Source organism: Heptranchias perlo, chromosome 25, assembly GCF_035084215.1.
Source record: "Heptranchias perlo isolate sHepPer1 chromosome 25, sHepPer1.hap1, whole genome shotgun sequence".
In the NCBI taxonomy this organism is placed as follows: Eukaryota; Metazoa; Chordata; class Chondrichthyes; order Hexanchiformes; family Hexanchidae; genus Heptranchias; species Heptranchias perlo.
Genome location: NC_090349.1, coordinates 4,183,175 through 4,255,263, shown reverse-complemented (window position 1 = coordinate 4,255,263; position 72,089 = coordinate 4,183,175).

The window sequence follows — 72,089 nt, the reverse complement described above, 5'->3', positions numbered from 1 at the left end:
GACCTATACCATCACATACTGCCCCTATACCATCACATACTGCCCCTATACCATCACATACTGCCCCATACCATCACATACTGCCCCTACACCATCACATACTGACCTATACCATCACATACTGCCCCTATACCATCACATACTGCCCAATACCATCACATACTGCCCAATACCATCACATACTGCCCCTATACCATCACATACTGCCCTATACCATCACATACTGCCCTATACCATCACATACTGCCCAATACCATCACATACTGCCCAATACCATCACATATTGCCCCTATACCATCACATATTGCCCCTATACCATCACATACTGCCCCATACCATCACATACTGCCCCATACCATCACATACTGCCCCTATACCATCACATACTGCCCCATACCATCACATACTGCCCCTATACCATCACATACTGCCCCCATACCATCACATACTGCCCTATACCATCACATACTGACCTATACCATCACATACTGCCCCTATACGATCACATACTGCCCCTATACCATCACATACTGCCCCTATACCATCACATACTGCCCCTATACCATCACATACTGCCCCAATACCATCACATACTGCCCTATACCATCACATACTGCTCTATACCATCACATACTGCCCCTATACCATTATATACTGCCCTATACCATCACATACTGCCCCATACCATCACATACTGCCACTATACCATCACATACTGTCCCGATACCATCACATACTGCCCCATACCATCACATACTGCCCTATACCATCACATACTGCCCCATACCATCACATACTGCCCCTATACCATCACATACAGCCCTATACCATCACATACTGCCCCATACCATCACATACTGTTCCGATACCATCACATACTGCCCCATACCATCACATACTGCCCTATTCCATCACATACTGCCCCATACCATCACATACTGCCCCATACCATCACATACTGCCCATATACCATCACATACTGCCCTATACCATCACATACTGCCCCTATACCATCACATACTGCCCCTATACCATCACATACTGCCAATATACCATCACATACTGCCCCATACCATCACATACTGCCCCTATACCATCACATACTGCCAATATACCATCACATACTGCCCCATACCATCACATACTGCCCCTATACCATCACATACTACCCCTATACCATCACATACTGCCCCATACCATCACAACCTGACCTATACCATCACATACTGCCCCTATACCATCACATACTGCCCCTATACCATCACAACCTGACCTATACCATCACATACTGCCCCTATACCATCACATACTGCCCCTATACCATCACATACTGCCCCTATACCATCACATACTGCCCTATACCATCACATACTGCCCCAATACCATCACATACTGCCCTATACCATCACATACTGCCCTATACCATCACATACTGCCCAATACCATCACATACTGCCCAATACCATCACATATTGCCCCTATACCATCACATATTGCCCCATACCATCACATACTGCCCCTATACCATCACATACTGCCCCATACCATCACATGCTGCCCCTATACCATCACATACTGCCCTATACCATCACATACTGCCCCTATACCATTACATACTGCCCCTATACCATCACATACTGCCCTATACCATCACATACTGCCCTATACCATTATATACTGCCCTGTACCATCACATACTGCCCCATACCATCACATACTGCCACTATACCATCACATACTGTCCCGATACCATCACATACTGCCCCATACCATCACATACTGCCCTATACCATCACATACTGCCCCATACCATCACATACTGCCCCTATACCATCACATACAGCCCTATACCATCACATACTGCCCTATACCATCACATACTGCCCCTATACCATCACATACTGCCCCATACCATCACATACTGCCCCTATACCATCACATACTGCCCCATACCATCACATACTGCCCCTATACCATCACATACTGCCCTATACCATCACATACTGCCCCTATACCATCACATACTGCCCCTATACCATCACATACTGCACCTATACCATCACATACTGCCCCTATACCATCACATACTGCCCCTATACCATCACATACTGCCCCTATACCATCACATACTGCCCTAAACCATCACATACTGCCCCTATACCATCACATACTCCCCCTATACCATCACATACTGCCCCTATACCATCACATACTGCCCCTATACCATCACATACTGACCTATACCATCACATACTGCCCCTATACCATCACATACTGCCCCTATACCATCACATACTGCCCCTACACCATCACATACTGACCTATACCATCACATACTGCCCCTATACCATCACATACTGCCCAATACCATCACATACTGTCCAATACCATCACATACTGCCCCTATACCATCACATACTGCCCTATACCATCACATACTGCCCTATACCATCACATACTGCCCAATACCATCACATATTGCCCCTATACCATCACATATTGCCCCTATACCATCACATACTGCCCCATACCATCACATACTGCCCCATACCATCACATACTGCCCCTATACCATCACATACTGCCCCATACCATCACATACTGCCCCTATACCATCACATACTGCCCCCATACCATCACATACTGCCCTATACCATCACATACTGACCTATACCATCACATACTGCCCCTATACGATCACATACTGCCCCTATACCATCACATACTGCCCCTATACCATCACATACTGCCCCAATACCATCACATACTGCCCTATACCATCACATACTGCTCTATACCATCACATACTGCCCTATACCATCACATACTGCCCCATACCATCACATACTGCCCCTATACCATCACATACAGCCCTATACCATCACATACTGCCCTATATCATCACATACTGGCCCTATACCATCACATACTGCCCCTATACCATCACATACTGCCCTATTCCATCACATACTGCCCCATACCATCACATACTGCCCTATGCCATCACATACTGCCCATATACCATCACATACTGCCCTATACCATCACATACTGCCCCTATACCATCACATACTGCCCCGATACCATCACATACTGCCAATATACCATCACATACTGCCCCATACCATCACATACTGCCCCTATACCATCACATACTACCCCTATACCATCACATACTGCCCCTATACCATCACAACCTGACCTATACCATCACATACTGCCCCTATACCATCACATACTGCCCCTATACCATCACAACCTGACCTATACCATCACATACTGCCCCTATACCATCACATACTGCCCCTATACCATCACATACTGCCCCTATACCATCACATACTGCCCTATACCATCACATACTGCCCCTATATCATCACATACTGCCCCTATACCATCACATACTGCCACATACGATCACATACTGCCCCATACCATCACATACTGCCCCTATACCATCACATACTGCCCTATACCATCACATACTGCCCCTATACCATCACTTACTGCCCCTATATCATCACATACTGCCCCATACCATCACATACTGCCCCTATATCATCACATACTGCCCCTATACCATCACATACTGCCACATACCATCACATACTGCCCCTATACCATAACATACTGCCCTAAACCATCACATACTGCCCCTATACCATCACATACTCCCCCTATACCATCACATACTGCCCCTATACCATCACATACTGACCTATACCATCACATACTGCCCCTATACCATCACATACTGCCAATATACCATCACATACTGCCCCTATACCATCACATACTGCCCCATACCATCACATACTGCCCCTATACCATCACATACTGCCCCATACCATCACATACTGCCCCATACCATCACATACTGCCCCGATACCATCACATACTGACCTATACCATCACATACTGCCCCTATACCATCACATACAGCCCAATACAATCACATACTGCCCAATACCATCACATACTGCCCCTACACCATCACATACTGCCCTATACCATCACATACTGCCCCAATACCATCACATGCTGCCCTATACCATCACATACTGCCCTATACCATCACATACTGCCCAATACCATCACATACTGCCCAATACCATCACATATTGCCCCTATACCATCACATATTGCCCCATACCATCACATACTGCCCCTATACCATCACATACTGCCCCATACCATCACATGCTGCCCCTATACCATCACATACTGCCCTATACCATCACATACTGCCCTATACCATTACATACTGCCCCTATACCATTACATACTGCCCCTATACCATCACATACTGCCCTATACCATCACATACTGCCCTATACCATTATATACTGCCCTGTACCATCACATACTGCCCCATACCATCACATACTGCCACTATACCATCACATACTGTCCCGATACCATCACATACTGCCCCATACCATCACATACTGCCCTATACCATCACATACTGCCCCATACCATCACATACTGCCCCTATACCATCACATACAGCCCTATACCATCACATACTGCCCTATACCATCACATACTGTCCCTATATCATCACATACTGGCCCTATACCGTCACATACTGCCCCTATACCATCACATAATGCCCCAATACCATCACATACTGCCCCACACCATCACATTGTGCCCCATACCATCACATACTGCCCCTATACCATCACATACTGCCCTATTCCATCACATACTGCCCCATACCATCACATACTGCCCTATACCATCACATACTGGCCCTATACCATCACATACTGCCCATATACCATCACATACTGCCCTATACCATCACATACTGCCCCTATACCATCACATACTGCCCCTATACCATCACATACTGCCAATATACCATCACATACTGCCCCATACCATCACATACTGCCCCTATACCATAACATACTACCCCTATACCATCACATACTGCACCTATACCATCACAACCTGACCTATACCATCACATACTGCCCCTATACCATCACATACTGCCCCTATACCATCACATACTGCCCTATACCATCACATACTGCCCCTATATCATCACATACTGCCCCTATACCATCACATACTGCCACATACGATCACATACTGCCCCATACAATCACATACTGCCCTATACCATCACATACTGCCCCTATACCATCACATACTGCCCGATACCATCACATACTGCCCCTATACCATCACTTACTGCCCCTATATCATCACATACTGCCCCTATACCATCACATACTGCCCCTATACCATCACATACTGCCCCTATACCATCACATACTGCCCCTATACCATCACTTACTGCCCCTATATCATCACATACTGCCCCATACCATCACATACTGCCCCTATACCATCACATACTGCCCCATACCATCACATACTGCCCCTATACCATCACATACTGCCCTATACCATCACATACTGCCCCTATACCATCGCATACTGCCCTATACGATCACATACTGACCTATACCATCACATACTGCCAATATACCATCACATACTGCCCCTATACCATCACATACTGCCCCTATACCATCACAACCTGACCTATACCATCACATACTGCCCCTATATCATCACATACTGCCCCTATATCATCACATACTGCCCCTATATCATCACATACTGCCCCTATACCATCACATACTGCCCCTATATCATCACATACTGCCCCTATACCATCACATACTGCCACATACCATCACATACTGCCCCTATACCATAACATACTGCCCTAAACCATCACATACTGCCCCTATACCATCACATACTCCCCGTATACCATCACATACTGCCCCTATACCATCACATACTGCCCCAATACCATCACATACTGACCTATACCATCACATACTGCCCCTATACCATCACATACTGCCAATATACCATCACATACTGCCCCTATACCATCACATACTGCCCCATACCAACACATACTGCCCCTATACCATCACATACTGCCCCTATACCATCACATACTGACCCTATACCATCACATACTGCCCTATACCATCTCATACTGCCCATTACCATCACATACTGCCCCTATACCATCACATACTCCCCCTTTATCATCACATACTGCCCCATACCATCACATACTGCCCCATACCATCACATACTGCCCCTATACCATCACATACTGCCCCTATACCATCACATACTGCCCTATACCATCACATACTGCCCTATACGATCACATACTGCCCCTATACCATCACATACTGCCCCTATACCATCACATACTGACCTATACCATCACATACTGCCCCTATATCATCACATACTGCCCCATACCATCACATACTGCCCCGAAACCATCACATACTGACCTATACCATGACATACTGCCCCTATACCATCACATACTGCCCTATACCATCACATACTGCCCCTATACCATCACATACTGCCCTATCCCATCACATACTGCCCCTATACCATCACAACCTGACCTATACCATCACATACTGCCCCTATACCATCACACACTGCCCTATATCATCACATACTGCCCCTATATCATCACATACTGCCCCATACCATCACATACTGCCCCTATACCATCACATACTGCCCCATACCATCACATACTGCCCTATACCATCACATACTGCCCCTATACCATCACATACGGATCTATACCATCACATACTGCCCCATACCATCACATACTGCCCTATATCATCACATACTGCCACTATATCATCACATACTGCCCCATACCATCACATAGTGCCCCTATACCATCACATACTGCCCCATACCATCACATACTGCCCCTGTACCATCACATACTGCCGCATACCATCACATACTGCCCCTATACCATCACATAGTGCCCCTATACCATCACATACTGCCCCATACCATCACATACTGCCCCTGTACCATCACATACTGCCGCATACCATCACATACTGCCGCATACCATCACATACTGCCCCTATACCATCACATACTGCCCCATACCATCACATACTGTCCCTGTACCATCACATACTGCCGCATACCATCACATACTGTCCCTATACCATCACATACTTCCCCTATACCATCACATACTGCCCCTATATCATTATATACTGCCCCTATGCCATCGCATACTGCCCTATACGATCACATACTGACCTATACCATCACATACTGCCCCGATACCATCACATACTGCCAATATACCATCACATACTGCCCCTATACCATCACAACCTGACCTATACCATCACATACTGCCCCTATATCATCACATACTGCCCCTATATCATCACATACTGCCCCTATATCATCACATACTGCCCCTATACCATCACATACTGCCCCTATATCATCACATACTGCCCCTATACCATCACATACTGCCACATACCATCACATACTGCCCCTATACCATAACATACTGCCCTAAACCATCACATACTGCCCATATACCATCACATACTCCCCGTATACCATCACATACTGCCCCTATACCATCACATACTGCCCCAATACCATCACATACTGACCTATACCATCACATACTGCCCCTATACCATCACATACTGCCAATATACCATCACATACTGCCCCTATACCATCACATACTGCCCCTATACCATCACATACTGCCCCATACCAACACATACTGCCCCTATACCATCACATACTGCCCCTATACCATCACATACTGACCCTATACCATCACATACTGCCCTATACCATCTCATACTGCCCATTACCATCACATACTGCCCCTATACCATCACATACTCCCCCTTTATCATCACATACTGCCCCATACCATCACATACTGCCCCATACCATCACATACTGCCCCTATACCATCACATACTGCCCCTATACCATCACATACTGCCCTATACCATCACATACTGCCCTATACCATCACATACTGCCCTATACGATCACATACTGCCCCTATACCATCACATACTGCCCCTATACCATCACATACTGACCTATACCATCACATACTGCCCCTATATCATCACATACTGCCCCATACCATCACATACTGCCCCGAAACCATCACATACTGACCTATACCATGACATACTGCCCCTATACCATCACATACTGCCCTATACCATCACATACTGCCCCTATACCATCACATACTGCCCTATCCCATCACATACTGCCCCTATACCATCACAACCTGACCTATACCATCACATACTGCCCCTATACCATCACACACTGCCCTATATCATCACATACTGCCCCTATATCATCACATACTGCCCCATACCATCACATACTGCCCCTATACCATCACATACTGCCCCATACCATCACATACTGCCCTATACCATCACATACTGCCCCTATACCATCACATACGGATCTATACCATCACATACTGCCCCATACCATCACATACTGCCCTATATCATCACATACTGCCACTATATCATCACATACTGCCCCATACCATCACATAGTGCCCCTATACCATCACATACTGCCCCATACCATCACATACTGCCCCTGTACCATCACATACTGCCGCATACCATCACATACTGCCCCTATACCATCACATAGTGCCCCTATACCATCACATACTGCCCCATACCATCACATACTGCCCCTGTACCATCACATACTGCCGCATACCATCACATACTGCCCCATACCATCACATACTGCCCTATATCTTCACATACTGCCGCATACCATCACATACTGCCCCTATACCATCACATACTGCCCCATACCATCACATACTGTCCCTGTACCATCACATACTGCCGCATACCATCACATACTGTCCCTATACCATCACATACTGCCCCTATATCATTATATACTGCCCCTATACCATCACATACTGCCCCTATACCATCTCATACTGCCCCTATACAATCACATACTGCCCTATACCATCACATACTGCCCCTATATCATTATATACTGCCCCATACCATCACATACTGCCCTACACCATCACAGACTGCCCTATACCATCACATACTGACCTATACCATCACATACTGCCCCAATACCATCACATACTGCCCTATACCATCACATACTGCCCTATACCATCACATACTGCCCCTGTACCATCACATACTGCCCCTGTACCATCACATACTGCCCCTGTATCATCACATACTGCCCCATACCATCACATACTGCCCTATACCATCACATACTGCCCCTATACCATCACATACTGACCTATACCATCACATACTGCCCTATACCATCACATACTGCCCCATACCATCACATACTGCCCCATACCATCACATACTGCCCCTATATCATCACATACTGCCCCGATACCATCACATACTGTCCCTATACCATCACATACTGCCCAATACCATCACATACTGCCCCATACCATCACATACTGCCCCTATACCATCACATACTGCCCTTATATTATCACATACTGCCACTTTACCATCACATACTGACCTATACCATCACATACTGCCACGATACCATCACATACTGCCCTATACCATGACATACTGCCCTATATCATCACAAACTGCCCCTATATCATCACAAACTGCCCCTATATCATCACATACTGCCCCATACCATCACATACTGCCCCTATACCATCACATACTGCCCCTATACCATCACATACTGCCACTATATCATCACATACTGACCTATACCATCACATACTGCCCTATACAATCACATACTGCCCCTATACCATCACATACTGCCCCTATGCCATCACATACTGCCCTATACCATCACATACTGCCCCTATGCCATCACATACTGCCCTATACCATCACATACTGCCCTATACCATCACATACTGCCCGTATACCATCACATACTGCCCTATACCATCACATACTGCCCTATACCATCACATACTGCCCCTATGCCATCACATACTGCCCTATACCATCACATACTGCCCTATACCATCACATACTGCCCCTATATCATCACATACTGCCCCTATATCATCACATACTGCACCATACCATCACATACTGCCCCATACCATCACATACTGGCTCTATACCATCACATACTGCCCCATACCATCACATACTGCCCCATACCATCACATACTGCCCCTATATCATCACATACTGCCCCGATACCATCGCATACTGTCCCTATACCATCACATACTGCCCCATACCATCACATACTGCCCTATACCATCACATACTGCCCCATACCATCACATACTGCCCCTATACCATCACATACTGCCCTTATATTATCACATACTGCCCCATACCATCACATACTGCCATTATACCATCACATACTGCCCCATACCATCACATACTGCCCCTATACCATCACATACTGCCCTTATATTATCACATACTGCCCCATACCATCACATACTGCCATTATACCATCACATACTGCCCCATACCATCACATACTGCCCCTATACCATCACATACTGCCCTTATATTATCACATACTGCCCCATACCATCACATACTGCCACTTTACCATCACATACTGACCTATACCATCACATACTGCCACGATACCATCACATACTGCCCTATACCATCACATACTGCTCATGTACCATGACATACTGCCCTATATCATCACAAACTGCCCCTATATCATTACATACTGCCCCATACCATCACATACTGCCCCGATACCATCACATACTGCCCCAGACCATCACATACTGCCCCTATACCATCACATACTGCCCTTATATTATCACATACTGCCACTTTACCATCACATACTGACCTATACCATCACATACTGCCCGTATACCATCACATACTGCCCTATACGATCACATACTGCCCCTATGCCATCACATACTGCCCCTATGCCATCACATACTGCCCCTATACCATCACATACTGCCCTATACAAACACATACTGCCCCTATACCATCACATACTGCCCCTATGCCATCACATATTGCCCTATACAATCACATACTGCCCCTATACCATCACATACTGCCCTATACCATCACATACTGCCCCTATATCATCAGATACTGCCCCATACCATCACATACTGCCCCTATACCATCACATACTGCCCCATACCATCACATACTGCCCCTATATCATCACATACTGCCCCATACCATCACATACTGGCTCTATACCATCACATACTGGCCCTATACCATCACATACTGCCCCTATACCATCACATACTGCCCTATACCATCACATACTGCCGCTATATCATCACATGCTGCCCCATACCATCACATACTGGCTCTATACCATCACATACTGCCCCTATACCATCACATACTGCCCCTATACCATCACATACTGACCCTATATCATCACATACTGCCCCATACCATCACATACTGGCTCTATACCATCACATACTGGCCCTATACCATCACATACTGCCCTATACTATCACATACTGCCCTATACCATCACATACTGCCCTATACCATCACATACTGTCCCTATATCATCCAATACTGCCCTATACCATCACATACTGCCCTATACTATCACATACTGCCCTATACCATCACATACTGCCCATATACCATCACATACTGCCCCAATACCATCACATTCTGCCCCTATACCATCACATACTGCCCCATACCATCACATACTGTCCCTATATCACCACATACTGCCCCATACCATCACATACTGCCCCTATACCATCACATACTGCCCCTATATCATCACATATTGCCCCATACCATCACATACTGCCCCGATACCATCACATACTGCCCCATACCATCACATACTGCCACTATATCATCACATACTGCCACTATACCATCACATACTGCCCCTATACCATCACATACTGCCCCTATATCATTATATACTGCACCAATACCATCAAATACTGCCCTATACCATCACATACTGCCCCTATACCATCACATACTGCCCCTATACCATCACATACTGGCCCTATACCATCACATACTGCCCTATACCATCACATACTGCCCCTATATCATTATATACTGCCCCATACCATCACATACTGCCCTATACCATCACATACTGCCCCTATATCGTTATATACTGCCCTATACCATCACATACTGCCCCTATACCATCACATACTGCCCTATACCATCACATACTGCCCCTATACCATCACATACTGCCCCTATATCGTTATATACTGCCCGATACCATCACATACTGACCGATACTATCACATACTGCCCCTATACCATCACATACTGCCAATATACCATCACATACTGCCCCTATACCATCACATACTGCCCCTATACCATCACATACTGCCCTATACCATCACATACTGCACCTATACCATCACAACCTGACCTATACCATCACATACTGCCCCTATCCCATCACATACTGCCCTATACCATCACATACTACCCCTATATCATCACATACTGCCCCTATACCATCACATACTGCCACATACGATCACATACTGTCCCTATACCATCACATACTGCCCTAAACCATCACATACTGCCACTATACCATCACATACTCCCCCTGTACCATCACATACTGCCCCTAAACCATCACATACTGACCTATACCATCACATACTGCCCCTATACCATCACATACTGCCCCTATCCCATCACATACTGCCCTATACCATCACATACTGCCCCTATATCATCACATACTGCCCCTATACCATCACATACTGCCACATACCATCACATACTGTCCCTATACCATCACATACTGCCCTAAACCATCACATACTGCCACTATACCATCACATACTGCCCCTATACCATCACATACTGCCCCTATACCATCACATACTGACCTATACCATCACATACTGCCCCTATACCATCACATACTGCCACATACCATCACATACTGTCCCTATACCATCACATACTGCCCTAAACCATCACATACTGCCACTATACCATCACATACTGTCCCTATATCATCCAATACTGCCCTATACCATCACATACTGACATATACCATCACATACTGCCCATATACCATCACATACTGCCCCAATACCATCACATACTGCCGCTATACCATCACATACTGCCCCATACCATCACATACTGTCCCTATATCACGACATACTGCCCCATACCATCACATACTGCCCCTATACCATCACATACTGGCCCAACACCATCACATACTGCCCTATACCATCACATACTGCCCCTATATCATTATATACTGCCCCATACCATCACATACTGCCCTATACCATCACATACTGCCCCTATACCATAACATACTGCCCCTATATCGTTATATACTGCCCTATACCATCACATACTGCCCCTATACCATCACATACTGCCCTATACCATCACATACTGCCCCTATACCATCACATACTGCCCCTATATCGTTATATACTGCCCTATACCATCACATACTGACCTATACCATCACATACTGCCAATATACCATCACATACTGCCAATATACCATCACATACTGCCCCTATACCATCACATACTGCCCCATACCATCACATACTGCCCCTATACCATCACATACTGCCCCTATACCATCACATACTGCCCTATACCATCACATACTGCACCTATACAATCACAACCTGACCTATACCATCACATACTGCCCCTATACCATCACATACTGCCCCTATACCATCACATACTGCCCCATACAATCACATACTGCCCAAACCATCACATACTGTCCCTATCCCATCACATACTGCCCTATACCATCACATACTGCCCCTATATCATCACATACTGCCCCTATACCATCACATACTGCCACATACGATCACATACTGTCCCTATACCATCACATACTGCCCGAAACCATCACATACTGCCACTATACCATCACATACTCCCCCTGTACCATCACATACTGCCCCATACCATCACATACTGCCCCTATACCATCACATACTGCCCCTATACCATCACATACTGCCCTGTACCATCACATACTGCACCTATACAATCACAACCTGACCTATACCATCACATACTGCCCCTATACCATCACATACTGCCCCTATATCATCACATACTGCCCCTATCCCATCACATACTGCCCTATACCATCACATACTGCCCCTATACCATCACATACTGCCCCTATACCATCACATACTGTCCCTATCCCATCACATACTGCCCTATACCATCACATACTGCCCCTATATCATCACATACTGCCCCTATACCATCACATACTGCCACATACCATCACATACTGTCCCTATACCATCACATACTGCCCTAAACCATCACATACTGCCACTATACCATCACATACTGCCCCTATACCATCACATACTGCCCCTATACCATCACATACTGCCCCTATACCAACACATACTGCCAATATACCATCACATACTGCCCCTATACCATCACATACTGCCCCTATACCATCACATACTGCCCCATACCATCACATACTGCCCCTATACCATCACATACTGACCTATACCATCACATACTGACCTATACCATCACATACTGCCCCTATACCATCACATACTGCCCTATACCATCACATACTGCCCCTATATCATCACATACTGCCACTATACCATCACATACTGCCCCATACCATCACATACTGCCCCTATACCATCACATACTGCCCCTATACCATCACATACTGAACTATACCATCACATACAGCCCTATACGATCACATACTGCCCCTATACCATCACATACTGCCCCTATACCATCACATACTGCCCCTATACCATCACATACTGAACTATACCATCACATACTGCCCTATACGATCACATACTGCCCCTATACCATCACATACTGCCCCTATACGATCACATACTGCCCCTATACCATCACATACTGCCCCTATACCATCACATACTGCCCCTATACGATCACATACTGCCCCTATACCATCACATACTGCCCCTATACCATCACATACTGACCTATACCATCACATACTGCACCTATACCATCACATACTGACCAATACCATCACAAACTGCCCTATACCATCACATACTGCCCTATACCATCACATACTGCCCCATTCCATCACATACTGCCCCTATATCATCACATACTGCCCCATACCATCACATACTGCCCTATACCATCACATACTGCCCCATACCATCACATACTGCCCCTATATCATCACATACTGCCCCATACCATCACATACTGCCCCTATACCATCACATACTGACCTATACCATGACATACTGCCCCTATACCATCACATACTGACCTATACCATGACATACTGCCCCTATACCATCACATACTGCCCTATACCATCACATACTGCCCCTATACCATCACACAATGCCCTATATCATCACATACTGCCCCGATACCATCACATACTGCCCCATACCATCACATACTGCCCTATACCATCACATACTGCCCCTATACCATCACATACGGATCTATACCATCACATACTGCCACATACCATCACATACTGCCCCTATACCATCACATACTGACCTATACCATCACATATTGCCCGTATACCATCACACACTCCCGTATACCATCACACACTCCCGTATACCATCACATACTGCCCCTATACCATCACATACTGCACCTATGCCATCACATACTGCCCTATACCATCACATACTGCCACTATACCATCACATACTGCCCCTATATCATTATATACTGCCCCTATACCATCACATACTGCCCCTATACCATCACATACTGCCCCTATACCATCTCATACTGCCCTATACCATCACATACTGGGCCTATACCATCACATACTGCCCTATACCATCACATACTGCCCCTATATCATTATATACTGCCCATACCATCACATACTGCCCTCTACCATCACATACTGCCTTATACCATCACATACTGCCCCTATACCATCACATACTGCCCCATACCATCACAAACTGCCCCTATACCATCACATACTGACCTATACCATCACATACTGCCCCTATACCATCACATACTGCCCAATACCATCACATACTGCCCCTATACCATCACATACTGCCCCTATATTATCACATACTGCCACTTTACCATCACATACTGACCTATACCATCACATACTGCCCCTATACCATCACATACTGCCCGATACGATCACATACTGCCCCTATACCATCACATACTGCCCCTATACCATCACATACTGCCCCATACCATCACATACTGCCCCTATACCATCACATACTGACCTATACCATCACATACTGCCCCTATACCATCACATACTGTCCCGATACCATCACATCCTGCCATTTTACCATCACATACTGCCCCATACCATCACATACTGCCCTATAACATCACATACTGCCCCTATACCATCACATACTGCCCCTATATTATCACATACTGCCACTTTACCATCACATACTGACCTATACCATCACATACTGCCCCTATACCATCACATACTGCCCCGATACGATCACATACTGCCCCTATACCATCACATACTGCCCGATACCATCACATACTGCCCCTATGCCATCACATACTGACCTATACCATCACATACTGACCTATACCATCACATACTGCCCCAATACCATCAATACTGCCCTATACCATCACATACTGCCCCTATACCATCACATACTGACCTATACTATCACATACTGCCCGATACCATCACACACTGCCCCGATACCATCACATACTGCCCTATACCATCACATACTGCACCTATACCATCACATACTGTCCCTATACCATCACATACTGCCCCATACCATCACATACTGCCCCATACCATCATATACTGCCACTATACCATCACATACTGCCCCATACCATCACATACTGCCATAAACCATCACATACTGCCCCTATACCATCACACACTGCCCTATATCATCACATACTGCCCTATACCATCACATACTGCCCCTATATCATCATATACTGCCACTATACCATCACATACTGCTCCTATACCATGACATACTGCCCTATACCATCACATACTGCCCCTATTCCATCACATACTGCCCTATATCATCACAAACTGCCCCTATATAATCACATACTGCCCCATACCATCACATACTGCCCCTATAGCATCACATACTGCCCCTATACCATCACATACTGCCACTATACCATCACATACTGACCTATACCATCACATACTGCCCGTATACCATCACATACTGCCCTATATGATCACATACTGCCCCTATGCCATCACATACTGCCCCTATACCATCACATACTGCCCTATACAATCACATACTGCCCCTATACCATCACATACTGCCCCTATGCCATCACATACTGCCCTATACCATCACATACTGCCCCTATGCCATCACATACTGCCCTATACAATCACATACTGCCCCTATACCATCACATACTGCCCCTATACCATCACATACTGCCCCTATATCATCACATACTGCCCTATACCATCACATACTGCCCCTATATCATCACATACTGCCCCTATATCATCACATACTGCCCCTATATCATCACATACTGCCCGATACCATCACATACTGCCCTATACCATCACATACTGCCCCTATACCATCACAACCTGACCTATACCATCACATACTGCCCCAATACCATCACATACTGCCCTATACCATCACATACTGCCCCTATACCATCACATACGGATCTATACCATCACATACTGCCCTATATCATCACATACTGCCCTATATCATCACATACTGCCCTATATCATCACATACTGCCCCTATACCATCACATACTGCCCTATACCATCACATACTGCCCCTATGCCATCACATACTGCCCCTATACCATCACATACTGCCCTATACAATCACATACTGCCCCTATACCATCACATACTGCCCCTATGCCATCACATACTGCCCTATACCATCACATACTGCCCCTATATCATCCCATACTGCCCCTATATCATCACATACTGCCCTATACCATCACATACTGCCCTATACCATCACATACTGCCCCTATACCATCACAACCTGACCTATACCATCACATACTGCCCCAATACCATCACATACTGCCCTATACCATCACATACTGCCCCTATACCATCACATACGGATCTATACCATCACATACTGCCCCTATACCATCACATACTGCCCTATATCATCACATACTGCCCCTATACCATCACATACTGCCCTATACCATCACATACTGCCCCTATACCATCACATACTGCCCCATACCATCACATACTGCCCTATACCATCACATACTGCCCCTATACCATCACAACCTGACCTATACCATCACATACTGGCCCTATACCATCACATACTGCCCGAAACCAACACATACTGCCCCTATATCATCACATACTGCCCTAGACCATCACATACTGACCTATACCATCACATACTGCCCCTATACCATCACATACTGACCAATACCATCACATACTGCCCTATACCATCACATACTGCCCCATTGCATCACATACTGCCTCTATATCATCACATACTGCCCCATACCATCACATACTGCCCCATACCATCACATACTGCCCCATACCATCACATACTGCCCCATTCCATCACATACTGCCCCTATTCCATCACATACTGCCCCATACCATCACATACTGCCCCTATACCATCACATACTGCCCCTCTTCCATCACATACTGCCCCATACCATCACATACTGCCCCTATTCCATCACATACTGCCCCATACCATCACATACTGCCCCCATACCATCACATACTGCCCCTATTCCATCACATACTGCCCCATACCATCACATACTGACCCTATACCATCACATACTGCCCCTATACCATCACATACTGACCTATACCATCACATACTGCCCGTATACCATCACATACTGCCCTATACGATCACATACTGCCCCTATGCCATCACATACTGCCCCTATACCATCACATACTGCCCTATACCATCACATACTGCCCCTATACCATCACATACTGCCCCTATACCATCACATACTGCCCTATACCATCACATACTGCCCCTATATCATCACATACTGCCCCTATATCATCACATACTGCCCCATACCATCACATACTGCCCCTATACCATCACATACTGCCCCTATACCATTACAACCTGACCTATACCATCACATACTGCCCCAATACCATCACATACTGCCCTATACCTTCACATACTGCCCCTATACCATCACATACGGATCTATACCATCACATACTGCCCCTATACCATCACATACTGCCCTATATCATCACATACTGCCCTATATCATCACATACTGCCACTATACCATCACATACTGCCCTATACCATCACATACTGCCCCTATACCATCACATACTGCCCCTATATCATCACATACTGCCCTATACCATCACATACTGCCCTATACCATCACATACTGCCCTATATCATCACATACTGCCACTATACCATCACATACTGCCCTATACCATCACATACTGCCCCTATACCATCACATACTGCCCCTATATCATCACATACTGCCCCTATACCATCACATACTGCCCTATACCATCACATACAGCCCCTATATCATCACATACTGCCCCATACCATCACATACTGCCCTATACCATCACATACTGCCCCGATACCATCACAACCTGACCTATACCATCACATACTGGCCCTATACCATCACATACTGCCCGAAACCAACACATACTGCCCCTATATCATCACATACTGGCCCTATACCATCACATACTGGCCCAATACCATCACATACTGTCTCTATACCATCACATACTGGCCCTATACCATCACATACTGGCCCTATACCATCACATACTGGCCCTATACCATCACATACTGTCCCTATACCATCACATACTGGCCCTATACCATCACATACTGGCCCTATACCATCACATACTGGCCCTATACCATCACATACTGGCCCTATACCATCCAATACTGCCCTATACCATCACATACTGACCTATACCATCACATACTGCCCCTGTACCATCACATACTGCCCCGATACCATCACATACTGCCCCTATACCATCACATACTGCCCCTATATCATCACATACTACCCCTATATCATCACATACTGCCCTATACCATCACATACTGCCCTATACCATCACATACTGCGCCTATATCATTATATACTGCACCAATACCATCACATACTGCCTTATACCATCACATACTGCCCCTGTACCATCACATACTGGCCCTATACCATCACATACTGCCCTATACCATCACATACTGCCCCTATATCATTATATACTGCCCCATACCATCACATACTGCCCTATACCATCACATACTGCCCCTATATCATCACATACTGCCCCTATATCGTTATATACTGCCCTATACCATCACATACTGCCCCTATACCATCACATACTGCCCTAAACCATCACATACTGCCCCTATACCATCACATACTGCCCCTATACCATCACATACTGCCCCTATACCATCTCATACTGCCCCTATACCATCACATACTGACCTATACCATCACATACTGCCCCTATACCATCACATACTGCCCCATACCATCACATACTGCCCCATACCATCACATACTGCCCCTATACCTTCACATACTGCCCCATACCATCACATACTGCCCCTAACCATCACATACTGCCCCTATACCATCACATACTGGCCCTATACCATCACATACTGCCCCTATACCATCACATACTGCCCTAGACCATCACATACTGACCTATACCATCACATACTGCCCCTATACCATCACATACTGACCAATACCATCACATACTGCCCTATACCATCACATACTGCCCCATTCCATCACATACTGCCTCTATATCATCACCTACTGACCCATACCATCACATACTGCCCCATACCATCACATACTGCCCCATACCATCACATACTGCCCCATTCCATCACATACTGCCCCTATTCCATCACATACTGCCCCATACCATCACATACTGCCCCTATACCATCACATACTGCCCCTATTCCATCACATACTGCCCCATACCATCACATACTGCCCCTATTCCATCACATACTGCCCCTATTCCATCACATACTGCCCGTATACCATCACATACTGCCCTATATGATCACATACTGCCCCTATACCATCACATACTGCCCTATATGATCACATACTGCCCCTATACCATCACATACTGCCCTATACAATCACATACTGCCCCTATACCATCACATACTGCCCCTATGCCATCACATACTGCCCTATACCATCACATACTGCCCCTATGCCATCACATACTGCCCTATACAATCACATACTGCCCCTATACCATCACATACTGCCCCTATACCATCACATACTGCCCCTATATCATCACATACTGCCCTATACCATCACATACTGCCCCTATATCATCACATACTGCCCCTATATCATCACATACTGCCCCTATATCATCACATACTGCCCGATACCATCACATACTGCCCTATACCATCACATACTGCCCCTATACCATCACATACTGCCCTATACCATCACATACTGCCCCTATACCATCACATACGGATCTATACCATCACATACTGCCCTATATCATCACATACTGCCCTATATCATCACATACTGCCCTATATCATCACATACTGCCCCTATACCATCACATACTGCCCTATACCATCACATACTGCCCCTATGCCATCACATACTGCCCCTATACCATCACATACTGCCCTATACAATCACATACTGCCCCTATACCATCACATACTGCCCCTATGCCATCACATACTGCCCTATACCATCACATACTGCCCTATACCATCACATACTGCCCCTATATCATCCCATACTGCCCCTATATCATCACATACTGCCCTATACCATCACATACTGCCCTATACCATCACATACTGCCCCTATACCATCACAACCTGACCTATACCATCACATACTGCCCCAATACCATCACATACTGCTTTATACCATCACATACTGCCCCTATACCATCACATACGGATCTATACCATCACATACTGCCCCTATACCATCACATACTGCCCTATATCATCACATACTGCCCCTATACCATCACATACTGCCCTATACCATCACATACTGCCCCTATACCATCACATACTGCCCCATACCATCACATACTGCCCTATACCATCACATACTGCCCCTATACCATCACATACTGCCCCTATACCATCACAACCTGACCTATACCATCACATACTGGCCCTATACCATCACATACTGCCCGAAACCAACACATACTGCCCCTATATCATCACATGCTGCCCTAGACCATCACATACTGACCTATACCATCACATACTGCCCCTATACCATCACATACTGACCAATACCATCACATACTGCCCTATACCATCACATACTGCCCCATTGCATCACATACTGCCTCTATATCATCACATACTGCCCCATACCATCACATACTGCCCCATACCATCACATACTGCCCTATACCATCACATACTGCCCCATTCCATCACATACTGCCCCTAAACCATCACATACTGCCCCTATACCATCACAACCTGACCTATACCATCACATACTGCCCCAATACCATCACATACTGCTTTATACCATCACATACTGCCCCTATACCATCACATACGGATCTATACCATCACATACTGCCCCTATACCATCACATACTGCCCTATATCATCACATACTGCCCCTATACCATCACATACTGCCCCTATACCATCACATACTGCCCTATACCATCACATCCTGCCCCTATACCATCACATACTGCCCCATACCATCACATACTGCCCTATACCATCACATACTGCCCCTATACCATCACAACCTGACCTATACCATCACATACTGGCCCTATACCATCACATACTGCCCGAAACCAACACATACTGCCCCTATATCATCACATACTGCCCTAGACCATCACATACTGACCTATACCATCACATACTGCCCCTATACCATCACATACTGACCAATACCATCACATACTGCCCTATACCATCACATACTGCCCCATTGCATCACATACTGCCTCTATATCATCACATACTGCCCCATACCATCACATACTGCCCCATACCATCACATACTGCCCCATACCATCACATACTGCCCCTATACCATCACATACTGCCCCATACCATCACATACTGCCCCTATACCATCACATACTGCCCCTATACCATCACATACTGCCCCTATTCCATCACATACTGCCCCTATACCATCACATACTGCCCCTATACCATCACATACTGCCCCTATACCATCACATACTGCCCCTATTCCATCACATACTGCCCCATACCATCACATACTGACCCTATACCATCACATACTGCCCCTATACCATCACATACTGACCTATACCATCACATACTGCCCGTATACCATCACATACTGCCCTATACGATCACATACTGCCCCTATGCCATCACATACTGCCCCTATGCCATCACATACTGCCCCTATACCATCACATACTGCCCTATACAATCACATACTGCCCCTATACCATCACATACTGCCCCTATACCATCACATACTGCCCTATACCATCACATACTGCCCCTATATCATCACATACTGCCCCTATATCATCACATACTGCCCCATACCATCACATACTGCCCCTATACCATCACATACTGCCCCTATACCATTACAACCTGACCTATACCATCACATACTGCCCCAATACCATCACATACTGCCCTATACCTTCACATACTGCCCCTATACCATCACATACGGATCTATACCATCACATACTGCCCCTATACCATCACATACTGCCCTATATCATCACATACTGCCCTATATCATCACATACTGCCACTATACCATCACATACTGCCCTATACCATCACATACTGCCCCTATACCATCACATACTGCCCCTATATCATCACATACTGCCCTATACCATCACATACTGCCCTATACCATCACATACTGCCCTATATCATCACATACTGCCACTATACCATCACATACTGCCCTATACCATCACATACTGCCCCTATATCATCACATACTGCCCCTATACCATCACATACTGCCCTATACCATCACATACAGCCCCTATATCATCACATACTGCCCCATACCATCACATACTGCCCTATACCATCACATACTGCCCCGATACCATCACAACCTGACCTATACCATCACATACTGGCCCTATACCATCACATACTGGCCCAATACCATCACATACTGTCTCTATACCATCACATACTGGCCCTATACCATCACATACTGGCCCTATACCATCACATACTGGCCCTATACCATCACATACTGTCCCTATACCATCACATACTGGCCCTATACCATCACATACTGGCCCTATACCATCACATACTGGCCCTATACCATCACATACTGGCCCTATACCATCACATACTGTCCCTATATCATCCAATACTGCCCTATACCATCACATACTGACCTATACCATCACATACTGCCCCTGTACCATCACATACTGCCCCTATACCATCACATACTGCCCCTATATCATGACATACTGCCCCTATATCATCACATACTGCCCCTATACCATCACATACTGCCCTATACCATCACATACTGCGCCTATATCATTATATACTGCACCAATACCATCACATACTGCCTTATACCATCACATACTGCCCCTGTACCATCACATACTGGCCCTATACCATCACATACTGCCCTATACCATCACATACTGCCCCTATATCATTATATACTGCCCCATACCATCACATACTGCCCTATACCATCACATACTGCCCCTATACCATCACATACTGCCCTAAACCATCACATACTGCCCCTATACCATCACATACTGCCCCTATACCATCACATACTGCCCCTATACCATCTCATACTGCCCCTATACCATCACATACTGACCTATGCCATCACATACTGCCCCTATACCATCACATACTGCCCCATACCATCACATACTGCCCCATACCATCACATACTGCCCCTATACCTTCACATACTGCCCCATACCATCACATACTGCCCCTAACCATCACATACTGCCCCTATACCATCACATACTGGCCCTATACCATCACATACTGCCCCTATACCATCACATACTGCCCTAGACCATCACATACTGACCTATACCATCACATACTGCCCCTATACCATCACATACTGACCAATACCATCACATACTGCCCTATACCATCACATACTGCCCCATTCCATCACATACTGCCTCTATATCATCACCTACTGACCCATACCATCACATACTGCCCCATACCATCACATACTGCCCCATACCATCACATACTGCCCCATACCATCACATACTGCCCCATTCCATCACATACTGCCCCTATTCCATCACATACTGCCCCATACCATCACATACTGCCCCTATTCCATCACATACTGCCCCTATTCCATCACATACTGCCCCATACCATCACATACTGACCCTATAGCATCACATACTGCCCCTATACCATCACATACTGCCACTATACCATCACATACTGACCTATACCATCACATACTGCCCGTATACCATCACATACTGCCCTATACGATCACATACTGCCCCTATGCCATCACATACTGCCCCTATGCCATCACATACTGCCCCTATACCATCACATACTGCCCTATACCATCACATACTGCCCCTATATCATCACATACTGCCCCTATATCATCACATACTGCCCCATACCATCACATACTGCCCTATACCATCACATACTGCCCCTATACCATTACAACCTGACCTATACCATCACATACTGCCCCAATACCATCACATACTGCCCTATACCATCACATACTGCCCCTATACCATCACATACGGATCTATACCATCACATACTACCCCTATACCATCACATACTGCCCTATATCATCACATACTGCCCTATATCATCACATACTGCCCCTATACCATCACATACTGCACTATACCATCACATACTGCCCCTATACCATCACATACTGCCCCTATACCATCACATACTGCCCTATACCATCACATACAGCCCCTATACCATCACATACAGCCCCTATATCATCACATACTGCCCCATACCATCACATACTGCCCTATACCATCACATACTGCCCCTATACCATCACAACCTGACTTATACCATCACATACTGGCCCTATACCATCACATACTGCCCGAAACCAACACATACTGCCCCTATATCATCACATACTGGCCCTATACCATCACATACTGGCCCTATACCATCACATACTGTCCCTATACCATCACATACTGGCCCTATACCATCACATACTGGCCCTATACCATCACATACTGTCCCTATATCATCCAATACTGCCCTATACCATCACATACTGACCTATACCATCACATACTGCCCCTGTACCATCACATACTGCCCCATACCATCACATACTGCCCCGATACCATCACATACTGCCCCTATATCATTATATACTGCCCCTATACCATCACATACTGCCCCTATATCATCACATACTGCCCCTACACCATCACATACTGCCCTATACCATCACATACTGCGCCTATATCATTATATACTGCACCAATAACATCACATACTGCCTTATACCATCACATACTGCCCCTATACCATCACATACTGCCCCTATACCATCACATACTGGCCCTATACCATCACATACTTCCCTATACCATCACATACTGCCCCTATATCATTATATACTGCCCCATACCATCACATACTCCCCTATACCATCACATACTGCCCCTATATCATCACATACTGCCCCTATATCATTATATACTGCCCTATACCATCACATACTGCCCCTATACCATCACATACTGCCCTAAACCATCACATACTGCCCCTATACCATCACATACTGCCCCTATACCATCACATACTGCCCCTATACCATCACATACTGCCCCTATACCATCTCATACTGCCCCTATACCATCACATACTGACCTATACCATCACATACTGCCCCTATACCATCACATACTGCCAATATACCATCACATACTGCCCCTATACCATCACATACTGCCCCATACCATCACATACTGCCCCTAACCATCACATACTGCCCCTATACCATCACATACTGCCCCTATACCATCACATGCTGCCCTATACCATCACATACTGCACCTATACCATCACAACATGACCTATACCATCACATACTGCCCCTATACCATCACATACTGCCCCTATACCATCACATACTGCCCTATACCATCACATACTGCCCTATACCATCACATACTGCACCTATACCATCACAACCTGACCGATACCATCACATACTGCCCCTATACCATCACATACTGCCCTATACCATCACATACTGCCCCTATACCATCACAAACTGACCTATACCATCACATACTGCCCCAATACCATCACATACTGCCCTATACCATCACAACCTGACCTATACCATCACATACTGCCCTATACCATCACAACATGACCTATACCATCACATACTGCCCCAATACCATCACATACTGCCCTATACCATCACATACTGTCCCTATCCCATCACATACTGCCCTATACAATCACATACTGCCCCTATATCATCACATACTGCCCCTATATCATCACATACTGCCCCATACCATCACATACTGCCCTATACCATCACATACTGCCGCTATACCATCACAACCTGACCTATACCATCACATACTGCCCCAATACCATCACATACTGCCCTATACCATCACATACTGCCCATATACCATCACATACGGATATATACCATCACATACTGCCCCTATACCATCACATACTGCCCCTATATCATCACATACTGCCCCTATACCATCACATACTGCCCTATACCATCACATACAGCCCCAATATCATCACATACTGCCCCATACCATCACATACTGCCCTATACCATCACATACTGCCCCTATACCATCACATACAGCCCCAATATCATCACATACTGCCCCTATACCATCACAACCTGACCTATACCATCACATGCTGGCCCTATACCATCACATACTGCCCGAAACCAACACATACTGCCCCAATATCATCACATACTGGCCCTATACCATCACATACTGGCCCTATACCATCACATACTGCCCCATACCATCACATACTGCCCCTATACCATCACATACTGCCGCTATACAATCACATACTGCCCCTATACCATCACATACTGCCCTATACCATCACATACTGCCCCTATATCATTATATACTGCCCCATACCATCACATACTGCCCTATACCATCACATACTGCCCCTATATCATCACATACTGCCCCTATATCGTTATATACTGCCCGATACCATCACATACTGCCCCTATACCATCACATACTGCCCTAAACCATCACATACTGCCCCTATACCATCACATACTCCCCCTATACCATCACATACTCCCCCTATACCATCACATACTGACCTATACCATCACATACTGCCCCTATACCATCACATACTGCCAATATACCATCACATACTGCCCCTATACCATCACATACTGCCCTATACCATCACATACTGCCCCTATACCATCACATACTGCCCTATACCATCACATACTGCCCTATACCATCACATACTGCCCCTATACCATCACAACCTGACCAAAACCATCACATACTGGCCCTATACCATCACATACTGCCCGAAACCAACACATACTGCCCCAATATCATCACATACTGGCCCTATACCATCACATACTGGCCCTATACCATCACATACTGGCCCTATACCATCACATACTGCCCCTATACCATCACATACTGCCCCTATACCATCACATACTGGCCCTATACCATCACATACTTCCCTATACCATCACATACTGCCCCTATATCATTATATACTGCCCCATACCATCACATACTGCCCTATACCATCACATACTGCCCCTATATCATCACATACTGCCCCTATATCGTTATATACTGCCCTATACCATCACATACTGCCCCTATACCATCACATACTGCCCTAAACCATCACATACTGCCCCTATACCATCACATACTGCCCCTATACCATCACATACTGCCCCTATACCATCTCATACTGCCCCTATACCATCACATACTGACCTATACCATCACATACTGCCCCTATACCATCACATACTGCCAATATACCATCACATACTGCCCCTATACCATCACATACTGCCCCATACCATCACATACTGCCCCTAACCATCACATACTGCCCCTATACCATCACATACTGCCCCTATACCATCACATGCTGCCCTATACCATCACATACTGCACCTATACCATCACAAGATGACCTATACCATCACATACTGCCCCTATACCATCACATACTGCCCCTATACCATCACATACTGCCCTACACCATCACATACTGCACCTATACCATCACAACCTGACCGATACCATCACATACTGCCCCTATACCATCACATACTGCCCTATACCATCACATACTGCCCCTATACCATCACAAACTGACCTATACCATCACATACTGCCCCAATACCATCACATACTGCCCTATACCATCACATACTGCCCCTATACCATCACATACGGATCTATACCATCACATACTGCCCCTATACCATCACATACTGCCCTATTCCATCACATACTGCCCCATACCATCACATACTGCCCTATACCATCACAACCTGACCTATACCATCACATACTGCCCCTATACCATCACATACTGCCCTATACCATCACAACATGACCTATACCATCACATACTGCCCCAATACCATCACATACTGCCCTATACCATCACATACTGTCCCTATCCCATCACATACTGCCCTATACAATCACATACTGCCCCTATATCATCACATACTGCCCCTATATCATCACATACTGCCCCATACCATCACATACTGCCCTATACCATCACATACTGCCGCTATACCATCACAACCTGACCTATACCATCACATACTGCCCCAATACCATCACATACTGCCCTATACCATCACATACTGCCCATATACCATCACATACGGATATATACCATCACATACTGCCCCTATACCATCACATACTGCCCTATATCATCACATACTGCCCCTATACCATCACATACTGCCCTATACCATCACATACTGCCCCTATACCATCACATACTGCCCCTATATCATCACATACTGCCCCTATACCATCACATACTGCCCTATACCATCACATACAGCCCCTATATCATCACATACTGCCCCATACCATCACATACTGCCCTATACCATCACATACTGCCCCTATACCATCACAACCTGACCTATACCATCACATACTGGCCCTATACCATCACATACTGCCCGAAACCAACACATACTGCCCCAATATCATCACATACTGGCCCTATACCATCACATACTGGCCCTATACCATCACATACTGCCCCTATACCATCACATACTGCCCCTATACCATCACATACTGCCGCTATACAATCACATACTGCCCCTATACCATCACATACTGCCCTATACCATCACATACTGCCCCTATATCATTATATACTGCCCCATACCATCACATACTGCCCTATACCATCACATACTGCCCCTATATCATCACATACTGCCCCTATATCGTTATATACTGCCCGATACCATCACATACTGCCCCTATACCATCACATACTGCCCTAAACCATCACATACTGCCCCTATACCATCACATACTCCCCCTATACCATCACATACTCCCCCTATACCATCACATACTCCCCCTATACCATCACATACTGACCTATACCATCACATACTGCACCTATACCATCACATACTGCCAATATACCATCACATACTGCCCCTATACCATCACATACTGCCCTATACCATCACATACTGCCCCTATACCATCACATACTGCCCTATACCATCACATACTGCCCTATACCATCACATACTGCCCCTATACCATCACAACCTGACCAAAACCATCACATACTGGCCCTATACCATCACATACTGCCCGAAACCAACACATACTGCCCAAATATCATCACATACTGGCCCTATACCATCACATACTGGCCCTATACCATCACATACTGCCCCTATACCATCACATACTGCCCCTATACCATCACATACTGCCCTATACCATCACATACTGCCCCTATATCATTATATACTGCACCATTACCATCACATACTGCCCCTATACCATCACATACTGCCCCTATACCATCACATACTGCCCTATACCATCACATACTGCCCCTATACCATCACATACTGCCCCTATACCATCACATACTGGCCCCATACCATCACATACTGCCCCATACCATCACATACTGCCCCTATATCATTATATACTGCCCCATACCATCACATACTACCCTATACCATCACATACTGCCCCTATATCATCACATACTGCCCCTATATCGTTATATACTGCCCGATACCATCACATACTGCCCCTATACCATCACATACTGCCCTAAACCATCACATACTGCCCCTATACCATCACATACTCCCCGTATACCATCACATACTTCCCCAATACCATCACATACTGACCTATACCATCACATACTGCCCCTATACCATCACATACTCCCCCTATACCATCACATACTTCCCCAATACCATCACATACTGACCTATACCATCACATACTGCCCCTATACCATCACATACTGCCAATATACCATCACATACTGCCCCTATACCATCACATACTGCCCCTATACCATCACATACTGCCCTATACCATCACATACTGCACCTATACCATCACAACCTGACCTATACCATCACATACTGCCCCTATACCATCACATACTGCCCCTATACCATCACATACTGCCCCATACAATCACATACTGCCCTATACCATCACATACTGTCCCTATCCCATCACATAGTGCCCTATACCATCACATACTGCCCCTATATCATCACATACTGCCCCTATACCATCACATACTGCCACATACCATCACATACTGTCCCTATACCATCACATACTGCCCTAAACCATCACATACTGCCCCTATACCATCACATACTGCCCTAAACCATCACATACTGCCCTATACCATCACATACTGCCCCTATACCATCACATACTGCCCCTATACCATCACATACTGACCTATACCATCACATACTGCCCTATACCATCACATACTGCCAATATACCATCACATACTGCCAATATACCATCACATACTGCCAATATACCATCACATACTGCCCCTATACCATCACATACTGCCCCTATACCATCACATACTGACCGTATACCATCACATACTGCCCCTATACCATCACATACTGCCCTATACCATCACATACTGCCCAATACAATCACATACTGCCCAATACCATCACATACTGCCCCTATACCATCACATACTGCCCCTATATCATCACATACTGCCCCATACCATCACATACTGCCCCTATACCATCACATACTGCCCCTATACCATCACATACTGCCCCTATATCATCACAAACTGCCCCTATATCATCACATACTGCCCCATACCATCACATACTGCCCCTATACCATCACATACTGCCCCTATACCATCACATACTGCCACTATACCATCAGATACTGACCTATACCATCACATACTGCCTGTATACCATCACATACTGCCCTATACGAACACATACTGCCCCTAAGCCATCACATACTGCCCCTATACCATCACATACTGCCCTATACCATCACATACTGCCCCTATACCATCACATACTGCCCCTATACCATCACATACTGCCCCTATACCATCACATACTGCCCCTATACCATCACATACTGCCCTATACCATCACATACTGTCCCTATCCCATCACATACTGCCCTATACCATCACAAACTGCCCCTATACCATCACAACCTGACCTATACCATCACATACTGCCCCAATACCATCACATACTGCCCCAATACCATCACATACTGCCCCTATACCATCACATACGCATCTATACCATCACATACTGCCCCTATACCATCACATACTGCCCTATATCATCACATACTGCCCCTATACCATCACATACTGCCCCTATACCATCACATACTGCCCTATACCATCACATACTGCCCCTATACCATCACATACTGCCCCTATACCATCACATACTGCCCTATACCATCACATACAGCCCCTATACCATCACAACCTGACCTATACCATCACATACTGGCCCTATACCATCACATACTGCCCGAAACCAACACATACTGCCCCTATATCATCACATACTGTCCCTATACCATCACATACTGGCCCTATACCATCACATACTGGCCCTATACCATCACATACTGGCCCTATACCATCACATACTGCGCTATACCATCACATACTGCCCCATACCATCACATACTGCCCTATACCATCACATACTGACCTATACCATCACATACTGCCCATATACCATCACATACTGCCCCAATACCATCACATACTGCCCTATACCATCACATACTGCCCCATAACATCTCATACTGTCCCTATATCACCACATACTGCTGCATACCATCACATACTGCCCCTATACCATCAAATACTGCCCCTATATCATCACATACTGCCCCATACCATCACATACTGCCCCGATACCATCACATACTGCCCCGATACCATCACATACTGCCCCTATATCATCACATACTGCCCCTATACCATCACATACTGCCCCTATACCATCACATACTGCCCTATACCATCACATACTGCCCCTATATCATTATATACTGCACCAATACCATCACATACTGCCCTATACCATCACATACTGCCCCTATACCATCACATACTGCCCTATACCATCACATACTGCTCCTATATCATTATATACTGCCCCATACCATCACATACTGCCCTATACCATCACATACTGCCCTATACCATCACATACTGCCCCTATATCATCACATACTGCCCCTATATCGTTATATACTGCCCTATACCATCACATACTGCCCCTATACCATCACATACTGCCCTAAACCATCACATACTGCCCCTATACCATCACATACTGCCCCTATACCATCACATACTGCCCCTATACCATCACATACTGACCTATACCATCACATACTGCCCTTATACCATCACATACTGCCCTATACCATCACATACTGTCCCTATCCCATCACATACTGCCCTATACCATCACATACTGCCCCTATACCATCACAACCTGACCTATACCATCATATACTGCCCCAATACCATCACATACTGCCCTATACCATCACATACTGCCCCTATACCATCACGTACGCATCTATACCATCACATACTGCCCCTATACCATCACATACTGCCCTATATCATCACATACTGCCCCTATACCATCACATACTGCCCCTATACCATCACATACTGCCCCTATACCATCACATACTGCCCCTATACCATCACATACTGCCCCATACCATCACATACTGCCCTATACCATCACATACTGCCCCTATACCATCACAACCTGACCTATACCATCACATACTGGCCCTATACCATCACATACTGCCCCTATATCATCACATACTGGCCCTATACCATCACATACTGGCCCTATACCATCACATACTGGCCCTATACCATCACATACTGCGCTATACCATCACATACTGCCCCATACCATCACATACTGTCCCTATATCATCCAATACTGCCCTATACCATCACATACTGACCTATACCATCACATACTGCCCCTATACCATCACATACTGCCCCAATACCATCACATACTGCCCCTATACCATCACATACTGCCCCATACCATCTCATACTGTCCCTATATCACCACATACTGCTGCATACCATCACATACTGCCCCTATACCATCAAATACTGCCCCTATATCATCACATACTGCCCCATACCATCACATACTGCCCCGATACCATCACATACTGCCCCGATACCATCACATACTGCCCCTATATCATCACATACTCTCCCTATACCATCACATACTGCCCTATACCATCACATACTGCCCCTATATCATTATATACTGCACCAATACCATCACATACTGCCCTATACCATCACATACTGCCCCTATACCATCACATACTGCCCTATACCATCACATACTGCTCCTATATCATTATATACTGCCCTATACCATCACATACTGCCCTATACCATCACATACTGCCCCTATATCATGACATACTGCCCCTATATCGTTATATACTGCCCTATATCATCACATACTGCCCCTATACCATCACATACTGCCCTAAACCATCACATACTGCCCCTATACCATCACATACTGACCCTATACCATCACATACTGCCCCTATACCATCACATACTGACCTATACCATCACATACTGCCCCTATACCATCACATACTGCCAATATACCATCACATACTGCCCTTATACCATCACATACGGCCCCATACCATCACATACGGCCCCATACCATCACATACTGCCCCTATACCATCACATACTGCCCCTATACCATCACATACTGCCCTATACCATCACATACTGCCCCTATACCATCACATACTGCCCCTATACCATCACATACTGCCCCTATACCATCACATACTGCCCCATACAATCACATACTGCCCTTTACCATCACATACTGTCCCTATCCCATCACATACTGCCCTATACCATCACATACTGCCCCTATACCATCACATACTGCCCCTATACCATCACATACTGACCTATACCATCACATACTGCCCCTATACCATCACATACTGCCAATATACCATCACATACTGCCCTTATACCATCACATACTGCCCCATACCATCACATACTGCCCCTATACCATCACATACTGCCCCTATACCATCACATACTGCCCTATACCATCACATACTGCACCTATACCATCACAACCTGACCTATACCATCACATACTGCCCCTATACCATCACATACTGCCCCTATACCATCACATACTGCCCCATACAATCACATACTGCCACATACCATCACATACTGTCCCTATACCATCACATACTGCCCTAAACCATCAAATACTGCCCCTATACCATCACATACTCCCCCTATACCATCACATACTGCCCCAATACCATCACATACTGCCCTATACCATCACATACTGCCCTATACCATCACATACTGCCCCGATATCATTATATACTGCACCATTACCATCACATACTGCCCCAATACCATCACATACTGCCCTATACCATCACATACTGCCCTATACCATCACATACTGCCCCGATATCATTATATACTGCACCATTACCATCACATACTGCCCTATACCATCACATACTGCCCTATACCATCACATACTGCCGCTATACCATCACATACTCCCCCTATACCATCACATACTGCCCCAATACCATCACATACTGCCCTATACCATCACATACTGCCCTATACCATCACATACTGCCCCGATATCATTATATACTGCACCATTACCATCACATACTGCCCCAATACCATCACATACTGCCCTATACCATCACATACTGCCCTATACCATCACATACTGCCCCGATATCATTATATACTGCACCATTACCATCACATACTGCCCCTATACCATCACATACTGCCGCTATACAATCACATACTGCCCCTATACCATCACATACTGGCCCCATACCATCACATACTGCCCTATACCATCACATACTGCCCCTATATCATTATATACTGCCCCATACCATCACATACTGGCCCTATACCATCACATACTGCCCCAATACCATCACATACTGCCCTATGCCATCACATACTGTCCCTATCCCATCACATACTGCCCTATACAATCACATACTGCCCCTATATCATCACATACTGCCCCTTTACCATCACATACTGCCACATACCATCACATACTGTCCCTATACCATCACATACTGCCCCTATGCCATCACATACTGCCCTATACAATCACATACTGCCCCTATATCATCACATACTGCCCAATACCATCACATACTGTCCCTATACCATCACATACTGCCCCTATGCCATCACATACTGCCCTATACAATCACATACTGCCCCTATATCATCACATACTGCCCAATACCATCACATACTGCCCTATACAATCACATACTGCCCCTGTATCATCACATACTGCCCAATACCATCACATACTGTCCCTATACCATCACATACTGCCGCTATACCATCACAACCTGACCTATACCGTCACATACTGCACCTATACCATCACATACTGCCCTATACCATCACATACTGCCCATATACCATCACATACGGATATATACCATCACATACTGCCCCTATACCATCACATACTGCCCTATATCATCACATACTGCCCCTATACCATCACATACTGCCCTATACCATCACATACTGCCCCTATACCATCACATACTGCCCCTATATCATCACATACTGCCCTATACCATCACATACAGCCCCAATATCATCACATACTGCCCCATACCATCACATACTGCCCCATACCATCACATACTGCCCTATACCATCACATACTGCCCCTATACCATCACAACCTGACCTATACCATCACATACTGGCCCTATACCATCACATACTGCCCGAAACCAACACATACTGCCCCAATATCATCACATACTGGCCCTATACCATCACATACTGGCCCTATACCATCACATACTGCCCCTATACCATCACATACTGCCCCTATACCATCACATACTGCCCTATACCATCACATACTGCCCCGATATCATTATATACTGCACCATTACCATCACATACTGCCCTATACCATCACATACTGGCCCCATACCATCACATACTGCCCTATACCATCACATACTGCCCCTATATCATTATATACTGCCCCATACCATCACATACTGCCCTATACCATCACATACTGCCCCTATATCATCACATACTGCCCCTATATCGTTATATACTGCCCGATACCATCACATACTGCCCCTATACCATCACATACTCCCCCTATACCATCACATACTCCCCCTATACCATCACATACTGCCCCTATACCATCACATACTGCCCCAATGCCATCACATACTGACCTATACCATCACATACTGCCCCTATACCATCACATACTGCCCCTATACCATCACATACTGCCCTATACCATCACATACTGCCCTATACCATCACATACTGCCCCTACACCATCACAACCTGACCTATACCATCACATACTGGCCCTATACCATCACATACTGCCCGAAACCAACACATACTGCCCCAATATCATCACATACTGGCCCTATACCATCACATACTGGCCCTATACCATCACATACTGGCCCTATACCATCACATACTGGCCCTATACCATCACATACTGCCCCTATACCATCACATACTGCCCCTATACCATCACATACTGCCCCTATACCATCACATACTGCACCATTACCATCACATACTGCCCTATACCATCACATACTGCCCCTATACCATCACATACTGCCCCTATACCATCACATACTGGCCCCATACCATCACATACTGCCCTATACCATCACATACTGCCCCTATATCATTATATACTGCCCCATACCATCACATACTACCCTATACCATCACATACTGCCCCTATATCATCACATACTGCCCCTATGTCGTTATATACTGCCCGATACCATCACATACTGCCCCTATACCATCACATACTGCCCTAAACCATCACATACTGCCCCTATACCATCACATACTCCCCCTATACCATCACATACTCCCCCTATACCATCACATACTGCCCCTATACCATCACATACTGACCTATACCATCACATACTACCCCTATACCATCACATACTGCCAATATACCATCACATACTGCCCCTATACCATCACATACTGCCCCTTTACCATCACATACTGCCCTATACCATCACATACTGCACCTATACCATCACAACCTGACCTATACCATCACATACTGCCCCTATACCATCACATACTGCCCCTATACCATCACATACTGCCCCATACAATCACATACTGCCCTATACCATCACATACTGTCCCTATCCCATCACATACTGCCACATACCATCACATACTGTCCCAAAACCATCACATACTGCCCTAAACCATCACATACTGCCCCTATACCATCACATACTGCCACATACCATCACATACTGTCCCTATACCATCACATACTGCCCTAAACCATCACATACTGCCCCTATACCATCACATACTGCCCTAAACCATCACATACTGCCCTATACCATCACATACTGCCCCTATACCATCACATACTGCCCCTATACCATCACATACTGACCTATACCATCACATACTGCCCCTATACCATCACATACTGCCAATATACCATCACATACTGCCCCTATACCATCACATACTGCCCCTATACCATCACATACTGACCTATACCATCACATACTGACCGTATACCATCACATACTGCCCTATACCATCACATACTGCCCTATACCATCACATACTGCCCCTATATCATCACATACTGCCCCATACCATCACATACTGCCCCTATACCATCACATACTGCCAATATACCATCACATACTGCCCCTATACCATCACATACTGCCCCTATACCATCACATACTGACCTATACCATCACATACTGACCGTATACCATCACATACTGCCCTATACCATCACATACTGCCCTATACCATCACATACTGCCCCTATATCATCACATACTGCCCCTATACCATCACATACTGCCCCTATACCATCACATACTGCCCTAGACCATCACATACTGACCAATACCATCACATACTGCCCCATACCATCACATACTGCCCCTATACCATCACATACTGCCCCTATACCATCACATACTGCCCTATACGATCACATACTGCCCCTATACCATCACATACTGCCCCTATACCATCACATACTGCCCCTATATCATCACAAACTGCCCCAATATCATCACATACTGCCCCATACCATCACATACTGCTCCTATACCATCACATACTGCCCCTATACCATCACATACTGCCACTATACCATCAGATACTGACCTATACCATCACATACTGCCTGTATACCATCACATACTGCCCTATACGAACACATACTGCCCCTATGCCATCACATACTGCCCCTATACCATCACATACTGCCCTATACAATCACATACTGCCCTATACAATCACATACTGCCCCTATACCATCACATACTGCCCCTATACCATCACATACTGCCCCTATACCATCACATACTGCCCCTATACCATCACATACTGCCCCTATACCATCACAACCTGACCTATACCATCACATACTGCCCCTATACCATCACATACTGCCCCTATACCATCACATACTGCCCCATACAATCACATACTGCCCCTATACCATCACATACTGCCCCTATACCATCACATACTGCCCCTATACCATCACATACTGCCCCTATACCATCACATACTGCCCCATACCATCACATACTGCCCCTATACCATCACATACTGCCCCTATACCATCACATACTGCCCCTATACCATCACATACTGCCCCATACCATCACAACCTGACCTATACCATCACATACTGCCCCTATACCATCACATACTGCCCTATACCATCACATACTGCCCCTATACCATCACATACGCATCTATACCATCACATACTGCCCCTATACCATCACATACTGCCCTATATCATCACATACTGCCCCTATACCATCACATACTGCCCTATACCATCACATACTGCCCCTATACCATCACATACTGCCCCTATATCATCACATACTGCCCCTATACCATCACATACTGCCCTATACCATCACATACAGCCCCTATATCATCACATACTGCCCCATACCATCACATACTGCCCTATACCATCACATACTGCCCCTATACCATCACAACCTGACCTATACCATCACATACTGGCCCTATACCATCACATACTGTCCGAAACCAACACATACTGCCCCTATATCATCACATACTGGCCCTATACCATCACATACTGTCCCTATACCATCACATACTGGCCCTATACCATCACATACTGGCCCTATACCATCACATACTGCCCTATACCATCACATACTGCCCCATACCATCACATACTGCCCCATACCATCACATACTGTCCCTATATCATCCAATACTGCCCTATACCATCACATACTGACCTATGCCATCACATACTGCCCATATACCATCACATACTGCCCCAATACCATCACATACTGCCCCTATACCATCACATACTGCCCCATACCATCTCATACTGTCCCTATATCACCACATACTGCTGCATACCATCACATACTGCCCCTATACCATCAAATACTGCCCCTATATCATCACATACTGCCCCATACCATCACATACTGCCCCGATACCATCACATACTGCCCCGATACCATCACATGCTGCCCCTATATCATCACATACTGCCCCTATACCATCACATACTGCCCTATACCATCACATACTGGCCCTATACCATCACATACTGCCCTATACCATCACATACTGCCCCTATATCATCACATACTGCCCTATACCATCACATACTGCTCCTATATCATTATATACTGCCCCATACCATCACATACTGCCCCATACCATCACATACTGCCCCGATACCATCACATACTGCCCCTATATCATCACATACTGCCCCTATACCATCACATACTGCCCTATACCATCACATACTGGCCCTATACCATCACATACTGGCCCTATACCATCACATACTGCCCCTATATCATCACATACTGCCCTATACCATCACATACTGCTCCTATATCATCACATACTGCCCCTATACCATCACATACTGCCCTATACCATCACATACTGCCCCTATATCATCACATACTTCCCCTATATCGTTATATACTGCCCTATACCATCACATACTGCCCCTATACCATCACATACTGCCCTAAACCATCACATACTGCCCCTATACCATCACATACTGCCCCTATACCATCACATACTGCCCCTATACCATCACATACTGCCAACATACCATCACATACTGCCAATATACCATCACATACTGCCCTATACCATCACATACTGCCCCTATATCATCACATTCTGCCCTTATACCATCACATACTGCCCTATACCATCACATACTGCCCCTATACCATCACAACCTGACCTATACCATCACATACTGCCCCAATACCATCACATACTGCCCTATACCATCACATACTGCCCCTATACCATCACATACGCATCTATACCATCACATACTGCCCCTATACCATCACATACTGCCCTATATCATCACATACTGCCCCTATACCATCACATACTGCCCTATACCATCACATACTGCCCTATACCATCACATACTGCCCCTATACCATCACATACTGCCCCTATACCATCACATACTGCCCCTATATCATCACATACTGCCCCTATACCATCACATACTGCCCTATACCATCACATACAGCCCCTATATCATCACATACTGCCCCATACCATCACATACTGCCCTATACCATCACATACTGCCCCTATACCATCACATACTGCCCGAAACCAACACATACTGCCCCTATACCATCACATACTGCCCTATATCATCACATACTGCCCCTATACCATCACATACTGGCCCTATACCATCACATACTGCCCTATACCATCACATACTGCGCTATACCATCACATACTGCCCCATACCATCACATACTGCCCCATACCATCACATACTGCCCTATACCATCACATACTGCCCCTATACCATCACATACTGCCCTATACCATCACATACTGCTCCTATATCATTATATACCGCCCCATACCATCACATACTGCCCTATACCATCACATACTGCCCTATACCATCACATACTGCCCCTATATCATCACATACTGCCCCTATATCGTTATATACTGCCCTATACCATCACATACTGCCCCTATACCATCACATACTGCCCTAAACCATCACATACTGCCCCATACCATCACATACTGCCCCTATACCATCACATACTGCCCCAATACCATCACATACTGCCCTATACCATCACATACTGCACCTATACCATCACAACCTGACCTATACCATCACATACTGCCCCTATACCATCACATACTGCCCCTATACCATCACATACTGCCCCATACAATCACATACTGCCCTTTACCATCACATACTGTCCCTATCCCATCACATACTGCCCTATACCATCACATACTGCCCCTATATCATCACATACTGCCCCTATACCATCACATACTGCCACATACCATCACATACTGTCCCTATAGGGGTAGGGGAGTCTATAACGAGGGGGCACAGATTTAAGGTGAGAGGGGAGAGATACAAAAGGATCCAGAGGGGCAATTTTTTCACTCAAAGGGTGGTGAGTGTCTGGAACGAGCTGCCAGAGGCAGTAGTAGAGGCGGGTACAATTTTGTCTTTTAAAAAGCATTTGGACAGTTACATGGGGAAGATGGGTATCGAGGGATATGGGCCAAGTGCAGGCAATTGGGACTAGCTTAGTGGTACAAACTGGGCGACATGGACATGTTGGGCCGAAGGGCCTGTTTCCATGTTGTAACTTCTATGATTCTATGATTCTATACCATCACATACTGCCCTAAACCATCAAATACTGCCCCTATACCATCACATACTCCCCCTATACCATCACGTACTGCCCCTATACCATCACATACTGCCCCTATACCATCACATACTGCCCCTATGCCATCACATACTGACCTATACCATCACATACTGCCCTATACCATCACATACTGCCCCTATATCATCACATACTGCACCTATATCATCACATACATGCCCCATACCATCACATACTGCCCTATACCATCACATACTGCCCCTATACCATCACAACCTGACCTATACCATCACATACTGCCCCAATACCATCACATACTGCCCTATACCATCACATACTGCCCCTATACCATCACATATGGATCTATACCATCACATACTGCCCCTATACCATCACATACGGCCCCTATATCATCACATACTGCCCCTATACCATCACATACTGCCCTATACCATCACATACAGCCCCTATATCATCACATACTGCCCCATACCATCACATACTGCCCTATACCATCACATACTGCCCCTATACCATCACAACCTGACCTATACCATCACATACTGGCCCTATACCATCACATACTGCCCGAAACCAACACATACTGCCCCGATATCATCACATACTGGCCCTATACCATCACATACTGGCCCTATACCATCACATACTGCCCCTATACCATCACATACTGCCCTATACCATCACATACTGCCCCATACCATCACATACTGTCCCTATATCATCCAATACTGCCCTATACCATCACATACTGACCTATACCATCACATACTGCCCATATACCATCACATACTGCCCCTATACCATCACATACTGCCCCTATACCATCACATACTGTCCCTATATCACCACATACTGCCCCATACCATCACATACTGCCCCTATACCATCACATACTGCCCTATACCATCACATACTGCACCTATACCATCACAACCTGACCTATACCATCACATACTGCCCCTATACCATCACATACTGCCCCTATACCATCACATACTGCCCCATACAATCACATACTGCCCTTTACCATCACATACTGTCCCTATCCCATCACATACTGCCCTATACCATCACATACTGCCCCTATATCATCACATACTGCCCCTATACCATCACATACTGCCATATACCATCACATACTGCCCCTATACCATCACATACTGCCCCTATACCATCACATACTGCCCCTATACCATAACATACTGCCACATACCATCACAAACTGTCCCTATACCATCACATACTGCCCTAAACCATCAAATACTGCCCCTATACCATCACATACTCCCCCTATACCATCACGTACTGCCCCTATACCATCACATACTGCCCCTATGCCATCACAACCTGACCTATACCATCACATACTGCCCCAATACCATCACATACTGCCCTATACCGTCACATACTGCCCCTATACCATCACATACGGATCTATACCATCACATACTGCCCCTATACCATCACATACTGCCCCTATATCATCACATACTGCCCCTATACCATCACATACTGCCCTATACCATCACATACAGCCCCTATATCATCACATACTGCCCCATACCATCACATACTGCCCTATACCATCACATACTGCCCCTATACGATCACAACCTGACATATACCATCACATACTGGCCCTATACCATCACATACTGCCCGAAACCAACACATACTGCCCCTATATCATCACATACTGGCCCTATACCATCACATACTGGCCCTATACCATCACATACTGGCCCTATACCATCACATACTGCCCTATACCATCACATACTGCCCATACCATCACATACTGTCCCTATATCATCCAATACTGCCCTATACCATCACATACTGACCTATACCATCACATACTGCCCATATACCATCACATACTGCCCCAATACCATCACATACTGCCCCTATACCATCACATACTGCCCCTATACCATCACATACTGTCCCTATATCACCACATACTGCCCCATACCATCACATACTGCCCCTATACCATCACATACTGCCCCTATACCATCACATACTGCCCCTATACCATCACATACTGCCCTATACCATCACATACTGCACCTATACCATCACAACCTGACCTATACCATCACATACTGCCCCTATACCATCACATACTGCCCCTATACCATCACATACAGCCCCATACAATCACATACTGCCCTTTACCATCACATACTGTCCCTATCCCATCACATACTGCCCTATACCATCACATACTGCCCCTATATCATCACATACTGCCCCTATACCATCACATACTGCCACATACCATCACATACTGTCCCTATACCATCACATACTGCCCTAAACCATCAAATACTGCCCCTATACCATCACATACTCCCCCTATACCATCACATACAGCCCCTATGCCATCACATACTGACCTATACCATCACATACTGCCCTATACCATCACATACTGCCCCTATATCATCACATACTGCCCCCATATCATCACATACTGCCCCCATATCATCACATACTGCCCCATACCATCACATACTGCCCTATACCATCACATACTGGCCCTATACCATCACATACTGCCCTATACCATCACATACTGCTCCATACCATCACATACTGTCCCTATATCATCCAATACTGCCCTTTACCATCACATACTGACCTATACCATCGCATACTGCCCATATACCATCACATACTGCCCCAATACCATCACATACTGCCCCTATACCATCACATACTGCCCCATACCATCACATACTGTCCCTATATCACCACATACTGCCCCATACCATCACATACTGCCCCTATACCATCACATACTGCCCCTATATCATCACATACTGCCCCAAACCATCACATACTGCCCCGATACCATCACATACTGCCCCTATATCATCACATACTGCCCCTATACCATCACATACTGCACCTATACCATCACATACTGCCCTATACCATCACATACTGCCCCTCTCTCATTATATACTGCACCAATACCATCACATACTGCCCCTATACCATCACATACTGCACCTATACCATCACATACTGCCCCATACAATCACATACTGCCCTATACCATCACATACTGTCCCTATCCCATCACATACTGCCCTATACCATGACATACTCCCCCTATATCATCACATACTGCCCCTATACCATCACATACTGCCACATACCATCACATACTGTCCCTATACCATCACATACTGCCCCTATACCATCACATACTCCCCCTATACCATCACATACTGCCCCTATACCATCACATACTGCCCCATACCATCACATACTGCCAATATACCATCACATACTGCCCCATAACATCACATACTGCCCCTATACCATCACATACTGACATATACCATCACATACTGCCCCTATACCATCACATACTGCCCGATATCATCAAATACTGCCCAATACCATCACATACTACCCAATACCATCACATACTGCCCCTATACCATCACATACTGCCCCTATATCATCACATACTGCCCCATACCATCACATACTGCCCCTATACCATCACATATTGCCCCATACCATCACATACTGCCCCTATACCATCACATACTGCACCTATACCATCACATACTGTCCAAGACCATCACATACTGACCTATACCATCACATACTGCCCCTATACCATCACATACTGCCCTATACCATCACATACTGCACCTATACAATCACATACTGCCCCTATCCCATCACATACTGACCTATACCATCACATACTGCCCCTCTACCATCACATACTGACCAATATCATCACATACTGCACCTATACCATCACATACTGCCCCTATACCATCACATACTGCCCTATACCATCACATACTGCACCTATACCATCACATACTGCCCCTATACCATCACATACTGACCAATACCATCACATACTGCCCCTATACCATCACATAATGCCCTATACCATCACATACTGCCTGATTCCATCACATACTGCCCTATACCATCACATACTGCCCTATACCATCACATACTGCCCCTATATCATCACATACTGCCCCTATATCATCACATACTGCCCCTATATCATCACATACTGACCTATACCATCACATACTGCCCCTATACCATCACATACTGACCAATACCATCACATACTGCACCTATACCATCACATACTGCCCCATACAATCACATACTGCCCTATACCATCACATACTGTCCCTATCCCATCACATACTGCCCTATACCATGACATACTCCCCCTATATCATCACATACTGCCCCTATACCATCACATACTGCCACATACCATCACATACTGTCCCTATACCATCACATACTGTCCCTATACCATCACATACTGCCCCTATACCATCACATACTCCCCCTATACCATCACATACTGCCCCTATACCATCACATACTGCCCCTATACCATCACATACTGACCTATGCCATCACATACTGACCTATACCATCACATACTGCCCCATAACATCACATACTGCCCCTATACCATCACATACTGACATATACCATCACATACTGCCCCTATACCATCACATACTGCCCGATATCATCAAATACTGCCCAATACCATCACATACTGCCCAATACCATCACATACTGCCCCTATACCATCACATACTGCCCCTGTATCATCACATACTGCCCCATACCATCACATACTGCCCCTATACCATCACATATTGCCCCATACCATTACATACTGCCCCTATACCATCACATACTGCACCTATACCATCACATACTGTCCAAGACCATCACATACTGACCTATACCATCACATACTGCCCCTATACCATCACATACTGCCCTATACCATCACATACTGCACCTATACCATCACATACTGCCCCTATCCCATCACATACTGACCTATACCATCACATACTGCCCCTATACCATCACATACTGACCAATACCATCACATACTGCACCTATACCATCACATACTGCCCCTATACCATCACATACTGCCCTATACCATCACATACTGCACCTATACCATCACATACTGCCCCTATACCATCACATACTGACCTATACCATCACATACTGCCCCTATACCATCACATACTGACCAATACCATCACATACTGCCCCTATACCATCACATAATGCCCTATACCATCACATACTGCCTGATTCCATCACATACTGCCCTATACCATCACATACTGCCCGATACCATCACATACTGCCCCATACCATCACATACTGCCCCTATATCATCACATACTGCCCCATACCATCACATACTGCCCCTATACCATCACATACTGACCTATACCATCACATACTGCCCTATACAATCACATACTGCCCCTATACCATCACATACTGCCCTATACCATCACATACTGGCCCTATACCATCACATACTGCCCCATACCATCACATACTGTCCCTATATCATCCAATACTGCCCTATACCATCACATACTGACCTATACCATCACATACTGCCCATATACCATCACATACTGCCCCAATACCATCACATACTGCCCCTATACCATCACATACTGCCCCATACCATCTCATACTGTCCCTATATCACCACATACTGCTGCATACCATCACATACTGCCCCTATACCATCAAATACTGCCCCTATATCATCACATACTGCCCCATACCATCACATACTGCCCCGATACCATCACATACTGCCCCGATACCATCACATACTGCCCCTATACCATCACATACTGCCCCTATACCATCACATACTGCCCTATACCATCACATACTGGCCCTATACCATCACATACTGCCCTATACCATCACATACTGCCCTATACCATCACATACTGCTCCTACATCATTATATACTGCCCCATACCATCACATACTGCCCCATACCATCACATACTGCCCCGATACCATCACATACTGCCCTATACCATCACATACAGCCCCTATATCATCACATACTGCCCCATACCATCACATACTGCCCTATACCATCACATACTGCCCCTATACCATCACAACCTGACCTATACCATCACATACTGGCCCTATACCATCACATACTGCCCGAAACCAACACATACTGCCCCTATACCATCACATACTGCCCCATACCATCTCATACTTTCCCTATATCACCACATACTGCTGCATACCATCACATACTGCCCCTATACCATCAAATACTGCCCCTATATCATCACATACTGCCCCGATACCATCACATACTGCCCCGATACCATCACATACTGCCCCTATATCATCACATACTGCCCCTATACCATCACATACTGCCCCTATACCATCACATACTGCCCTATACCATCACATACTGGCCCTATACCATCACATACTGCCCTATACCATCACATACTGCCCCTATATCATCACATACTGCCCTATACCATCACATACTGCTCCTATATCATTATATACTGCCCCATACCATCACATACTGCCCCATACCATCACATACTGCCCCGATACCATCACATACTGCCCCTATATCATCACATACTGCCCCTATACCATCACATACTGCCCCTATACCATCACATACTGCCCTATACCATCACATACTGGCCCTATACCATCACATACTGGCCCTATACCATCACATACTGCCCCTATATCATCACATACTGCCCTATACCATCACATACTGCTCCTATATCATCACATACTGCCCTATACCATCACATACTGCCCTATACCATCACATACTGCCCCTATATCATCACACACTGCCCCTATACCATCACATACTGCCCTATATCATCACATACTGCCCCTATACCATCACATACTGCCCTATACCATCACATACTGCCCCTATACCATCACATACTGCCCCTATATCATCACATACTGCCCCTATACCATCACATACTGCCCTATACCATCACATACAGCCCCTATATCATCACATACTGCCCCATACCATCACATACTGCCCTATACCATCACATACTGCCCCTATACCATCACAACCTGACCTATACCATCACATACTGGCCCTATACCATCACATACTGCCCGAAACCAACACATACTGCCCCTATACCATCACATACTGACCTATATCATCACATACTGACCTATATCATCACATACTGCCCCTATACCATCACAGACTGGCCCTATACCATCACATACTGCCCTATACCATCACATACTGCGCTATACCATCACATACTGCCCCATACCATCACATACTGCCCCATACCATCACATACTGCCCTATACCATCACATACTGCCCCTATACCATCACATACTGCCCTATACCATCACATACTGCCCTATATCATTATATACTGCCCCATACCATCACATACTGCCCTATACCATCACATACTGCCCTATACCATCACATACTGCCCCTATATCATCACATACTGCCCCTATATCGTTATATACTGCCCTATACCATCACATACTGCCCCTATACCATCACATACTGCCCTAAACCATCACATACTGCCCCATACCATCACATACTGCCCCTATACCATCACATACTGCCCCTATACCATCACATACTGCCCTATACCATCACATACTGCCCTATACCATCACATACTGCACCTATACCATCACAACCTGACCTATACCATCACATACTGCCCCTATACCATCACATACTGCCCCTATACCATCACATACTGCCCCATACAATCACATACTGCCCTTTACCATCACATACTGTCCCTATCCCATCACATACTGCCCTATACCATCACATACTGCCCCTATATCATCACATACTGCCCCTCTACCATCACATACTGCCACATACCATCACATACTGTCCCTATAGGGGTAGGGGAGTCTATAACGAGGGGGCACAGATTTAAGGTGAGAGGGGAGAGATACAAAAGGATCCAGAGGGGCAATTTTTTCACTCAAAGGGTGGTGAGTGTCTGGAACGAGCTGCCAGAGGCAGTAGTAGAGGCGGGTACAATTTTGTCTTTTAAAAAGCATTTGGACAGTTACATGGGGAAGATGGGTATCGAGGGATATGGGCCAAGTGCAGGCAATTGGGACTAGCTTAGTGGTACAAACTGGGCGACATGGACATGTTGGGCCGAAGGGCCTGTTTCCATGTTGTAACTTCTATGATTCTATGATTCTATACCATCACATACTGCCCTAAACCATCAAATACTGCCCCTATACCATCACATACTCCCCCTATACCATCACGTACTGCCCCTATACCATCACATACTGCCCCTATGCCATCACATACTGACCTATACCATCACATACTGCCCTATACCATCACATACTGCCCCGATATCATCACATACTGCCCCTATATCATCACATACATGCCCCATACCATCACATACTGCCCTATACCATCACAAACTGCCCCTATACCATCACAACCTGACCTATACCATCACATACTGCCCCAATACCATCACATACTGCCCTATACCATCACATACTGCCCCTATACCATCACATACGGATCTATACCATCACATACTGCCCCTATACCATCACATACGGCCCCTATATCATCACATACTGCCCCTATACCATCACATACTGCCCTATACCATCACATACAGCCCCTATATCATCACATACTGCCACATACCATCACATACTGCCCTATACCATCACATACTGCACCTATACCATCACAACCTGACCTATACCATCACATACTGGCCCTATACCATCACATACTGCCCGAAACCAACACATACTGCCCCTATATCATCACATACTGGCCCTATACCATCACATACTGGCCCTATACCATCACATACTGCCCCTATACCATCACATACTGCCCCTATACCATCACATACGGATCTATACCATCACATACTGCCCCTATACCATCACATACTGCCCCTATATCATCACATACTGCCCCTATACCATCACATACTGCCCTATACCATCACATACAGCCCCTATATCATCACATACTGCCCCATACCATCACATACAGCCCCTATATCATCACATACTGCCCCATACCATCACATACTGCCCTATACCATCACATACTGCCCCTATACCATCACAACCTGACCTATACCATCACATACTGGCCCTATACCATCACATACAGCCCCTATATCATCACATACTGCACCTATACCATCACATACTGGCCCTATACCATCACATACAGCCCCTATATAATCACATACTGCCCCATACCATCACATACAGCCCCTATATCATCACATACTGCCCCATACCATCACATACTGCCCTATACCATCACATACTGCCCCTATACCATCACAACCTGACCTATACCATCACATACTGGCCCTATACCATCACATACTGCCCGAAACCAACACATACTGCCCCTATATCATCACATACTGGCCCTATACCATCACATACTGGCCCTATACCATCACATACTGGCCCTATACCATCACATACTGCCCTATACCATCACATACTGCCCCATACCATCACATACTGTCCCTATATCATCCAATACTGCCCTATACCATCACATACTGACCTATACCATCACATACTGCCCATATACCATCACATACTGCCCCAATACCATCACATACTGCCCCTATACCATCACATACTGCCCCTATACCATCACATACTGTCCCTATATCACCACATACTGCCCCATACCATCACATACTGCCCCTATACCATCACATACTGCCCCTATACCATCACATACTGCCCCTATACCATCACATACTGCCCCATACCATCACATACTGCCCCAATACCATCACATACTGCCCCCATACCATCACATACTGCCCCTATACCATCACATACTGCCCCTATACCATCACATACTGCCCCTATACCATCACATACTGCACCTATACCATCACATACAGCCCCTATATCATCACATACTGCACCTATACCATCACATACTGGCCCTATACCATCACATACAGCCCCTATATCATCACATACTGCCCCATACCATCACATACAGCCCCTATACCATCACATACTGCCCCTATACCATCACATACTGCCCCTATACCATCACATACAGCCCTATACAATCACATACTGCCCTTTACCATCACATACTGTCCCTATCCCATCACATACTGCCCTATACCATCACATACTGCCCCTATATCATCACATACTGCCCCTATACCATCACATACTGCCCCTATACCATCTCATACTGCCCAATACCATCACATACTGCCAATACCATCACATACCGCCCCTATACCATCACATACTGCCCCTATATCATCACATACTGCCCCTATACCATCACATACTGCCCTATATCATCACATACTGCCCCGATACCATCACATACTGCCCTATATCATCACATACTGCCCCATACCATCACATACTGCCCTATACCATCACATACTGCCCCTATACCATCACATACTGCCCTATATCATCACATACTGCCCCGATACCATCACATACTGTCCCTATACCATCACATACTGCCCCTATATCATCACATACTGCCACTTTACCATCACATACTGACCTATACCATCACATACTGCCCCTATACCATCACATACTGCCCCTATACCATCACATACTGCCCCTACGCCATCACATACTGCCCCAATACCATCACATACTGCCCGATACCATCAAATACTGTCCCTATACCATCACATACTGCCCCTATGCCATCACATACTGACCTATACCATCACATACTGACCTATACCATCAAATACTGCCCCAATACCATCACATACTGCCCTATACCATCACATACTGCCCCTATACCATCACATACTGCCCCAATGCCATCACATACTGCCCCGATACCATCACATACTGACCTATACCATCACATACTGCCCCTATACCATCACATACTGCCCTATACCATCACATACTGCCCCTATACCATCACATACTGTCCCTATACCATCACAACCTGCCCCACACCATCACATACTGCCCCATACCATCATATACTGCCACTATACCATCACATACTGCCCCATACCATCACATACTGCCCCTATACCATCACATACTGCCACGATACCATCACATACTGACCTATACCATCACATACTGCTCCTATACCATGACATATTGCCCTATACCATCACATACTGCCCCTATTCCATCACATACTTCCCTATATCATCACAAACTGCCCCTATATCATCACATACTGCCCCATACCATCACATACTGCCCCTATATCATTACATACTGCCCCTATACCATCACATACTGCCACTATACCATCACATACTGCCCATATACCATCACATACTGCCCTATACGATCACATACTGCCCTATACGATCACATACTGCCCCATACCATCACATACTGCACTATACCATCACATACTGCCCCTATACCATCACATACTGCCCCTATACCATCACAACCTGACCTATACCATCACATACTGCCCCAATACCATCACATACTGCCCTATACCATCACATACTGCCCCTGTACCATCACATACGGATCTGTACCATCACATACTGCCCCTATACCATCACATACTGCCCTATATCATCACATACTGCCCGATATCATCACATACTGACCCTATACCATCACATACTGCCCCTATACCATCACATACTGCCCCTATACCATCGCATACTGCCCGAAACCATCACATACTGCCACTATACCATCACATACTGCCACTATACCATCACATACTGCCCCTATATCATCATGTACTGCCCCATACCATCACATACTGCCCTATACCATCACATACTGCCCCTATACTATCACAACCTGACCAATACCATCACATACTGCCCCAATACCATCACATACTGCCCTATACCATCACATACTGCCCCTATACCATCACATACGGATCTATACCATCACATACTGCCCCCATACCATCACATACTGCTCTATACCATCACATACTGCTTCTTCCATCACATACTGCCCCTATACCATCACATACTGCCCCTATATCATCACATACTGCCCTATATCATCACATACTGCCCCTATACCATCACATACTGCCCCTATATCATCACATACTGCCCCTATACCATCACATACTGCCCCTATATCATCACATACTGCCCCATACTATCACTTACTGCCCTATACCATCACATACTGCCCTATACCATCACATACTGCCCCTATATCATCACATACTGCCCCTGTACCATCACATACTGCCCCATACCATCACATACTGCCCCTATACCATCACATACTGCCCCTATACCATCACATACTGCCCCTATACCATCACATACTGCCCCTATACCATCATATACTGACACTATACCATCACATACTGCCCCATACCATCACATACTGCCCTATACCATCACATACTGCCCCTATACCATCACATACTGCCCCTATATCATCACATACTGCCACGATACCATCACATACTGACCTATACCATCACATACTGCTCCTATACCATGACATACTGCCCTATACCATCACATACTGCCCCTATTCCATCACATACTTCCCGATATAATCACAAACTGCCCCAAAATCATCACATACTGCCCCAAACCATCACATACTGCCCCTATATCATCACATACTGCCCCTATACCATCACATACTGCCACTATACCATCACATACTGACCTATACCATCACATACTGCCCGTATACCATCACATACTGCCCTATACGATCACATACTGCCCCTATGCCATCACATACTGCCCCTATATCATCACATACTGCCCCTATGCCATCACATACTGCCCCTATACCCTCACATACTGCCCCTATACCCTCACATACTGCCCCGATACCATCACATACTGCCCTATACCATCACATACTGCCCCATACCATGACATACTGCCCCAATACAATCACATACTGCCCTATACCATCACATACTGACGCTATACCATCACATACGGATCTATACCATCACATACTGCCCCTATACCATCACATACTGCCCTATATCATCACATACTGCCCTATATCATCACATACTGAACCTATACCATCACATACTGCCCTATACCATCACATACTGCCCCTATATCATCACATACTGCCACTATATCATCACATACTGCCCCATACCATCACATACTGCCCCTATACCATCACATACTGCCCCATACCATCACATACTGCCCCTATACCATCACATACTGCCCCATACCATCACATACTGCCCCATACCATCACATACTGCCCCGATACCATCACATACTGTCCCTATACCATCACATACTGCCCCTATACCATCACATACTGCCCCATACCATCACATACTGCCCCATACCATCACATACTGCCCCATACCATCACATACTGCCCTATACCATCACATACTGCCCCTATATCATCACAAACTGCCTCTATATCATCACATACTGCCCCATACCATCACATACTGCCCCTATATCATCACATACTGCCCCTATACCATCACATACTGCCACTATACCATCACATACTGACCTATACCATCACATACTGCCCGTATACCATCACATACTGCCCTATACGATCACATACTGCCCCTATACCATCACATACTGCCCTATACCATCACATACTGCCCCTATACCATCACAACCTGACCTATACCATCACATACTGCCCCAATACCATCACATACTGCCCTATACCATCACATACTGCCCCTATACCATCACATACGGATCTATACCATCACATACTGCCGCTATACCATCACATACTGCCCTATATCATCACATACTGCCCTATATCATCACATACTGACCCTATACCATCACATGCTGCCCCTATACCATCACATACTGCCACTATACCATCACATACTCCCACTATACCATCACATACTGCCCCTATATCATCACGTACTGCCCCATACCATCACATACTGCCCTATACCATCACATACTGCCCCTATACTATCACAACCTGACCAATACCATCACATACTGCCCCAATACCATCACATACTGCCCCAATACCATCACATACTGCCCCTATACCATCACATACGGATCTATACCATCACATACTGCTCCTATACCATCACATACTGCTCTATACCATCACATACTGCCCTATACCATCACATACTGCCCTATACCATCACATACTGCCCCTATACCATCACATACTGCCCCTATATCATCACATACTGCCCCTATACCATCACATACTGCCCCTATACCATCACATACTGCCCCATACTATCACTTACTGCCCTATACCATCACATACTGCCCCTATACCATCACATACTGCCCCTATATCATCACATACTGCCCCTATACCATCACATACTGCCCCTATACCATCACATACTGCCCCATACTATCACTTACTGCCCTATACCATCACATACTGCCCCTATACCATCACATACTGCCCCTATATCATCACATACTGCCCCTATACCATCACATACTGCCCCTATACCATCACATACTGCCCCATACTATCACTTACTGACCTATACCATCACATACTGCCCCTATACCATCACATACTGCCCTATATCATCACATACTGCCACTATATCATCACATACTTCCCCATGCCATCACATACTGCCCCTATACCATCACATACTGCCCCATACCATCACATACTGCCCCATACCATCACATACTGCCCCTATACCATCACATACTGCCCCATACCATCACATACTGCCCCTATACCATCACATACTGCCCCTATACCATCACATACTGCCCCATACCATCATATACTGACACTATACCATCACATACTGCCCCATACCATCACATACTGCCCTATACCATCACATACTGCCCCTATACCATCACATACTGCCCCTATACCATCACATACTGACCTATACCATCACATACTGCTCCTATACCATGACATACTGCCCTATACCATCACATACTGCCCCTATTCCATCACATACTTCCCTATATCATCACAAACTGCCCCTATATCATCACATACTGCCCCATACCATCACATACTGCCCCTATATCATCACATACTGCCCCTATACCATCACATACTGCCACTATACCATCACATACTGACCTATACCATCACATACTGCCCGTATACCATCACATACTGCCCTATACGATCACATACTGCCCCTATGCCATCACATACTGCCCCTATACCATCACATTCTGCCCCTATACCCTCACATACTGCCCCTATACCCTCACATACTGCCCCTATACCATCACATACTGCCCTATACCATCACATACTGCCCCATACCATGACATACTGCCCTATACCATCACATACTGCCCCAATACAATCACATACTGCCCTATACCATCACATACTGCCGCTATACCATCACATACGGATCTATACCATCACATACTGCCCTATATCATCACATACTGCCCTATATCATCACATACTGCCCTATACCATCACATACTGCCCCTATACCATCACATACTGCCCCTATATCATCACATACTGCCCCTATATCATCACATACTGCCCCATACCATCACATACTGCCCCATACCATCACATACTGCCCCTATACCATCACATACTGCCCCATACCATCACATACTGCCCCATACCATCACATACTGCCCCGATACCATCACATACTGCCCCGATACCATCACATACTGCCCCTATACCATCACATACTGCCCCATACCATCACATACTGCCCCATACCATCACATACTGCCCCTATACCATCACATACTGCCCCATACCATCACATACTGCCCGATACCATCACATACTGCCCCTATAACATCACATACTGACCTATACCATCACATACTGCCCTATACCATCACATACTGCCCCTATTCCATCACATACTGCCCTATATCATCACATACTGCCCCTATATCATCACATACTGCCCCTATATCATCACATACTGCCCCATACCATCACATTCTGCCCCTATACCATCACATACTGCCCCTATACCATCACACCCTGACCTATACCATCACATACTGCCCCTATACCATCACATACTGCCCTATATCATCACATACTGCCACTATATCATCACCTACTTCCCCATGCCATCACATACTGCCCCTATACCATCACATACTGCCCCATACCATCACATACTGCCCCTATACCATCACATACTGCCCCATACCATCACATACTGCCCCATACCATCACATACTGCCCCTATACCATCACATACTGCCCCATACCATCATATACTGACACTATACCATCACATACTGCCCCATACCATCACATACTGCCCTATACCATCACATACTGCCCCTATACCATCACATACTGCCCCTATATCATCACATACTGCCACGATACCATCACATACTGACCTATACCATCACATACTGCTCCTATACCATGACATACTGCCCTATACCATCACATACTGCCCCTATTCCATCACATACTTCCCTATATCATCACAAACTGCCCCTATATCATCACATACTGCCCCATACCATCACATACTGCCCCTATATCATCACATACTGCCCCTATACCATCACATACTGACCTATACCATCACATACTGCCCGTATACCATCACATACTGCCCTATACGATCACATACTGCCCCTATGCCATCACATACTGCCCCTATGCCATCACATACTGCCCCTATACCATCACATTCTGCCCCTATACCATCACATACTGCCCCATACCATGACATACTGCCCTATACCATCACATACTGCCCCTATACCATCACAACCTGACCTATACCATCACATACTGCCCCAATACAATCACATACTGCCATATACCATCACATACTGGCCCTATACCATCACATACTGCCCCTATATCATCACATACTGCCCCTATATCATCACATACTGCCACTATATCATCACATACTGCCCCATACCATCACATACTGCCCCTATACCATCACATACTGCCCCATACCATAACATACTGCCCCTATACCATCACATACTGCCCAATACCATCACATACTGCCCCTATACCATCACATACTGCCCCATACCATCACATACTGCCCCGATACCATCACATACTGTCCCTATATCATCACTTACTGCCCTATACCATCACAGACTGCCCCTATACCATCACACCCTGACCTATACCATCACATACTGCCCCTATACCATCACATACTGCCCTATATCATCACATACTGCCACTATATCATCACATACTTCCCCATGCCATCACATACTGCCCCTATACCATCACATACTGCCCCATACCATCACATACTGCCCCTATACCATCACATACTGCCCCATACCATCACATACTGCCCCATACCATCACATACTGCCCCTATACCATCACATACTGCCCCTATACCATCACATACTGCCCCATACCATCATATACTGACACTATACCATCACATACTGCCCCATACCATCACATACTGCCCTATACCATCACATACTGCCCCTATACCATCACATACTGCCCCGATATCATCACATACTGCCACGATACCATCACATACTGACCTATACCATCACATACTGCTCCTATACCATGACATACTGCCCTATACCATCACATACTGCCCCTATTCCATCACATACTTCCCTATATCATCACAAACTGCCCCTATATCATCACATACTGCCCCATACCATCACATACTGCCCCTATATCATCACATACTGCCCCTATACCATCACATACTGCCACTATACCATCACATACTGACCTATACCATCACATACTGCCCGTATACCATCACATACTGCCCTATACGATCACATACTGCCCCTATGCCATCACATACTGCCCCTATGCCATCACATTCTGCCCCTATACCCTCACATACTGCCCCTATACCACCACATACTGCCCCTATACCATCACATACTTCCCCATACCATCACCTACTGCCCCATACCATGACATACTGCCCTATACCATCACATACTGCCCCTATACCATCACATACTGCCCCTATACCATCACATTCTGCCCCGATACCCTCACATACTGCCCCAATACAATCACATACTGCCCTATACCATCACATACTGCCGCTATACCATCACATACGGATCTATACCATCACATACTGCCCCTATACCATCACATACTGCCCTATATCATCACATACTGCCACTATATCATCACATACTCCCCCTATATCATCACATACTGACCCTATACCATCACATACTGCCCTATACCATCACATACTGCCCCTATTCCATCACATACTGCCCCGATATCATCACATACTGCCACTATATCATCACATACTGCCCCTATACCATCACATACTGCCCCATACCATCACATACTGCCCCTATACCATCACATACTGCCCCATACCATCACATACTGCCCCATACCATCACATACTGCCCCGATACCATCACATACTGTCCCTATATCATCACATACTGCCCCTATACCATCACATACTGCCCCTATACCATCACATACTGCCCCATACCATCACATACTGTCCCTATTTCACCACATACTGCCCCATACCATCACATACTGCCCCATACCATCACATACTGCCCGATACCATCACATGCTGCCCCTATAACATCACATACTGCCCCTATATCATCACATACTGCCACGATACCATCACATACTGACCTATACCATCACATACTGCCACATACCATCACATACTGCCCTATACCATCACATACTGCCCCTATTCCATCACATACTGCCCCATACCATCACATTCTGCCCCTATACCATCACATACTGCCACTATACCATCACATACTGCCCGTATACCATCACACACTGCCCTATACGATCACATACTGCCCCTATGCCATCACATACTGCCCCTATGCCATCACATACTGCCCCTATGCCATCACATACTGCCCCTATGCCATCACATACTGCCCTATACCATCACATACTGCCCCTATACCATCACATACTGCCCTATACCATCACATACTGCCCCTATACCATCACATACTGCCCCTATACCATCACATACTGCCACTATACCATCACATACTACCCTATACCATCACATACTGCCCCTATACCATCACATACTGCCCCTATACCATCACATACTGCCCTATACCTTCACATACTGCCACTATACCATCACATACTGCCCCATACCATCACATACTGCCCTATACCATCACATACTGCCCCTATACTATCACAACCTGACCAATACCATCACATACTACCCCAATACCATCACAAACTGCCCTATACCATCACATATGGATCTATACCATCACATACTGCCCCTATACCATCACATACTGCCCCTATACTATCACAACCTGACCAATACCATCACATACTGCCCCAATACCATCACATACTGCCCTATATCATCACATACTGCCCCAATAGCATCACATACTGCCCTATATCATCACATACTGCCCATATACCATCACATACTGCCCTATACCATCACATACTTCCCCTATACCATCACATACTGCCCCTATACCATCACATACTTCCCCTATACCATCACATACTGCCCCTATACCATCACATACTGCCCCTATACTATCACAACCTGACCAATACCATCACATACTGCCCCAATACCATCACAAACTGCCCTATACCATCACATACTGCCCCTATACCATCACATACGGATCTATACCATCACATACTGCCCCTATACCATCACATACTGCCCCATACCATCACATACTGCCCCGATACCATCACATACTGTCCCTATATCATCACTTACTGCCCTATACCATCACAGACTGCCCCTATACCATCACACCCTGACCTATACCATCACATACTGCCCCTATACCATCACATACTGCCCTATATCATCACATACTGCCACTATATCATCACATACTTCCCCATGCCATCACATACTGCCCCTATACCATCACATACTGCCCCATACCATCACATACTGCCCCATACCATCACATACTGCCCCTATACCATCACATACTGCCCCTATACCATCACATACTGCCCCTATACCATCACATACTGCCCCATACCATCATATACTGACACTATACCATCACATACTGCCCCATACCATCACATACTGCCCTATACCATCACATACTGCCCCTATACCATCACATAGTGCCCCGATATCATCACATACTGCCACGATACCATCACATACTGACCTATACCATCACATACTGCTCCTATACCATGACATACTGCCCTATACCATCACATACTGCCCCTATACCATCACATACTGCCCCTATATCATCACAAACTGCCCCTATATCATCACATACTGCCCCATACCATCACATACTGCCCCTATATCATCACATACTGCCCCTATACCATCACATACTGCCACTATACCATCACATACTGACCTATACCATCACATACTGCCCGTATACCATCACATACTGCCCTATACGATCACATACTGCCCCTATGCCATCACATACTGCCCCTATGCCATCACATACTGCCCCTATGCCATCACATTCTGCCCCTATACCCTCACATACTGCCCCTATACCCTCACATACTGCCCCTATACCCTCACATACTGCCCCTATACCATCACATACTGCCCTATACCATGACATACTGCCCTATACCATCACATACTGCCCCTATGCCATCACATACTGCCCCTATGCCATCACATACTGCCCCTATACCATGACATACTGCCCTATACCATCACATACTGCCCCTATACCATCACATACTGCCGCTATACCATCACATACGGATCTATACCATCACATACTGCCCCTATACCATCACATACTGCCCTATATCATTACATACTGACCCTATACCATCACATACTGCCCTATACCATCACATACTGCCCCTATTCCATCACATACTGCCCCGATATCATCACATACTGCCACTATATCATCACATACTGCCCCTATACCATCACATACTGCCCCATACCATCACATACTGCCCCTATACCATCACATACTGCCCCATACCATCACATACTGCCCCATACCATCACATACTGCCCCGATACCATCACATACTGTCCCTATATCATCACATACTGCCCCTATACCATCACATACTGCCCCTATACCATCACATACTGCCCCATACCATCACATACTGTCCCTATTTCACCACATACTGCCCCATACCATCACATACTGCCCCATACCATCACATACTGCCCGATACCATCACATACTGCCCCTATAACATCACATACTGCCCCTATATCATCACATACTGCCACGATACCATCAGATACTGACCTATACCATCACATACTGCCCCATACCATCACATACTGCCCTATACCATCACATACTGCCCCTATTCCATCACATACTGCCCTATATCATCACATACTGCCCCTATATCATCACATACTGCCCCTATATCATCACATACTGCCCCATACCATCACATTCTGCCCCTATACCATCACATACTGCCACTATACCATCACATACTGCCCGTATACCATCAAACACTGCCCTATACGATCACATACTGCCCCTATGCCATCACATACTGCCCCTATGCCATCACATACTGCCCCTATGCCATCACATACTGCCCTATACCATCACATACTGCCCCTATACCATCACATACTGCCCTATACCATCACATACTGCCCCTATACCATCACATACTGCCCCTATGCCATCACATACTGCCACTATACCATCACATACTGCCCTATACCATCACATACTGCCCCTATACCATCACATACTGCCCCTATACCATCACATACTGCCCCTATACCATCACATACTGCCCTATACCATCACATACTGCCACTATACCATCACATACTGCCCCATACCATCACATACTGCCCTATACCATCACATACTGCCCCTATACTATCACAACCTGACCAATACCATCACATACTGCCCCAATACCATCACAAACTGCCCTATACCATCACATACTGCCCCTATACCATCACATATGGATCTATACCATCACATACTGCCCCTATACCATCACATACTGCCCCTATACTATCACAACCTGACCAATACCATCACATACTGCCCCTATACCATCACATACTGCCCTATATCATCACATACTGCCCCAATAGCATCACATACTGCCCTATATCATCACATACTGCCCATATAGCATCACATACTGCCCCAATACCATCACATACTGCCCTATATCATCACATACTGCCCCAATAGCATCACATACTGCCCTATATCATCACATACTGCCCATATACCATCACATACTGCCCTATACCATCACATACTTCCCCTATACCATCACATACTGCCCCTATACCATCACATACTTCCCCTATACCATCACATACTGCCCCATACCATCACATACTGCCCCTATACCATCACATACTGCCCTATACCATCACATACTTCCCCTATACCATCACATACTGCCCCTATACCATCACATACTTCCCCTATACCATCACATTCTGCCCCATACCATCACATACTGCCCCTATACCATCACATACTGCCCCTATACTATCACAACCTGACCAATACCATCACATACTGCCCCAATACCATCACAAACTGCCCTATACCATCACATACTGCCCCTATACCATCACATACGGATCTATACCATCACATACTGCCCCTATACCATCACATACTGCCCCTATACTATCACAACCTGACCAATACCATCACATACTGCCCCAATACCATCACATACTGCCCTATATCATCACATACTGCCCCAATACCATCACATACTGCCCTATATCATCACATACTGCCCATATACCATCACATACTGCCCCTATATCATCACATACTGCCCCTATACCATCACATACTGCCCCTATATCATCACATACTGCCCCTAAACCATCACATACTGCCCTATATCATCACATACTGCCACTATATCATCACATACTGCCCCTATATCATCACATACTGCCCCTATACCATCACATACTGCCCCTATATCATCACATACTGCCCCATACTATCACTTACTGCCCTATACCATCACATACTGCCCCTATATCATCACATACTGCCCCATACCATCACATACTCCCCCATACCATCACATACTGCCCCATACCATCACATACTGCCCCTATACCATCACATACTGTCCCTATATCATCACATACTGGCCCTATATCATCACATACTGCCCCTATACCATCACATACTGCCCCTATATCATCACATACTGGCCCTACACCATCACATACTGCCCTATACCATCACATACTGCCCCAATATCATCACATACTGCCCCATACTATCACTTACTGCCCTATATCATCACATACTGGCCCTATACCATCACATACTGTCCCTATATCATCACATACTGCCCCAATATCATCACATACTGGCCCTATATCATCACATACTGGCCCTAAAGCATCACATACTGGCCAGAAACCATCACATACTGCCCCATACCATCACATACTGTCCCTATATCATCCAATACTGGCCGTATACCATCACATACGGCCCTATACCATCACATACTGCCCCTATACCATCACATACTGCCCCTATATCACCACATACTGCCCCATACCATCACATACTGCCCCTATACCATCACTTACTGCCCCTATATCATCACATACTGCCCCATACCATCACATACTGCCCCGATACCATCACATACTGCCCCATACCATCACATACTGCCCCATACCATCACATACTGTCCCGATATCATCACATATTGCCCCTATACCATCACATACAGCCCCTATATCATCACATACTGTCCCTATATCATCACATCCTGCCCCATACCATCACATACTGCCCCTATACCATCACATACTGCCCCTATATCATCACATACTGCCCCTATACCATCACATACTGCCCCTATACCATCACATACTGCCCTATACCATCACAAACTGCCCTATATCATCACATACTGCCCCTATACCATCACATACTGCCCCTATACCATCACAAACTGCCCTATACCATCACATACTGCCCCTATATCATTATATACTGCCCCTATACCAGCACATACTGCCCCTATATCATCACATACTGCCCCTATACCATCACATACTGCCCTATACCATCACATACTGCCCCTATACCATCACATACTGCCCCTATACCATCACATACTACCCCTATACCATGACATACTGACCTATACCATCACATACTGCCCCAATACCATCACATACTGCCCGTATACCATCACATACTGCCCCTATACCATCACATACTGCCCCTATACCATCACATACTACCCCTATACCATGACATACTGACCTATACCATCACATACTGCCCCAATACCATCACATACTGCCCGTATACCATCACATACTGCCCCTATACCATCACATACTGCCCCTATACCATCACATACTGCCCGTATACCATCACATACTGCCCCATACCATCACATACTGACCCTATACCATCACATACTGACCTATACCATCACATACTGCCCCTATACCATCACATACTGCCCTATACCATCACATACTGCCCCTATACCATCACATACTGCCCAATACCATCACATGCTGCCCTTATACCATCACATACTGCCCCTATATCATCACATACTGCCCCATACCATCACATACTGCCCTATACCATCACACACTGCCCCTATACCATCACATACTGACCTATACCATCACATACTGCCCCGATATCATCACATACTGCCCTATATCATCACATACTGCCCCTATATCATCACATACTGCCCCATACTATCACATACTGCCCTATACCATCACATACTGCCCCTATACCATCACATACTGACCTATACCATCACATACTGCCCCGATATCATCACATACTGCCCGATATCATCACATACTGCCCCGATACCATCACATACTGCCCCTATATCATCACATACTGCCCCGATACCATCACATACTGTCCCCATACCATCACATACTGCCCCATACCATCACATACTGCCCCATACCATCACATACTTCCCCATACCATCACATACTGCCCTATACCATCACATACTGCCCCTATACCATCACATACTGCCCCTATATCATCACATACTGCCACTATACCATCACATACTGCCACTATACCATCACATACTGACCTATACCATCACATACTGCCCCTATACCATTACATACTGCCCCATACCATCACATACTGCCCCATACCATCACATACTGCCCCTATACCATCACATACTGCCCTATACCATCACATACTGCCCCTATCCCATCACATACTGCCCCTATATCATCACATACTGCCCCATACTATCACTTACTGCCCTATACCATCACATACTGCCCCTATATCATCACATACTGCCCCCATACCATCACATACTGCCCCTATACCATCACATACTGCCCTATACCATCACATACTGCCCCTATACCATCACACCCTGACCTATACCATCACATACTGCCCCTATACCATCACACCCTGACCTATATCATCACATACTGCCACTATATCATCACATACTGCCCCATACCATCACATACTGCCCCATACCATCACATACTGCCCCATACCATCACATATTGCCCCTATGCCATCACTTACTGCCGCTATACCATCACATACGGACCTATACCATCACATGCTGCCCGATACCATCACATACTGCCCCTATACCATTACATACTGACCTATACCATCACATACTACCCCTATACCATCACATACTGCCCCTATACCATCACATACTGCCCAATACCATCACATACTGCCCCTATACCATCACATACTGCCCCTATATCATCACATACTGCCCCTATATCATCACATACTGCCCTATACCATCACATACTGCCCCTATACCATCACATACTGACCTATACCATCACATACTGCCCCTATATCATCACATACTGCCCCTATACCATCACATACTGCCCCGATACCATCACATACTGCCCCTATATCATCACATACTGCCCCGATACCATCACATACTGTCCCTATACCATCACATACTGCCCCATACCATCACATACTGCCCTATACCATCACATACTGCCCCTATACCATCACATACCGCCACTATACCATCACATACTGACCTATACCATCACATACTGCCCAATACCATCACATACTGCCCCTATACCATCACATACTGCCCCTATATCATCACATACTGCCCCTATATCATCACATACTGCCCTATACCATCACATACTGCCCCTATACCATCACATACTGACCTATACCATCACATACTGCCCCTATATCATCACATACTGCCCCTATACCATCACATACTGCCCCGATACCATCACATACTGCCCCTATATCATCACATACTGCCCCGATACCATCACATACTGTCCCTATACCATCACATACTGCCCCATACCATCACATACTGCCCTATACCATCACATACTGCCCCTATACCATCACATACCGCCACTATACCATCGCATACTGCCACTATACCATCACATACTTCCCCATACCATCACATACTGCCCTATACCATCACATACTGCCCCTATACCATCACATACCGCCACTATACCATCACATACTGACCTATACCATCACATACTGCCCTATACCATCACATACTGCCCCTATATCATCACATACTGCCCTATACCATCACATACTGCCCGTATACGATCACATACTGCCCCTATGCCATCACATACTGCCCCTATGCCATCACATACTGCCCCTATGCCATCACATACTGCCCCTATACCATCACATTCTGCCCCTATACCCTCACATACTGCCCCTATACCCTCACATACTGCCCCTATACCATCACATACTGCCCTATACCATCACATACTGCCCCATACCATCACATACTGCCCCTATGCCATCACATACTGCCCCTATGCCATCACATACTGCCCCTATACCATCACATACTGCCCCAATACAATCACATACTGCCCTATACCATCACATACGGATCTATACCATCACATACTGCCCCTATACCATCACATACTGCCCTATATCATCACATACTGCCACTATATCATCACATACTGCCCTATATCATCACATACTGCCCTATATCATCACATACTGACCCTATACCATCACATACTGCCCTATACCATCACATACTGCCCCTATTCCATCACATACTGCCCCGATATCATCACATACTGCCCCGATATCATCACATACTGCCACTATATCATCACATACTGCCCCATACCATCACATACTGCCCCTATACCATCACATACTGCCCCATACCATCACATACTGCCCCTATACCATCACATACTGCCCCATACCATCACATACTGCCCCATACCATCACATACTGCCCCGATACCATCACATACTGTCCCTATATCATCACATACTGCCCCTATACCATCACATACTGCCCCTATACCATCACATACTGCCCCATACCATCACATACTGTCCCTATTTCACCACATACTGCCCCATACCATCACATACTGCCCCATACCATCACATACTGCCCGATACCATCACATACTGCCCCTATAACATCACATACTGCCCCTATATCATCACATACTGCCACAATACCATCACATACTGACCTATACCATCACATACTGCCCCATACCATCACATACTGCCCTATACCATCACATACTGCCCCTATTCCATCACATACTGCCCTATATCATCACATACTGCCCCTATATCATCACATACTGCCCCTATATCATCACATACTGCCCCATACCATCACATTCTGCCCCTATACCATCACATACTGCCACTATACCATCACATACTGCCCGTATACCATCACACACTGCCCTATACGATCACATACTGCCCCTATGCCATCACATACTGCCCCTATGCCATCACACACTGCCCTATACCATCACATACTGCCCCTATACCATCACATACTGCCCTATACCATCACATACTGCCCCTATACCATCACATACTGCCCCTATACCATCACATACTGCCCCTATGCCATCACATACTGCCACTATACCATCACAGACTGCCCTATACCATCACATACTGCCCCTATACCATCACATACTGCCCCTATACCATCACATACTGCCCCTATACCATCACATACTGCCCTATACCATCACATACTGCCACTATACCATCACATACTGCCCCTATATCATCACGTACTGCCCTATACAATCACATACTGCCCTATACCATCACATACTGCCCCTATACTATCACAACCTGACCAATACCATCACATACTGCCCCAATACCATCACAAACTGCCCTATACCATCACATACTGCCCCTATACCATCACATATGGATCTATACCATCACATACTGCCCCTATACCATCACATACTGCCCCTATACCATCACAACCTGACCAATACCATCACATACTGCCCCAATACCATCACATACTGCCCTATATCATCACATACTGCCCCAATAGCATCACATACTGCCCTATATCATCACATACTGCCCATATACCATCACATACTGCCCTATACCATCACATACTTCCCCTATACCATCACATACTGCCCCTATACCATCACATACTTCCCCTATACCATCACATACTGCCCCTATACCATCACATACTGCCCCTATACTATCACAACCTGACCAATACCATCACATACTGCCCCAA